Below are 59,772 nucleotides of genomic sequence, written 5' to 3'. Positions count from 1 at the left end.
CTCGTGGTCACAATGTCCTCCAAGTGAAACGATACCTCTGGGGATGCCAGACCAGAAAGTTATTCGACTCCTGGCCTGGTTCTAAATTCTCGAACTGTCCATAGATGGCACCACAATCTATTGTGTTGTCTTCTGAAGGTAAGGCGCCTGGCCCTCAGTCCTTCATAGTTTGAGGGTCAGAGGTCCCTTTTTGATAGTTGATAGTTGAATGTATTAAATAGGGGTAACTTCGGGAACAATGTTCGGTTTCACCTGTGCGACCGCTAGCGTTCGGCAACGATAGAATGGAGCAGGGCCGTATACAAGGGAGGGGGGGGTCTTAGGGGTTAACCCCCTCCGAAAAGTTCAGTTTGACAAATTAAGTGTTCGTTTATATTTAAAAATTTCCAAAAAATATTGTTCGAAAACTCGAATAATATTAATCGCATAAAACGCTTTCATAATAAATAACCCGACGACTTGAACGTTAGTACAAATAGCGCAAAGCTCCGCATGAAAGTTTTCAAACCCTCCCCGAAAATATATTCTGTTTACGGCCCAGGAGTGGCGTAATTTCAACGACTGATCCAAAAAAAAAAATGTAATTTGAATTCTGAAATTTTGAATTATGTTTTTCGCAATCACGAGTTGCGAAAGAACAAAACTAGTAGGAGTTATTGTTTCTAGAAACGGCTCCTGGTCCCCCCCCCTCCTGGGAGGTTACGTGTGTACAGTTGTGTGCGTGCGTGCGTGCCTGGATGCGTGTGCAGGCACGCGTACGTACATGTGTAGGCTTATGTGCGTGCGTAGACCCGTGTGTTTGTACGTAGGCGTGTGTGTATATGTATAAAGGTGTGCGTGTGTGTGAGCGTGAGTGTGTCGGACATGGACGCCACCAGAGGAGGCGCGCCTACTGCAGAGGCCGGTCGACGGTGGTGCTGCAGAGGAAGGCGGGGGAAAAGTAAAATCAGCGTATCACCAAGGATAGTCAAATGAGAACAATAAGCAATTGCGATTGCTCAAAAAGCAAAAAAAAACTTATGAAAATTGGAAAGAAATATCAATGGTAATGCAAACGTTTTGCAGGTTTTTGCTCTTTCATTGGTTTTTTGCGATGCGGCACATTTTTCTTAAAGTAGAAAACATAAAAGAAGCTGGGAAAAACAAATGAAAAAAATTAAACAATTGTCTGTTTTTCCCAAGAAGGCACTTGACTCCTCCCTCCTCACGTGGTATCCGATGATTCTATTCCGGTGTTTTCGGCAGAAGGTATATTCGGATCATAGCATTTTGTTGTAAAAGCAGCGGTTTTTAAAATGTAAGAATAACTAAAATGACAACAGACAAGTGAAGCAAGTGATGTAAAGGACTGTTTTGTACATTAAAATGTACGCCCAAATTTAACTGTCTGGTTAGAAGCGCATGGATTGCGTACCGTTCACTCCCGCGTAAAATGAAACTCTGCGTTCGAGAAGGCGTGACGAAGTGCTTCTCATTGAAAAATGGAAAATATAGCGCTTTTACTTTTAATATTTTCTAGGACTCTATCTAGGGTCAGTGATTAATCAAAGAAAAATAAGAGCAAGGAGCACTAAGATAACCATATGACTAATATGTTGAGATCTTGCGTCATTATTAATGCTCGCAATTTGTAAACAACTCAACCCTTCAAAATTTCATGTTCCTTATGTTTTCTTTTTAATGTAGTCATGAGATGAATACGCTTGAGTTAATTTTTAGCACTTTAATTGGTATTTAAGCGATATTTTTACAAATATTATTGATTTAATGTTTTAGTGTAAGATTGGATCAACATGAAAAAACAATTCTTCCGTGTCAAGCAAATAGCTGATCAAACCTTTTTAAGGTAATCTTCAGTGTTTAAACCCAGCATTACATGAACTGTCAGTGTACAGTTAATGAAGCTGTTATTTATAAGTATCGATTCTATGACCGAAATTTTTGTGCATAGGAGCTTGTTCTTATCTTTGTTTTCTAGAACCATATTCTTTCGTTAACTTCATTTTTGAAGAATTTATCTCATAAATGAAAATCATTTTAAAGTAATTTAATAAATTAAGCTGTAAAGATAGAATTAATTTGAGAATTTTTCTTCGAGATTGCTAAATGTATACGTACATATGTCCTTCATTCATTTATATTTTTATTTTTCAATTGTGTTTCTTATAAATTTTCTTAAAAGTAAGGTGCTATGTTCCAGTAATAGTACCCTTTAAATTAATATTGTTAGCTTATTAGCAGGTTTGACGATATTAATGCGTTTTTGGATAACTCAGCAGATTATGGTTGTTCAGTAACCCTCGTATAGAGGTGTATAAGGAGATCATGAATAAACTTACTGTTTATAAAAATAGCTCGTAATGATAGTCTGTTGGCAGCCATTAATCATATTTCTCCGAAGTTCTTTGTTATGCATTAACACATCTATTACTTCTGGTATTACTTCTATAATAGGATCTTCCTTCACTCACGAGTCAAAAAGATCATTTGCCATGGCAAAGAATGACTCAATGTTTTCAATGTGTCATTCTTTGACCATCGGTATTCTCGTTGGCTTCATCCTCTTAATAAAAGCTTTTTTTCCGTGAGCTCTGAATTGTGTGAGTTTAATAACTTTACTTCAGAAACTGAAAACCAATAAAAAAGTGACTAATGACCCGAGCATGCTAAAATACAATTCATTGAAGGGAGGGGGAAATTTTGTTTGCGGTGCCTCTTTTGCATAAAAGAAAACTAAGATGCCAAAGCTTAAACCGTGTGTTATTCAAATCCTGTAAAATAAGCCCTCGTAAAATAACTACTACTGTATATGGATAAATTTTCACTTCTTCATGGGGGAAGAGGATCTTAACCTCATTATCCTCCCGAAGGAAACTGATTTTTTTCAGAAATTGCGCCCCCCCCCCACCCCAGGGTTGCCCACATGGGAGGTCATTGTTACCTCCATTTTTTTTTTTTTTTTGAACATTTAGATTAGTTGATTCGACAAAAAGGAGGCAGCATTGTTTTTTTTTCTTATTTTCTTTTTTGGAATTGTTTTCAATGACGTCCAATGTTCATTCTCAGTACTAGATGTTATGTATGTGTAATGTGTATATATGTACATACCCCCACCCCAGCTCTTTTTCTTGTGAGCTTTTTTTAAAAAATTTTTAAGGCATTTTTCAAATTTATTGATCAAAAAAAAAAAAACCTCTTAAATTTTTTTTTTTAAATCAGTCGAAATGCCGCACCGTTGGCTGAGCCACTCCTGCCAACCCCTAGTTACGCTACTGTGTACCTAATACTTTTTTCTAATATGATTAATGTCAAAACTAATATTATAATCTGCTGGATGTTTGAAATTCTTGTCAAATTAAAGAATTTCGTAGATTCAGAGTTTGGTACCATATTTTATACACTCTCTTTAACCAGAAACAATCCCAAAGCAGCAGGGTTGACCGGACTGGACCCAATTGGATTGGACCCAATGGGTTTTTTTGAAAAAACCCATTTAAAAAAACCCATTATTTAGCCCACTTTTGAGTTTTTTAAAATTTTCTGAGAACTTTTTTTTTTAAATAATTAATTTAAATACTTTGACAATTTAAACTTCTTTTTTATTTCTTCTTCATAATAGGCAATGGACATAAAAAATGAATTTTGAACTTTAATAGTATTTCTTAACTCTTAAGGGCATTAAAAAATGCTTCAAAGATTTTAAATAAATATATTTAACTTTTTTCCTTCAACTGGTCAATAAGGAACTCAAATTATCTTGACTAAGTCCTGTCACGTCAGATTTTCTCAATATTTGCAGATTGTACAAAGGATACTACTTTAGCTAAAAGGCTCTCATGTGAATTATTTTCTGCAAACCAACACGTCACAAAACTTGAATAAACAAGGTATATTTTTTAGAAATTAACAGGTTTTACAAATGGTCGGACAGAAAACGGAATAGGATGTACAGTATTTTCATTATCTTACGAAAAAGTTTAATATTTCTTACTCTGTACACAGAAATAGAAAAACAGGCAACATAAAATTCAAAGAAATGTCTTGATTAAGCTGGAATTCAGTAAAAAGGGATTTAAACTACTTGAGGTTCTACAGTAGCTTTACATAACAAAATGAAATACAATAAAGTAAAATACAAAAAAAAAATGTCGAAATTAAAAACGAACAAATAAACAATAGATTTTATCACTCAAGAAGTAACTTTGCCTTAACTGTTGGTAATCATAGAAACTAAAAAAATCTGAAACTTCACCATTCTTGAATTTTGTTGTCTTTTATACCTTTCTTCAGAAAACGCTGAATTTTCCAGCTTTTTTTATCAAGACAATTTTTGTGCTTTGTCCATATACTTATGCTACAATATGCTATGAGTACCCTACCTTTCCCCTAAAAAAAGACAAAAAAAACCCACATTTCTTTTAAAAAACCCAGCTTTAGTTGGGTTTTTTGGGTTTTATTTAAAAAAACCCTGGGTCCATGGGCTTTTTTAAAAAAACCCGGGTTTTTGCCAACCCTGCAAAGCAGTCATCACTTAATAAAATTTGAGTCAAAGCTGATTATTTGGCTGAAATTTTAAGATTAATGTTAATGTACCGAAGGGAGATTCACTAACTTAAGGTTTATTTTGCTTTTACTGAAGTTTCTGACAGAACTTTTGGGGTTCACCAAATCTTTTATTTAACTGGTTCTATATCAAATTTAGTAATTTTTTCTGTGTTCCTTAAAAAATCTATGTTTGAACTGAATTAAAATGAGAAACTTTTAGTTTCATTTTATTATTTTATCATTTAATTTTAAATTTATCCGTAAATACAAGTCTTTTTCTTTTTTGTGTCTGAAACTTGGACTACTTAATGAACTAGTCGAGAGTAGATCCAGTTGCTAGTTTTAGAATTGATTATTTCCAGAACGGAGTTCATTGAGCCAGTTTTGGGCATGAATAGGAGGTCTGGGGCGCATTTTTTGAAATATAAGTTCTCAACATGCAGCTTTATCAGGCCATTTAAATTGGGATCATGCTCCCCACTTGAAATCCGCACCTGGCATTACTGTAGCCGGAATAGATTAGATCCTTTTACTTTTTTCCTTTTCTGATAAATAATGTAGAATATCCTTAAATACAGTTGGCTCTCTGTTTAACGATGCTCAATTAACGACTTTCTCTATTTAACGACGGCTTTTCACGATCCCAGATGGTCCACTATAGTGTTAAAAGCGTTCTATTTAAGGACGCTTTCTACTTATGGACGATTTTTTGTGGTCCTTTGAAAGTCATTAAACATAGAGCGAACTGTAGCTGTACATATTTGTGTTGCATTTTGAATTTTCTTATTCTTTTCTGATGTGTGATTTCTCTTTGCTCAGAGCTGAGAAAACAGAAGTACTCACAGAAGACTTGGTGACAGCCGAGAAACGAGTGGAGACCATCAGAGTGTCATGTCAAAACACCCAAAAGAAAATTGCATCTTGTCAGATTGATTTTGGATCTGAAACTTCCACTGAAAAACGTCTAGTATGTTTTCTTTTTCTATTTTTTTTCAACAATTTATTTGAAACGGTGAGAAGCAAAGGGATGTAAGTGGCAAAATTTAAAAATTGGAGATAACCAGTACAAATGGAATGTGAACCTCTCCTCTGTCTTAAGACAAGAAAATTTGGATCTTACTCGAAAGACGGCCACTTACATCCCCGTGCTTCTTACTGTCGCATTTGATGAATTGCTTTGGTGTTATTGTTAGCACTTTCTTTCATTGATGTGACAGCTTTAAGTAATATGGTGTATTGTTTCATTCAATTTGTGTGGTAGTAATTGGTAATCAATCACCTTCCCTATTATTTGTAGTAGGTGGACAAATTACTTTTTAATTTTTTTTTTTTTTTTTGAGTATTCCTGGAACGAGAAACTGTGCTGATTGATTAAAGGTAATAACATAATGTTGATAATGCAAAAATTTTCAGGAAAACTCTCAACATGTGTTTTAGGATTACAAATTCAAAAGAAGTGAGTTTATGGATAAAAAGACATCTGACAAAGCAGTGGACAATAACCAGTTCAAAAATAAAACAACAAATTAACGGTATAGCCAATGAGATAGTTATAAACCATTAAAAAACCAGTAGCAGTACCAAAAATGATTGAAAACTTTCTCACAAGTTTAAAACATAATCGGGAAATAATTAGATTGGTGTAAAAATATGCTAAATGAGTGTATAACAATTAACTGTAATTTTTTGCAATGTTAGATTGTATGTAATCTAATAAATATATTAGGGGTCTGTCCAGAATTTTCATAATGTCCTATTTTTGTGAATTTCAGAAAAAAAAAAAAAAAAAGTAAGTGAAAAAAAAATCAACTCTTTTTTATGAAATTTCAAAAACCAAACCAAAATGATGACCAGATTATATTAGGTTTCTGATTTGCATGCTGCTTTATTATTAAACAAGTTTGAGGAGTCCGATTTGGTCAATTAGAAGTTTATAAAGAGTAAGTTCTGATTGATTAGGATTTTATGAAGGATCTTTTTTAACTAGTTGGAATCTTGGGCTGTGATGAATCTTAAGAAAATGTTGCACATTTAAGTTTCTTTCTGGATAAACATATTTTAATGCACCTCTTATATTTGGCTCTCATTGTAGGAATGCAATGTTCTCAAGTAGGAAAGCAATATCCAAATTGGTTGCACTTTTAATATTTCTCGTGCTAAATTATCAGCTGTTAAGTCTGTTATGTTTGAGCATGGTCGCACACGATTTGCTTCCGTTTTCAGGCCTTGACAATTTATAACTTTTCTGTATTCAACTGATGCAACTAGTCGCCTAAGATGATCTGCTCTTGAAATTCTCAAAAAAAAAAAAAAAAAAAGCGAAGCTTCATATGTCGCCCATTTTGACTGCAAGAGGCGCTGAACCAGATCCTGTGTGTCCACCAAACCATTGCAACATTTAAAAGTTTGTTTATTTTTGATTGGACAGGGACTGAACATTTTGATTGTAAGAACGGAAAATAGGGATTGCCTGTAGTGCCCTCTTTGTTGCCGTAAGTTTCAGCTACTGTCACGGGCTATACAAAAATCAAGTGCGACCATGGTTTGGGAATCCAATGAAACTTTCTTAGGAAGGTCTTTGGATTTAAATTGGCTCTATTTAAATCACTTCAAGTTTTTTTTAGCATTGATTTCAATTAAAAATGAAATTGTACTCTTTTGGAAGTTATATATTTTAATTTGCTTTGAATTTAATGAAGAATTGTACTTGTTATTCAGACACTTTTTTTAAAAAAATGTCTTCATTGGAATCTTAGAAAACCTATACATAATTCAATTGTGAACCAGGAGAAGAAAGAGCAATAGCACAACTTCTGACTACTGCTGGAAAATCTGCGCCTGTAGAAAGTACTAACAAATACTTTCTGATTGGCGTAAAATTCATTCATAACTTGGAAACATATTAGGAAGTGAAAAAGAAAGGAAATAATTGTTTTTTTCCCCCATCTTTACTTCTAACAATCCAAGGAGGCTTTTATTAAATTATAAAGGTAGCCGCTGAAAGAAATTGGTGGAAATAATTTCTCTGTTTAATTATATTGTCTTCATATTTTGAAATATTTTTAGTTTTCATTCCCTAGTTATAATAAATTACAGTAATCAGAGTATTTTTTTGAGTTTGATTGCTTTGGTGGTTTAATTGTTTTCTGATGTAAATAATAATTAAAAGTGACCATTCATTAATTTGTGCAACTAATTTTAATAATTAAAAATGTTTTATTCCTTTTTAGAGAAAAATTCCTCAAGTTTCATTAGGAGCTTCTATGTTAGAAAATGGAAATAGTTTTTCCAAAAATTCACTTCTGGGGTAAGTTTTTGTTATTTCTGTGTAATTTCTTTTACATTGAAGCATTTTTATAATATGTTTTAGAACTGAATCAAACTAAATGACTAAAACAACTTTTTGAACTGAATCAAAATGTATTAAAATTTTAGTTTCTTGAAGCGAATATTTATTCAGCATCTCATGCAAACATTTATCCAGAAAAATACTTTGTATCAAAATTTTACTGTTTAAAAACTGTTTATATTTTAGTAGTTTGTTTTTAGCCGAACTTCTTGTAAAGGTTTTAAAAAAGGCTTTTTTTATTGTAAAAATATTGTTAAAAACTTTTTTAAAAAATCAAAAATAAATTGAATTATTCAATAAATCCCTGTTATGGTCAAAGGAATAAATTAATTGACACTTTCAGTTTCAACAAGATGACATTTAGGCATCTGCCACCAGTTCGGTTATCGACTATTCCAGACCAATGAATCCAGGACAAGGACGAAACTGCAGTCTTTGAATGTCGTAACCGAATCGTTAATATATTAGACACAGTTCTGCCTTGGCTTAAAGGCAGTAATTTAATGCTGAAAAGCTTTGAGTGCTACCTCCCTCCTTTTTCTCATTTTTTGATGAATAAAATTTTTTGTTCAACTGTAAACAGTTCTATAACTTCAAGGTAGATCCATCTACCAGGAAATTTGAACCCTATAAATCCTGATTAAACCGGCAGATTTTGTAATGCCTCAGAAACATCAAATTTCAGTAGTTATCTGGTTTCTTTTGTCAAATGTCAAGTTTTGTTTTCACCCTTTCTTTATTCTATTGATTTTAAGTACAGTTTTATAATAATCTAAATGCCCATTCTGTTTTCAGAACTGGCTCATTTTTTTCAACACCCATTTTTGAATTGAGTCATTGAGTCCAGAGTTCCCAGACATTCCCATAATTCACCACCAGATGAATTTTTACTACTGAACAAAATAGCATTATTTAAAATAGCATCATAATTTACCCTACATCTGTCAGCCACTTCCTGTTTCACTGTGAAAAGGAATCCCATGAGTGATTTCAACAAAAAGTATCAGAATCAGATGTAATAAATTCACCCATAATTAAATTTCTTATAATGTTTACTTTCCAAGCTTATTTTGTTCTTGTCAGTTTGTAGATGGAATAAAATGATACCATTTTTATTTAGTTCTTGGATTGTTGAACAGTGGACCTTGAGAACTGATCATGATTTTTATGAAGGATGAATCAGTAGCTCATAACTATCATGAACTTTAATTTTTGCTAGACCCCAGACTCTCTCTCTATCTCTTACAAGAGCTCTTCCAATCCAGCTTTTTTTTTTTTTGGTTATCTTAACTAAAGATCTGTAATTTCTGTAAGAAGTGTTTTGCTTGGACTTATTGCTTGTTTTCATTGCTGTTAACAAAAACTAAAACATAGTCAGGGGTGCCCATCCCCCTAAGGGCAAGGGCACCCCCCCCCCTCAATAATGAAAAATATCCCCCAAAACAACCTCCCTAAAAATTTCAATGGTGCAATCTGTGCCATAACCCCCCTAGGTGAGCATCCCTGACATAGTTGCTACTTTGGTTTATAGCTTGTAAATTTAGGGACTAAGGTACTATATGCAACTAATGTTTAAGGACTATCATTAATCTTCCTCAGCTTTTATAAACAAAATAAAAATATAATAAGGACATGTGTGTTGAATTTGATAATAGCATAGTCTGAATAATTTTGGGAAGAATACTTTTCTTTACAAAATACATTCAGTAATGTTTAATTACACAGTGAAGCACCGTTTATAAGTTTCTCTCAATTATTTTTATCAATTATACGTTTTTTTATTTGGGCCCTGCAGAGTTTACTACACATTAATGTACCCTGCTATACATTTTTTTTTCATTTGTATGCTTTTTTCATACAGTCCCTTCAAAAACTTATAAACTGCTTCATTGTATTACAATATCCCTCATATTCTTGGATTTTACTGCTATTAATATATTTAAAAACATTTAAGTATGCTTTGCATTATATTTTCTGTAGTAATTTGTTTATGACATATAGATATTTGTAAGAATTCAGTACTTAATATTGTGTTTATTTCAGTGATACTCTGCGAGAATGTGCACAGGTACAAACTAAGCTTGGAAATGAGCTGTTAGAATATTATAATGATATAGAGAGAACTATTTTAAAGCCAATTTCTGCAGTTTTGGAGGTATGTGTAACGCCTAGTTTCTTTTTTTTTTCCCCTGTAAGATTATTCCTGTAAGACAAGTCTTTCTGCAAGGGAAATATATTTGAGTCTTTTTTAGGAATGCAACAATTTAATTACAAATATCATCTTTACAATTATTAGAATTAGCAACTACACTAATCTCATGAAACCTCATAATCTAAATGATAAACACATATTTATTCTCAAACAGCAAGCACACTAAGACAAAATCAGAGTATAGCTCTCAGTATGTAGACTTTGCAGCAGAGGTTTACATTTGAATGAAAGCTAACTCACAACTGACTTGAGCAAGTCTATTTAGTGTCAACGACTTATTGAACTGAAAGACAGTTTTTTTTTGCTTGATCTTAATTTCTAAAAGAATGTTCAACTTTGAAAATCTTTTTGTTTGCCTTTTTTTTTTTTTTGTAAAATTTTTGTTGTCCTAATTGTCCCTTATGAGGCTTCAAAATGCAGAATTATACGTAGATCGAATTATGTTTCGCAAGTTTTCCTAAGGGAAGAAACCTCCTAATCTCTCAAATTGGGGATAATCTATACCTCACTTAATGATATATTATACTTAATACTATAATTTATAAAAATAATAATTGCAAGGAAATTTCTGCATCACTCTTCTAATAGCCCTCCTCCTATAGTGTCAATTCAAGAAAGAAATAAAACTTGAAAAATGGCCTGTTTTACAACCAACATAAAGTTTTTCCGACTACAAAGGGTCCCCATTCCTGACATAGCTTAAGGTCCCATGAAGTCTAAATCCAGCCCTGGTGCTATATTTATGCATACATATCTATATCTATCTGTCTGTCTGCATATATGTATATATATAGATATAAATTTATATATATATATATATATATATATATATATATATATATATATATATATATATATATATATATATATATATATATAATTTTGATTTATGTTGCAGAATGATATTCATAACATAAGCAAGTTGAGGAAACAGTTAGGAAAATTGGTATTAGACATGGATTCAGCTCGTACAAGGTTTGTAGTCTGGTGTTTCTTTTCTTGATTTACCTTTTCAAAAAAGTTGTGTTCTCATTTCTAAGTTAAAAAGTTTCTCAGTGTCATACGTGTCTTAAAAAGTTTATTTCTTTCTATAGTTTTTAATTTTAAATATTGTTTGATTTGATTGTAGCAAAGATAGAATCAAACCATTTTAGCTAAACGTAGAAGGGAAAACTGAACCTATTTTTTTTTTGAAATTATTTTATTTAGATTTCAACTCAAGTGTACTATACAGAAAAGCTTAGTAAATTTTTCACAAAGAAAGTTAAATTAAAATTAGAACGGTGAACTGCAATAAAGACCTAAAAGCTGAAATTTATAGTTAGTAGCTAGTGACCTGTAGTAGCCATTTTTTAAAAATTGTAGATTTTTTCTCTGTGAAATGGAAGGATACTTGGCTTTTCTTATCAGTTGCTGAAAAGAAAAATATATTGTGTGTTAACTTCAGATCCTTTTCACCCTAGAAACTGCATGAAGTTAGATTTCTAAACGAAAAATAATTATTAAATTTTAACAAAAGTCATTCAAAATAGCCTAGATCAATTAATAGCTAATTATAGAAAGCATAAAATAGATTTGTTTCAGTTTCGTTTAAAATTAATCTTTATGGACTTGAAGATTTATTTAGTTTAAAAAAATTGTGCACTTTTGTGGCAGGTAAATGTAACAGAGAGTACTTATTGTTTTGTGAGTTAGTTTTTGCAAATTCTGCAAGGAGTTCTGCAAAATAGCTTGGAAAACTTGCCTTGATTTTTTCCCCGACTCATATAAGCTCTTTTTAGGTTTTATTCAATATTTTGTTTTTTGAACACAATTTCATCTTTTCGCATTGTAAAAAAAAAAAAGTCCACACACAGCAAAGAATTTCCTAGAATTTCTCGCTTCTTTTCCAGAATAAGGAAATATTGTAATTTTCTGCAATTTTATAGGTTTCTCTGGTTGTTTTGCCACTTTGAAGTAGTAAGGGAGAAAATGATCATTCATTTGAAGGTCGATTGGGAAAACATTTGATTTAAATTTATCATTTGCTTTTACATATCAAAAATGGGTAAATTTGTGGTTCTTGAATTTTCTTTAAAATAACTCAAGTTGTTTACTTGAATGATAATGATAACCCTGTAGCCTTCATATCATTTTAATCGATAACAATGCAAAGCCACATTGCAACTATCTAATCCAGGGGTTTGCAACCTTTTCTGATTTGCAGCACCCTTTCAATAATTAGAATTTTCTTATAGCACCCTAGTCTTTCTCGATTACATACATGTATAGTGTTGCCATGAACACTTTGTGGCACTTCTCAGCTCTTCCTTGGGCATCCACTGTGAACACCTGATTGCGTCAACTTTCTGAAGTGTGAAAACCAGTTATGTTTATAATCAGCCTTATATCCAATAGGAAGTAACTACAGCCTGCATATCTGTTAGAGGTGCCATATCGCCTGCTAACCCATTTTTCAGATTTAATTTTGTGACCAGTTTCATGTCTTCCAAATTTCATACATAGTAGGCAGGATCCTGCTTGTGTATTCTATATGTTTTTTTTTCCCATCATGTTATATTCAAACGAAATTTTACTAATGTTAACTTTGAATGACAGTGTATACACACTGTATGTATGGATGCATGTGATTTTTCTTTTATTTTTGTTTCAGGTTTCAAACTGCAGAAAGGCATAGTTTGCAGGGAACATCAAATGCAAGTTTAAATACAATGGGTAAGATTGATCAGCTGAAAGATGAATTGGAAGATGCTTCTCAAAGAGTTGAACAGTGTAGGGTATGTACAAAAGTGCCATCTCAAATTAATGAGCACGTATTTTTAATTCCTTTTCGGCTACTACATTATTTGAAAAGATTGTCCACCTAGATTTAAAAAAAAGTTTCAACCAAGTCTTAACTATTAATGAATCAACAAATAAATAAACGAAATTTATTATATTATATGAATAAATATTTTATGCAATCTAAAGCTGTTTCGTCATCATTGTATAAAACATTGCAAATGAATTTTTTTTTTTAAATAATTATTTGAAACTTACTTCATCAATGTCCAATCATTTTACAAATGGGAGTAGCCTGGTTTCAGTAGATACTTAATCAGAGACTATATTTATGCCTAACTGCTGTGATACAATTTTTTTTGGGGGGGGGGAAAGGGGGTGAAGCTTGCAAACAAAGCCTGGTACCTTTTTGTCCACAGTATCATAACTTCAAATGAATCCCCCCCCCCAAAAAAAAGAGATTGAGGAGAGAAAAAGAAAAAAAAATTAATTTGAATTCTGAAATTTTGAATCCAAATTATGTTTTTCGCAATCACGAACTGAGACAGGACCCTACTCATTGGAGTTATTGTTTGTAGAAATGGCTCCTGTCCCCCCCCAAGCCTGCCTCTCCTCCTATGTGTGCATAGTTGTGTGTGCGCGTAGACCTGTGTGTATGCACGTAAGCATGTGTGAGTGTATGTGTGTGAACATGCGTGTGTATAGGACATGGACGTCTCCGACTAGGAGATCGAATAGCTCAAAACCGGAGCAGCCGCGCCGTGCTGCGCCGCCAGCAGAGGACGGTGGGCGGTGGTGCTGGTGTCCGTGGTCCAAGTTGAAAAAGGCACGGACACCAAAAACGGTCAAATGAAAGCAATAAGCAATCGTGATTGCTCAAAAAAAAAGATAATATCCAATGATCTTCATAATATCTGCACATCATATCACCTGATAAAACTTGAGTACTAGCCATTCCAAAAGACATTTGACATCACCCTTAATTATAAATAGTTCAGTTTTCTATATGTGCTTAAAATCCATGCCCTAAACTTTTGCTCTCTACTGTTCATTAATGCATTTGAGATCCCAGTACAAGAAGAATAATGGGCAGTTAAAGAAAATTGTCAACTTCAATGAATTTTTGATTGGTAAGCGGAAGGAGGTTGAATGTAGAATAATGAAAAGTTAAAAGAAGAGAGAAATAAATATTCGTCTGCTTAGGAATATTTTAAAAATTTTGTTTTGTTTTTCAGTAGTGTAAAAAATATATGCTGTAACAATAAACCAGTTTACACTATGCATTGAACTAAATGAAATTGTTTCTATTCAATGCTTTAATTTTTTTATTTTCAGGATGCACTTGCAACGGAAATGTTTTCATTAATCAGTAAAGAACCTCAGTTAGCCCACATATTGATCCAATTTCATCAGCTACAAGCATCATATCATCGAAATGCTTTAGCAGCCTTAGAGGCCTCACTTCCAATTTTAGAAACTCATATGTGTAAGGTTTTTTTCTGTTATTTGATTCTAAATGAAGTAAATGTGTTAGCATATTTTTGGGAACTAAGTATCATTTTAAATTTCGCTTTCCAAGAGTTGATTGTTTCATATTAAGTTTATGGGGGGAAATTCTATCCCATGAAATTTTATTGTTTGAAGAGGTGGTGGTTTAATAGCAATGGTCAGTCGGGGAGAATTAGTTGTAGTTTAAGATACATTGAACAAAACTTTGATTTTTGTCCAACACCCCACTGTAGAATCTAATCCTAACTTTTGTTGCACTGCTCTAAATTTAACAAGGAATTGTTCACAACAAGACATGTAACTGAGGCGTTCTTTTGAGCTTTTTTCAAACAGAAGAAATTTTTTTTTTGTTTAAATCTGACTATTTTCTCAAAAGTTATTAGGGAAAAGCGACAGATTGACAGATACATATTTTCTACATCCTATACCATTTCCCTCTATGTTTTTATTTTTAAATATTTATTAATATTTTTTGGGAATATTTTTCAGTATGTTATGCTTCCTTCAATACTTTAGATTACAAATGTAGTTCCATCATGTTATTTTATATTACTTTCTCATTCTTGAATCTAACCATTCATGACTGCTGAACTCTATTTTGTTTTTTTGTTTATCTTTTGTTATAAATATTTGCAGCTGACTATCCCCAGAAACCTGTTTATGGCGGCTCTTTAGATGAGCATTTACGAGTAACAAATCGCCAAATAGCTCAAGTCATTGAAACATGTGTCTTATTTTTATTGGAATATGGAGTCTCAGAAGAAGTGAGATATTCTTTAATTACTGCATTCTTTTCAAAACATTTGAATACCTTATTTCTGATTTTTTTTTTTTTTTTTGCTTTGCAGGGATTACTACGTATTGCAGGAAGTGCATCAAAACTAAAAAAACTCAAGGTATATGATGCAATTTTGTTGTTCAGTCAAATCAGTTTTGAAGCATAAGCTGTAAATTTGAGTAATTCTTGTGTTTTAATGATTCACTTTTAGAGTGCCTTTGATGCAGGAATTGAAATCGATATGACAGAATTTTTAAGAGATCCCCATGCTGTTGCAGGTAAGAAGAAATTATTTTTTAATTTGTTCTTAAATTTATACATGAATTGTAAACCAATCAAAAGTAAAAATCTTCTCTTCGTCAGCTAATTACTAAGTAGAGAATGCTATTTCGAGCAGCAATAAAAATTTTAAGGGTTTACATGTGAGAATTAATACCAATTTACTATATGCAGTTTGCATACATTCATTGCCAAGTTAAGAATTGTAATAGAATCAACTTACGATAACTCGAAGCCTTATACCTTGAATATTCCATTATCTCAATGATTTCTTTGAGTATCAACTATTGAAAAGGGCTGTGGGAACTCCCCATAGCTTGAGCTATCATTGACTCAAACGTTTTAGCCGGTCCCTTGGGACTTATTGTTAGTTGACAGTAATCTGTATGGTTTGTAAAGGCTGAGTAAGTTTGGCCTTTGAAACCATGCATACTATTTACATAGAAATATTAGAAGATGTACATGTGTTAAAACAAATTAAAATTCAGTTTTTTTTTTACATATGTTTAAAACAACTTGTTTTAAACTGCTTTTGAGTCACAAAGAACAATTACTTTGTTATCTTCTCTGGGTTTAGACTTCACTAGTATTGAAACCTATTCAGTTGAGGATAAAATAAAAATCTTAATATTTTTTAATGACACTCCTTAAAAGATCATTTGACACAGTAGAAGCAAAGGGATGTAAGTGGACATTTTCAAGTTTTGAGTAAAACACGTTTGAAGATAACGTCCTAGATAGACTATTATTGAATTTTTTTCTAAATCATACTGTAGAGCACGCCTACCAGGGTACTAGTACCATCTCTTGCCCCAAGACAGAGAAGAGGTTCCTCTACCATTTGTATGGGTTATCTCAAATTTTTTAATTTTGCCACTTACATCCCTTTGTTTCTCACTGCCTCATTTTTTCTCCTAAATGTATGCATAAACTTGTTTTAGATGCAATCAAGTAATCATATCAGTATATTCCATAATTACAGTAAACTCTAAAGTAAAACTTTTAACAATATTAATGCGTAAGAGTTTTAATCTAAAAATTACTTTAACTCTTTGAATTTGTTACAATTGCTCAATTTTAGAACTAGATTAAGAACTATCTTGAAAACCTGTCTGGAATTTTTATACCTTCCTGTGAAATTCAGGATAGATAAGTTCAGCTGCTTCAAGTTATAAATTCTTCTCCTTTAGAGATATTTAAGATGTTAGAATAAATTATCATTATGCATTGCAAAAAGATAGTGAAAGAAAAAAGAGGGTAGAGAAGAAAATTGTGCATCCATTTTGTTTTGTGTTTTTAACCTAATATTAGTCTCTAATACTTTTTTCCTAAGTGAAGGGTTTTTTCTGAATTCAGGGGTGCACACAGGAATTTTGTAAGGTAGGGTTCAAGATCAAAAGCCTCATTCTCGTCTCATACCCCAGTATGCCATCAAACATATTGACTTGATTTTATCGATTCCCGAAAGCAAAAAACAATAAAAATAAATAATTAGCATTATTTGAAGAAATATACTTAAAGAAATTACCAGAGAGCAAAATAATTTAGGTAAGCATTTAGTTTTCTCAAAATTATAAAAAAAGAAATATTCAGCAAACCAAATTTATCGTTGCAGAATCACTATATGTTTACAGAAATTCATAGAATCTCATTTAAATCTAATTGCGAAACTAAAAACATGGTTATTACAGTGTCTTTTTTTATAATCACTATTCTGCTTGTTTTAGGCAATTCATTATAGGAAAAATGCAAGTTTTTTTTAAATCATTTAACATGAGGATCTTATTAATCACTTATTAAAACTAAAATTATTGTTACCTTTGTTTGAAATTATTATACAAAGTACATAGAATATTAATTAATCAGGTAAAAAAGCAAGACCTATGGGAGGGGTTCGAACCCCCCTGGAGCCCTCCCTTGTGTTCGCCACTGACTGAATTTGATGTTTGATATATTTTTAAAAAACGAATGAAATATTTTCAAAATAGAAGAAATGCATGTGTTTGAAAAAGTAAAATATTTTGTAATTTCACTGGAACTCCAGTATTGTTTTCAAGGAAAGCAGTGAACATGCTGTGCATATTTTCCTCTATTGAAATGTTTTCTTCAAAACAATTTTTTGGTCCTATCTTATGCATGTTGCTTGTTAAATGTTGCTTTAAAAGTTGAATTTTAAGTTTATGAAAGTTTTTAAAGAATAATTAAGTTCAGTTTTTGTTGTTATCAGTTCTTTCTATGAATTTTTCTGGCACTTTGTTTCACATTTTTTAAGCTTGCCAATAGCATGTCAACCCTTGATGGAAATATGGCTGAAAAGCTGGTCATCAGGTTTTATACCATGTCATACGATGATGAGCTTTACTCTCTGCATGCTACTAAAATGGCTGTTGAACACAATAAAAACGTTGCCAGGCTACTAATTTCTCTTTTTTATTTTCAGTTACAAATTAAAATTAGATGGTCATTGCATACTAAATTTTTCATTATGAACTGTATCAGAAGTTGTTAAACTTCTCTTAGACTGTAATGTAATTTTTCAGGAGCTTTAAAATCATATTTAAGAGAGCTTCCTGAGCCTTTAATGACATTTTCTTTGTATGATGATTGGATGAATGCAGCTAGGTATGTACAATACTTCTCTTCTATATGAGTGTAATGCTAAATAAGTATCTACAAAATACTGTTTTTGTGTGATACATCTTTATTCTTTATAGTAGTTACCAAAATAATTCAACATGTTGGTTTAGAGTTTTAAGCTTTCTTTTGATAACTGAATGTTTTGTTCATCAATTAATAATTTATTAAATAGATTGAATCTACTGATTCTGTCAGTTGAATATAGATAAAATCTATATTTAAAACACTAACCCTTTTTTTAATGTTTAAATAGGATTAAAATCAATGAAGTGCATATTTAAAAAAAAATTGCATCATATTTATATTTATTGTTGCACCTATTTTATAACTATGATTGGAAAGGTAGTATTTAGATCTGTTCATTGAATCTGAAAATCATAAGCATTTTCTCCCTCTTTTTATGTTTTCCTTCTATTATAGAGTCCAAGATTTTGATGGCCGATTGCAAGCACTGTGGCAAGTGTTATATAGATTACCTGAAAGCAATTTTCGGAATCTTCAGTATGTTATTTTTCAAATTATATTTTTCATACAATTTTTTTAAAAACTTATTTGTCAAGTTATATATATATATATATATATACAATTGAATGTTTCTACTGAAATTTGGGTTTCTATTTTCAAAGTATTTGGCATCTTTTTTTCTTTCTTTTTTTTGTTGTTTGAATTTGACTTTTCTATTGCTTGATAAACTAATATTTGTTTCTTTTCTTGTCTTATCTTATCTGTGTTGTTTATCATTTTATATTAGGCTGAGTTGATTTCTAATTTTTGGTTTAAATTTGGTCGACATTAATTTCTTTGTAAAGTATTTGCCAAGTAGTATTAGGACAAATTTTCATTTTTTTTTTAAATGTTGCTAATGTTTTATCAATGTGATGTTTCAATGCATATTATTAAGAAATTTAAAAAAATTTGAACTTAAAATTATATTTGACCATAATATCTAGTCAAACCTTGATTTAAAAAAAATCCCCTGCATTTTAAACGAAAATTCTCATATAAATTCCGTAGTTATCTGGAAAATTATTTTTTGAAACCCTTGATTGATGTTTTGAAATTTTTTCACAAAAGCAAGTTTTAATTACTGTTTTTCCCTGGCAATTTTTGGTTGTAGAACCAGTTCCGATTACATCTGCTTTTAGTTCTTCATCCCTTTTCCTTGAAAGTAAGTGTAGGGGATTGGGGCGAGATAATAGTAGAGTGTGACTATAAGGTCCCTGTAATCTGTTTTCTCCAGAGGGGGTTTCTCCCAACTTCTCTGCACTTTTCTTTTGGAACATGTGCAAACTTTTAGGACAGAGGATCAGTTTTTCATAGCTGACTAGTTTTCAAGCAAAAACAGGGGAAATGTGTTCCTCATCATTCCCCCTTTTGTAACTCCTATAAAATGGTAAATGAAAAGTTTAAATTGAATGTGCTTGTAGATAAAATTAAAACTTTAAGTTTGTAGAAGAAAAAAGAAAGTTGAAATTGCCGCTTATTTCAAAATAACTTGTTGATTTTTATGCAAAATGGTGACATAGTATATAAAAAATGTATATCATATGTAGTATATGAAAAATGTATATCATATGTGTATGTATTGTGTAATTGTCAGAGTCACTAGTGCAATTTTTTCAAAACCTCGATAACTTGAAGTCTCAAATTTTTTTCTCTGCACAAGAGATTTGAGAAACCGAAGTTATACTGTATATCACAACTGATTTTTGATTTTTTTAAATTATTACTTTATTAAGTGACAGTTGTTAATTTTTTAGGTATGTAATAAAATTTTTGTCAAAGATTCTTGAAAACGTAGATGTTAATAAAATGTCATCCCAAAATATTGCTATTGTGATGGCTCCTAACCTTATATGGCCTTTGTTAGAAAGCAATTCAGCTAGTTTCGGGTAAGTTTAAATTTTTTTTTTTTTGGAATTTCATGAATTTTTCAATAGAGATTATATTTTATTTATAACTTTTATAACATCACAAAATGCAGAGCTTTTTAATCTCAAATACCAGAGAATAATTTTGAGAACTACTGTAAATATTTATGTAAAAACGTTTCAAACTACAACTACTCAAAACAATTAAAGGATATTGTAAGTCTTGTACGAAGAAAAGGTATTAACAAAGATTTTTTTGCATAGAATCGAAGAAGGGAGTCACAAATACAAAATTTTACTCAATTATAAACATCTCATTATGCAAATTTTGAGTTTGAAGTAGATGAGGCTGCGATTTCGCTCTGAACTTAATTCAAGACAAAGCAGAAAAGAATGATCTGCATTCAGTAAGCGCACTGTTTCGAAAAGTGTGATGTCTCAGCTAAGTCATTTAACAGAATCAGAAGCTTCTAGAGTCTTTAGCAGGCTAGAGGGAAACCAAACACCAGCTGGTGCAGCAGAAGCTATTTGAGTTTCGCAAAGTGTGATTTCCAGGATACGAAAACGTTTTTTAGAGACTGAAAATGCTGGCCGAAGATCAGACCAAGGTCTCAGAAAGGAAATAACACTCAATAAAGACCATTATTTAGCTTTAACGGCTCGGAGGCATGAAAGTATGAATGCCACTCCACTACAACAACACCCTTGCTCGGGTACTGTTGCCACAATTTTGACACAAACTGTCCGAAATTTTCTTCACGCTGTAGTTCTGTATGCTCATCGACCAATATTGTGTGTCACATTAGCTGCAAGGCACAATCCCGCTACAGGGAGATTGTAACAGAGCATGTGAATAGGAAAAGATATGAATGAAACAATATTCTTTTCTCCGACGAGTCCTGATCTTCTCCTCATCCTGATAATGGTGTATTTTCATCTGGAGGGAATGTGGCAGTAAAAATAATCCAGCGTTCGTGCACGAAAGTGTCAAATTTGGTGGTGGTGGTGAGATGGTATATTCTGGTATCTCCATTGATGGGCACACCAATCTGCATATCATTTAGAATAGAACTCTGACTGGTCACCGAAGTAGGGATGAGACCCTCAAACCTATTGGAGTCCCTTACTCTACAGCAATTGGAAATGACTTCATGTTAATGGACAGCAATTGCAGACCACATCATTCTAACTTGGTGATAGATTTTCTTTTGGAGAAAGAAATCATATGAATGGAATGCCGAGTGTGTTCTGCAGATATGAATCCAACAGAGCGTAATTGGGACATTCTAGGCAACGAGTTTCTAGATGCCTACCCCCTCCACAAACTCTCCAAAAACTGGAAAGAGCTCTTCAGGAGGAGTGGGGCAGAATACCCCAGCCCCTCATTAATAGTCTCGTTGATTCCATGCCTCAGAGATGTTTTACATTGCTGGCCGTCCCGGGTTACCATACCCCCTACTAAAAGCGATTTTCTTTTTAGGAAACGCAACTTTTTTCTCATACGTACAAAGTACGTTTTTTTCCTTTTGTACCCAAATGTTTAAAAAAAAATATTTTTTTCTGCCAAACAAATGTAATTTTTGTCTTGCATAAGTTACTATATCTGTCGATAATGTATCAATCATCTAAAAAGTTCTCCAGGTGCAAGATCATCACAAAACCTTAATATTGTTTAATTGTTTTGAGCAGTTTATATTGAATATTTAATTATATTGGAATTACATTTGGAAGTTTAAGAACTTTTTAAAAAATTATTTATGTAATGTTTAAAAGTTCTTTTAGATATTTTAAATGTATTTGAAAAAGATGTTTGTTTTTGCTTGTATGTTTACAAAATAACCAAAACTAAAATTGTTGTAGCATTGTATACTAAATATTTTTGTTCCCTTCTTACAGAATGAATATGTCAACTGCTAGCTTGCATACAACTATCATAGATATGCTAATTACATATTCAGATTACTTTTTTCCAGGTAATTATATTTTTGATCTACTGAAACTATAGTAAAAATATAGGAAATAGTTAAATTAACTTCTGTAAAACTTTCAGTTATCATGCTGTTAAAAAACATTCTAGGACAAATGTGTGCCTGACCTGTGTTTTTAAAGCAAAAATTTGGGATTTATGTCCCATCCATAAGGAAATGGTTAATTGAGATCAATTACAACACTGCTGTACATGGGAGAGATTTATTTGTGTCTGTCCAGAAATTTCTTTTAACATCTTGTACAAGTCCTGTCATGCTTTTGATTTTTAACTGTAGTTCATTGCATGTATATATTTATACACGAGAAGCTTCACATTTGAACTTTAGCATGGCTGTCAAAGGGTATTTATTATATTGTATGTATGAAAGCATTAATTTTGTGGCATGCTTTTCTTTTGTTCTTAATGACTTGCAGTTAAAATTTTTTCTGTGATAATTTATTGATTCTACTTTCTTTTTTGATACATTAATTTCAAGAACATCTTACTGAGTTCTTGAGTAAGATGTTGAAATCATCAGAGCCATGATGGAGAAGATTAGTTCTCCAGATCCTTAACTGGAACAAAGAGGAAATTTAGCTACTTATTTCTTTGTGCTTGAAATAGTACCTAAATTTTAATAGCTGATTAACCCCTTAATGCAATCCAATATTTTTCAATAAAATGGTCATAAAAGTGTCTATTTTTTATTTAAGAAAATTATATAAAAATAAGTGTATGAACAACATGTGCATTCAATTTTTAATTTTCAATATTTTTCAGATTAAAATTTAATGAAAAGCCAACATTCAGGTTTATTTTGACTGAATGTTGGTTTTCCAGCAAGCAGCAAAAATTTAAGAAATGTGTCTTTTAAACATTAAAACATAATTTTATTTATCTTTTGTGTATTATAAGTAAACATTAGTAAATTTTACGTGTAATGAAAATGAAGTAACTGGCTAATATTGCAAAATACATATCACAAGAACACATATTGGATTAGTACTGTATTTGGTGAAAAAGAAAAAAAAAACTATCTTCAATTACATTTAAAATTGACTGGTACTGCCATCTGGTGTACAAAAAGAAATAAAATGTATTCCGGGCAAAAGAAATAAGTTGGTTTTAATCGTTTCGTCGCGTTAATATTGCACACCCCAGCCATCATTTTCATGGAGCGAGAGGGAATGGATTTAGTTAAAATTATGTGAGATTACTGTTTTTTTTTTCAAACTTCAAAACATTAAAAAAAAAATTTGAGCATTTATTTTATAAAATAAATAAAAATGAAATAAAACTTATTTTTATTACAACTTTGAGTGTAATGTATAAATTTTGTGTATTTATTTATAATAGTATTGCATTTTGATATTCTGCTAATGTTGCAGAAACAGAAATCCCTTTTCCGATGAAAGGTTCTTCTGTGGTTTCAAACATGAATGAAACTAGTGTCTCAGATTTCACAGATGATTCCTTGAGCAGTGACACTGAAATAAATGGAAACAATTTGCAGGTTGCTGGGTGAGGTTTTTTTTTTTAATTTTTTTTTTATAATTAATACTGCCCAAAATCTGAAATTTGTAGTTCTAATAGTTTTTTTTTTTTTAAATAAATTGAAGGAATATATAGATCATAGACAAATTTTGAAATGAAATTGATCTTTAACAGACCTTAGGTCAAAATATAAAATTTAAATGTTTTTATTGTATTAAATTATTGTTTGAAGAAATGAAATTACATGTGAAATGAAAATCATATTAATGAAAATTTTGAAAATAGCTTTATTTGCTCACAAAAGTTCCATGTTTTTTTTGGCCATGTACATTTGTTGACTAACATTTACTCTCATTTTTCTGCTTGTATGTAAAACGTGAAGAAACTGCAAACTTCTTTTTCTAGAAACGCTATTAAACATTATACAGCGTATCTTCCTAACTTGATTACTCAAAGAAGTATAAGATTTACTCTTAATTGTTTGAAATTTATATCATGAGCATAAGATGTTGGATGCATGTGGAAATGTTTTTATGGATGGGATTTTGTTAGGCTATTGATACTAAAACATTTTTTTTCCTTCATAAAAACCCACCCTGGTGGCTAAATTAAGCTTAAATAAGAAAGCTTAATAATTATCTATACAAATTATGTATAGTGCCTCAGAACTGACTCAAATTCTTGAAGATTTTTTCTCTCTCTTGATTTCTTGACTCATAATTGAAAGGGAAAGAAATAAAATGAGTTTTATTTCCTTAAAACCGTTAATTTTCTGAAAATGAAATCAATTTTACAAAAGTGACAATATATTCAGAGTAGTTCTATTTTTAACAGCATTAATACATTCATTTCTGTTATGTGTTAGTCAAAATTGAATAAAACTCTTGTTAAGAAAACATCGTTTCGTAGGAGCTGTTACAATCTCTTATACGAAACATTTTAAAATTTTCTCTTTTATTTATTTATTAATTATTATTATTATTATTATTATTATTATTTTGGTTTAAGCTCAATAAATAGTTTTTCTGAATTTTTTTAACCGACTTCAAAAAAGAGGCGGTTATCAGTTCATACCGTATGTATGTTTTTTTTTTGTTTGTCCACTCACAGCGTCTCACCTAGTGAACCGATTTTGATGATTCTTTTTTTAATGGATAGGGGATGGCTCAATTTAGGTCCCATTACTTTGTTTGACCATATTTGTTCTTTAGAAAAAAAGTTATGGGCAAAAAACAGTACATTTTATGCAATTTCCCTATTAAATGATTAAAATGATATTGTAGCGAAGTTCGCGCTTTTCATCCGTGCATAACGACGGCTCAGTGGTAGAATTCTCGCCTCCCACACGAGCGACCCGGGTTCAAATCCCGACTAGGACAAAGTGAATTTTACTAAAATTTCGTTTCTACTGTTTCCCGTATTTTCTCGAATGTTCTATTAATTTCTGTATCTTTCAAAGTCTGGAAAGGTCCAGCACTTTCTCAAGTTGTATATAAGGAGATGTAACGTTCATTCGTGGTTCTGAATAAAGATCTCGAGTTGAAACTAACGAGTATTCGCTTCATTTGGCTTTCGCTATCTTCATCTACGCGATAATATGAAACTCATTGTTATAAAAGTTTGGTGCCATATAACATTAATAGTAATTGTAATGATAATTTTGAATAAAGGCTTTTCTAAAGCAATACAGTGATATAGAGCCGAATTTCTTACTAGGTAACTTCTTACTTTTACTGAAATATCTACATTTACACTAAAAAGAATGAAATAAAAAAATTTTGAAAAAAAAAAAAAATAGAACCAACTTCAAAATTGCTCTAAAAAGTGAAAAATAATTTTATTCTTTAAACACCATCGATAATGCTTTTAAACATAATTTTTGAAGTTGGCGCAAAAACGATAGATAAAATCATTCACAGCCATAACTCAAATACAACTATAAATTTAACCAGGCCCAGTTTCTTCACTATCACATAATTTATGCATTGATGACAACATATTTGAATAACGATATAAATGCTTCGTTCGTAACTTTGGATGCTTTTCCTGAAAAAAATATGAACGAAGCATGGTTACACTGGATTTTACGTTTTGTTTTTGCGCCAACTTCAAAAATTATGTTTAAAAGCATTATCGATGGTGTTTAAAGAATAAAATTATTTTTCACTTTTTAGAGCAATTTTGAAGTCGGTTCTATTTTTTTTTTTTTTTCCCCTGTAGATTTAAAACATTAGCTGTCGTGAATGATGTGTACCTATTCTATTTTTTGTAAATTCTATTTCTCCATTGATTATTATATTTTTATTCCACTAAACTCATTTCACCTTTACAAGTCTTATTCATGCGAGCATGTGCAAATTACAGCAGTTAATTATTCTGAAATAACTACTAAATCAGTTTTGTGATCTTGCCTAAAAGGTTGTTTTTAATTAATAAATTATTTCATGCTGTTCAAATTAATGGTATATTTAAGTTTATGCATACTTGATTTTGTGTGTATTTAATTGCCACAATCCATATTAGGTTGTACTCTGCCAAGCCTTCCTCAAAAAGTCAATCTTACTACTGTAAAGATACATTATTTAAAAATTTATGGTTTATTTGCTTCATGACCTAGAGAAAAAGCTGTTTATAATTAACCCTTTCCAACCCTGTGATTCTCATTGAAATCACTTCGTCACCAAATAGACATTTTTTTTGTTAACTTTCAAAATAAAGTTGGGGGTCTGAAAGAATCAAATAATTTTTCAAAAAATAGTGCTAAATCATCATTCTTTAAACTTGCCAGTAATGCTGTAATCATGACTGATTCAGTTATGTTCTAAATTATGTCTGCTATTGTGGGCTGCATTTGTAGAATAACTATGAAGTACCAAGTAAAAGGCTAAAATATATAGCCAGTATTATAAATAATCCTTTCTGAAATCCTGCTGTCTGGCTCCATATATATTAGTGATGTGCCGGATCGTCAAAAACGTAGATCTGCGGATCCGGATCCGTATCATTAGTGTCAAGATCCGCGGATACGGATCTCAATTTTTTTTTTTTTTAACCCATTCAACTATCCTATTGTTTCATTTGTTATGGAAGGTATTTCCGTCAGCATAGTAACACTGCTTCTTCAAAAAATGTCATCTACGGCGAAAATATAATCAAAACTATGATTTACTCTTTAAAGAAATCACCGTTAAAATTGAGGGAGAGTTGGAAAGAACGGGTCAATGCTGCATTACTGCTTAAATAGAATGTGCTAGATTATTTCTAGCTTGCTTGGTAGATGCAGGATACAGGAGCAAGGGTGACGAGCTGACACTGGACAGGCTAGAAATATTTTTCGCATTTTTTTTCAGCATAAATGCAGCGCTGACCCATTCCACCAAACTTACTCCGACCGACAGAATAACAGAGCCGGGGAACACCTTTGCAAACAGTAAATAGAGAATTTAGTCTCACTTTTTTTTCTTTTTTTTTTTTTGAAGAATGCCGAGAAAAACCAAAATGAAGAATAACAGAAACCCCAAATCAATAACAGAAACTAATATTAAACTAAAAATAAAAAAATAAAAATGTCCCATACGGCCGATCTGGTATTGATATGGATTTCGCGAGTCAGAACACATATTGTTAACAAATATGAACTGACAGCAGATAGTAATTTTAAATCATTTAGCTTTTCTCCTTATCCGACTATGAAATAGCTACCGATCACGCGTATAAAGGCTTTGAACTGCATTTAAAATTTCCTTAATACGATTATAGTTTTTTACTGTATATAACTTAGAAGTTCCAAACAAATATCAAACGCAGAAAACTTAGTTCTTTCAATTTGAGGTCAAGATTTTTTAACGTACGGGTAAGTTTTTACTACTATAATTCTGAAAATAAAGTTAAGTCGGTTTTTATTAATATTTCTGGTAATTCAAGTTCTGCAAAAACAAGGCCAAGCTAAGAACACTTTCGATAAAGTCACCTTTTGAACGAAAAAGAGAACTATCAAAATCGGTTCATCTGTTTAGGAGCTAACGATGCCACAAATAGACACACAGATACACTTTTAAAACTTATTACCCGTTTCTTTTTGGAACTAGGGGTACAAATTGGCTTCTGAAATGATACCTTATAATTTAAATAGGGGATAAAAACCTAATTTAATACGGAATTTGAGTCTTTTATTCAAATATTTAAGAATTTTTAGAATAAAAAGATCCATTTAAGATCCATCTAAAAAAGTAGCGGATACGGGATACGGATATCCGGAACATCACTTAAGCAAACAGAATTTTCAAAAATTAAACAAATTATAAATAATTAATGATGATAAAAAGGAAAATTGCAAACAGCTATTAAGTATGGAAAAGATGAAGTATGAATCCAGAGCTCATCAGCCGTGGAGGATTCATTAATTATGGTCAAAAGACCAAAATTTTAACTATGAACTAAAAGAGAATGTTTAAGCTCCAGTACGATGCAATATAGAGTAACAATGGGCAAAAGCACCACTTGCTAAACTAAAAACAATAAACTAGAGCTCAAACCTAAAACTAAAAAGCAGGGGGGTTTCGCCTCCGACTAATTAGGAAAACAAATTCCGATAATTAGCCATCCACGGGACAGTACCTGCCTATAACAAAATTGTCTTACCTTGAAATCCATGTAAACAAAGCCAATTCCATTGTTCAAACCTGATAAAAATCCATTCCAGTTGTCAACGTAACAATAAAATAAAGATAAAAACATATCCAGAAGATCAATCCATAGACATACCGAGTCGCCTGTTTTCCCACGTGTAAAAATTCATCCACCCCAGTGATTCATAAAAACTAGGGTTTGTCACGGTTGTATCATACATTTACACAGTTAAACAGTTTCAAAAGAAGCGAAATGCTCATCGAAGGCTATACTTAAACAAATGTTTTCAACTAGATTTTTAGGGAAGTTATTATTAAAAAGTAAGTTTTTTGAGTACTGAAATTTCTTGCTTAAATGCAGAAATGGTATTGCAAATTCTTTTTATTCTGATAGCTTGCGAAACAATGATGCCAATAAAAACCTTTTTGCTCTAAGCAGGAGGAAAAATCTTGTAAGCTGTTAACTGTGAAATTAAATTCGCGTCTTTTATCATAGATTGTAGTGGAACAATGAGTCAATTTGTATGTTGATATCCAGGAAATTAAAGCTATTTTGATTAGAACTAGTCTTTTTGAGCGTTACATGAACTATGATAAATAGTTTTGCTAAGTTCAGAAAAATTAGGAAAATTTATACACAGAAGGTCATCGATGTATCTGCAAGAAAGAGGTGTAGAGGAAGGATTGTCAATTAAATATTTTCTCTCATAATATAAAAGGAAAAGGTTGGCTAATGTAGAGCTAAAATTAGCTCCCATTGCAATGCCATTAATTTGTAGAAAACATGAATTACCCTTTTTGAAAAAATTATTGAAAATACAAAATTTAAAAAAGACCAAGAAAAAACAATTCATTAAAATCAAGGGAATCCTTGACCGAATTAAAAAGTTCTGACACAAGATTAATGAATTGTTTTTTCTTGGTCTTTTTAAATTTTGTATTTTCAATAATTTTTTCAAAAATGGTAATTCATGTTTTCTACAAATTAATGGCATTGCAATGGGAGCTAATTTTAGCTCTACATTAGCCAACCTTTTTCTTTTATATTATGAGAGAAAACATTTAATTGACAATCCTTCCTCTACACCTCTTTGTTGCAGATACATCGATGACCTTTTGTGTATAATTTTTCCTAATTTTTCTGAACTTAGTAAAACTATTTATCATAGTTCATTAACGCTGAAAAAGACTAGTTCTAATCAAAATAGCTTTAATTTCCTGGATATCAACATACAAATTGACTCAAATTGTTCCACTACAATCTATGATAAAAGACGCGAATTTAATTTCACAGTTAACAGCTTACAAGATTTTTCCTCCTGCTTAAGCAAAAAGGTTTTTATTGGCATCATTGTTTCGCAAGCTATCAGAATAAAAAGAATTTGCAATACCATTTCTGCATTTAAGCAAGAAATTTCAGTACTCAAAAACTTACTTTTTAATAATAACTTCCCTAAAAATCTAGTTGAAAACATTTGTTTAAGTATAGCCTTCGATGAGCATTTCGCTTCTTTTGAAACTGTTTAACTGTGTAAATGTATGATACAACCGTGACAAACCATTTTTTATGAATCACTGGGGTGGATGAATTTTTACACGTGGGAAACAGGCGACTCGGTATGTCTATGGATTGATCTTCTGGATATGTTTTTATCTTTATTTTATTGTTACGTTGACAACTGGAATGGATTTTTATCAGGTTGAACAATGGAATTGGCTTTGTTTACATGGATTTCAAGGTAAGACAATTTTGTTATAGGCAGGTACTGTCCCGTGGATGGCTAATTATCGGAATTTGTTTTCCTAATTAGTCGAGGCGAAACCCCCTGCTTTTAGTTTTAGGTTTGAGCTCTAGTTTATTGTTTTTAGTTTAGCAAGTGGTGCTTTTGCCCATTGTTACTCTATATTGCATGTACTGGAGCTTAAACATTCTCTTTTAGTTCATAGTTAAAATTTTGGTCTTTTGACCATAATTAATGAATCCTCCACGGCTGATGAGCTCTGGATTCATACTTCATCTTTTCCTACTTAATAGCTGTTTGCAATTTTCCTTTTTATCATCATTAATTATTTATAATTTGTTTAATTTAAAAAATTCTGTTTGCTTAATTTTATATTTACTTGGCTATTTAGTTTTGCTGCGTTGCGCATCTAAGGGCTTTTGGTGTGGTCTTTTCAATATTTTTCACTTTTATTATATATATATATATATATATATATATATATATATATATATATATATATATATATATATATATATATATATATATATATATAAGATTCTTTCAAAAATCAGCCTAATCTTCAAATGTATCAATAAATCCCTACAAGCATTTTTTAAAATTTATGTATAAAAAAGCCTCCATTCAAATTCAATTCAAATATGTAAATATGTTTCAGCAATTAAAAACTTCCTTTACTTTCTTTAGAAAAACAAGTGTAAGAAGAAATATGCAAGAATATTTCTGTTTAAGAAATAAAGCTTGACTACTTTTAAATATTAAATGAATGAAAAGATAGCAATACTATTATTTGCTAAGAGAAAAAAATAGCAAGTTTTTAATATTTTTGACTGAGCATCTCAAAACTATATAATGATTTAATATTATGTCTATTTTACTAATAATTAATATTTTCAGGACTGTAAAAGATCCTTCTTGCAGCCCTCGAACAAACAGGTGTATTAAGAAACCTGCTGCACCTCCACCTCCTGCTCAGAAATCTGCCTGTGATAAAATTCCCACCGAAGCTGCTGTTCCAGTGGAGGAATTAATAAATTTTTCTGCAGAAACATCTGATTTTATCGAAGTTGAAGAACCTAACCTGAATAAAGTGACTACAGTTCACTCAAAGGAAAAAATTGACAAAAACGTTGTTGTGATGCGTAGAAGATCAAATGAAAATATATCAGGTGGTGAATTAGGCCTTGTCAGTAGACCTGAAAAACCCATTGTTCCTGATAAACCAGCATCTTATTCTTCTTGTTCTTTGGACCGTAGATCTCAGCGTTTGTCTCGAGGAATACATCCGGATAAAATTCCAGAATGTATGTCTCGTAGTCACATAGAAAGACCAACTGTGCCACCACCTGAAAGACCAAAAAAACCTCCTAGTATTTCAAATACGGATAATTTATCTTTGAATGAAACTCGTCCCGCTCTGCATAAGAACAATGATGATGATATTTCATTTGTATCTCAAAGCCTTCTGCCTGCAATTGACAAAACAAATAAAATCGAACCACCTCAAGACAATAGCAATTTAGTTCCTAGCTTAAATGCAGTGAAGGCTCAAACTAGTCCTCCAGCAATACCATGTTCAAGATCATCTACAAAAATCAATCGTTTTGATTTCCTCGTAAATCAAAATACAGATAAACCTCCCGAGAGACCACCTCGTTCAACTTGCCCTCCAGCTGAAAATGATAGGACTTGGGATGTGGAATCAAAATCAGAGATTATGCAAACTGTGTCTAACATACATTTAGAAAAAATAGCTCCTATGACATCAGAGTCATCTTCTCATTCTGTCGGTCCTCCTGTATGTCCACGTCCAGAAGTTGAGAAAGCTAAACCACCTAGGCCCCTACCTCCTGCCAAACCAAAATTAAATCTTGCAAATGAAAATACTAACTTATAAGGTAAGCTTGGATTTAAAAAAAAATGTTTAAGAAATTGTTTTTTAAAATTTGTGTATGTTTGAAATAATGTTATACTTTCAACCTACCCATATAGTGCTCAAACCGTTTGCAATGGTGTGACATTTAATCATATATATTTGCACTTTATTCCTGGAATTCGAACTTTGGCTTTTAATTTGTATGTCGTTGCGTTAAAGGCATAAGTAGAAAGTCTTGCTATTATTCCTAGGATCAGTATTCTTAATGTTGCCCTGAGGCAATGATACATTTGAATATAAGGAACCATTATGCATTATAATATAAAGTATCAACTTGTAAACAAAATCTTTGTACATAAAAGATTATTTATTTGTATGTGTTGTTAATGTGTGAGGGTAGGGTCAAGCCATGATCAATCATAATATTTAACTATAAAAAATTTTTTGTAGAAAGATGACACTTTATGCATTATGATACATGCATCAAGTATTATGATATATAATAGTTCCTTTTATTCTAAGGACAGTTATGATGTCCAAACTCAAACTTATAATGCTGCAGCCGAGTAATATTTGTAGTATAGACAAGGTTGGTGGATGATATAAAAACTAGTATAATTTAACAGTAACTTATCAACTAGCAAAATTAATGTTGTTCCTTTAGAAGGATAAAGGACTAGGCATACTTGCTCCTTTTTTGTGCTGGAGATTATAACTTTTGTTCAAACCAATGGAATAAATGATCTTATGTTCCTTGTTTGGAACAATTTTGTCCCCATCTCACATTCCCTATTAAGAACAACAATCTTTGCCCCCTCAGAATGCTGTTCCAATTTTTTTAAATTTTATATTAAACAAAATATTTGTAAGGAAAACCAAAAGTTGACAAAAGGATCTTGTCTATTTTGTACAAGGAGACTTGATCCCAGGGTCGCCAAGAGCCAAGGTGGGCTCCTTGTCAGTTGCCCCTCCGATAAAAAGAAAAAAAAAATTCAAACCTGCTTACTAGAAAACAGGGCTCATAGTCCTCCTATATCTCCTATATTTTCACAATTTGTCAGATATTCTCCTATATTTTCTCACTAACTCCTATATTTTTTTCATTGGATGTTAAATGCTACACAAAACTCCAAAAACCTTTGATCCATTTTTTTCTTCTTTCTCCCTTGCACTGTGCACTCTTACATCTTTAGTGTTGGCATATGTACTAAACTTCTGTTTAATTATTTTTATGAAATGTACAAAATACAGATGGTTTTACTTGCAACTTTTAACTTGTTTTCAATTAATGAGTTTACTTTGTAATTTTAATAGTAATGCTAACTTTAAGTGTACTGCTTTAAAGGTTTTGAAAGCTTTTAATTTTGTCACATATAATCTTACATGTAGTATAAATGACCAGTTGTAGCTCAAAGGATTGTTTTTGAAAATGCATTTTCAGATTTTGGTAACAATTTAACTTTGAGTACTTCAAATGTTTCAAAAATCGGTCTTCATCTCAGATTTTTTTTTTTTATCTACTTGGTTACGGCTACAAATTTGAGAGGATTATGGATATGGTTCTATGCTCCACTTCGGCTCTTCTAACACCCCCTTTTGTTTGACTGATTAGGTCAAATTCATCCTTTATACAATATGTGTGTACATATATATATATATATACACACATTAACTGTAAGTTATGGAGTGAGCACCTGGTAAGTAAATCAACCACTTATGAAATAATTCCTCAAAAACGAAGCGAAATCCAGTTTTAACATTAAAAATTGCAGAATATTTGAATCAAACATGTCCCTTAATTATGTCCCTTGATGTCCCTTAAATGAATCAAGCGCATGAGACTGACATCATTTCTCTCTCTCTCTCCAAAAAACGTGATGCATTAGAGCAGTTTTTTTTTCTTTGTCTTCGTTTAGTAAAATTAGTTTTTTTTTCTGTAAATAGTGAAACGAAGGGGAGGTAAAGTGTTGCACACTTTTTGTATCGATTTTCTCATGATATGTCCAATAGAACCAGTGGGGAATTTTCATCGTTAGTGTTAGCATTGAAGCAATGAGGTACCAATACCGAGGACTATGGGTAGATTTATGACATTGAAAAAAGAATGTCCAAATCAATTATTACCTAGTTTTAGCAATCAATAAGAGATGCATTTTTCGAAGCACGTAAGTTAAAATTTGAATTTTGTGATTGCTTTTTCATACTGTTTTGTGATAATTTTTTTAAAATCAAAGAATGGATATTTTGAGTGCGTGGTATACTTCTAATAATATATCGTTTGACCAGAATTTAATAAAATTCTCTGAAATTGTATGTGGATTCCTCGTTAAAAAAAAAAGAACACGCATACTCAATTTTGCTTAATTGAATCAAAATTGTCTTAAACAAATATGATTCATATAAGCAACTGTGAGTACAAAAATTCATTTGCTCGCACATCTGTGACTCTTCACATTGCTATGACTTCATGCACTGTAGAATTGTATTGATACTGGCGCTCTTTTTTTTTTCCTTTTTTGTACAGTTCTCCAAACATATTAGATGCAATACTTTTTCGAAATTCCTATATGTTTTTGTACCAAACTCCTTTATTTTCCCTTTAAAACTCCTATATCATTTGGTATCAAACTCCTATATATTTTGCCATCAACCTCCTATATTTTTCCTTTTAAACTCCTATATATTTTTTCCCACCCGCTATAAGCCCTGAGAAAACAATTAACTCTATTTAAATGCCACAAGTTTATACCAAAGAGTAAAATTTACTTTATCTTTATGTTTTCGCTTGTTCAGTGCCCCCCCCTTTTTTTTTTTTTTTTTTTTTTTTTTTTTTTTTGCGTTCGTGTCACCAGGCCCCTAGTTTCTAACTAGGCTGACATGGCCTCTCGTCGGAAATGCTTGATCCTGGGTGAAAAGTTTATATAAGTGATGTTTTAAATACAAGTCAAACATTTTTAATTGTGACATGTTTATTACTACTCATAAAAAAGTCAAAATGTATCATGTTGAATTAAAAATTGAAACAAAGCAAGCAGAACAGTTATTAAAACTAATACTTAACAAGCAAACTCAATTCTGTTATTGGAAATAACTGAAGAAACATTGCAAAAGAAGCTCATACTTTTTCATTAGTCTTGATCACGTATACAGTAAAACTAAGAAATAAATATTAAAAAGCTATTTAAATATCAACATATATATTTACAAAAAAATTAGCGTTTTAATATCATAAATCAAAAAATATTTCAAAATTGACCCTAACAATGAGCTGAAGTTAATTTTTTGAATTAAAAGAAAATATATTAATTTTTAAATTTCAGAAGCAAAGTTTTTATTCACTAAATTATCGCCCAATAGCCAGGGCTAAAGCAGAAATACATGAAATACACCACCAGCTCAGTCATTTCCAGCCGAGGACTGCAGTTTCGTGCTTATTAGCACTCATCAGCCCGGCATAGGAAAGTGACTGAGCTGGAGATGAAAAACCTCTTACGGAAGCCAAGAGTGCCAAACAAACTGGTAGCTAATAAAGAATTAGCGCAGATCAGATGAGTGACCGAAGCAATGGTTCGTTCAACTCGAGGATTGAAGGCAAGGCATGGTATATTCAGTAAATTACCGGCCCACTAGCCAGGGCTAAAGCAGAAATACATGAAATACATCGCCAGTTTATTCATTTCCAGCCGAGGAATGCAGATAAAAGATTCGTGCTTATTAGCACTCAGTCCTCGGCTGGAAATGACTGAGCTGGTGGTGTATTTCATGCAAAGTTTTTAGTTTGAACTTTACAACTATAGTGTGATAAAAATGTTCTATCTCTAGCTTATCTTTTTTTTTTTTTTTTGGTTATCAAACTTGAAAATTGTATCTTGTTGAAAAATATTTCAAGTTATCTGAAATTTTATATTGTAATATTTAAATTTTTTCCCCCTCTAGGTGCTTTTCTCACAGATATTTAAAAAAAAAAAAAAAACTGAACTATGCTAGTCAGATAGATTTTACTTGAGCATATCGTATGAAGTTGGAAGAACAACTGGAAATGACCCAGCATTTACTTTTCAGTGCCAGTAAAATTTTAGTATTATAATTATTAATCATTGTTTTTCTTTAAATGTGTGCTTTATAAACGAATGTAATTTTTTTTCCCCCTTAACATGTGCATTTTTAAGAAATTGTTTTTTGAGGTTTTAAATTTATTAAGTTTCCTTAAGTATTTTCTATTTTAGTAGCTTAGATTATTTTAAAACAAAAATTTTGATTTTAATAGATTTTTAAAAATTGACTTGTGACTGTTTTGATTCTTTAAATGTTGGTTATTTAAATTACCATTTTATCAATCAAAATATAGATTTTAAAGAATTTTTTCATACCTGCTTACATATATGAGGTAGTGAGAAGCAAAGGTATGCAAGTGGGAAAATTAAAAATTTGGAGATAACCAGTACAAATGATAGGTGAACCTCTCTTCTGTCTTGGGGCAAGGGATTGTACTAGTAGCCCTGGTAAGTGTTGCTATACAGCATGATTTAGAAAAAAATTTCAATGAAAGCCTACCTAGGATCTGATCTTTAAACGCGTTTTACTCGAAACTTAAAAAAGTCCGCTTGCAATCCTTTGCTTCTCACTGCCTCATATGACAAACTGCTAATCACCTGGTGCTACTACAATAAAGTGTTTTTCTCAGGAACTGTTTTGTATGCTCAACCGAAAGACAGAAAAATATATATAAAGTTAAATATTATTTCTTTCCTACATTATTGTAAAATATGAATGTATAAAAAATTTGACAAAATCTTATTTTAATTTAAAACCAATTTTTATTCCTTGCATGAAAAGGCATTTTAAAATTCATTTTTACACACACATATCGCTGTTCCAGTGGAACATTGACCTGCGAGTTAATTGAAAATGAGTGATTGTCATCACTGGGTCCCCAAACGTGATTTCCCTGTTCCAAGGAACACTGACAGATTTGTTTTTCAATTTTTTGTCACCAGGCCCTTAACTTAACTATGTTTCATTGTCCATTGTATGAGGTAATGAATAAAATAAAATAATTTTGTACTAGTCGACCCATGCGGAACTCCGCACTGTGCTTCGAATCGTTTCATAAGGCATTTCGCTCTTTAAAAATTTCAAAGGAAGATCATTATGAAGAAGAACCGAAAAAAGTAACCGCAGAAGAGAAGGCGTGTAATTTAAAGACATCAGTAACAAAACCTCGTTAAATACAACGTTATAATAATTTGATCATCGCTCACCTTTTAGTTGTACGTATTTTCAATGCAAACATAAATATCATTAAAAGAGTGGCTGAGTAGTGACTCGTGAAAAAGCAATAATTGTGCATGTAAAAAAACAGGTTGTGGCAAATACAGCCCTGCCCTTGTGAGCATCTGACGAGAAAAAAAGGAACATTAAAGAGATATTTATTGGCACGGATTAGAATTGGCGCCATTCTGATTAACAGCCCGACACCCCAACAAACCTAGCAACTGCGCCTTCTTTTTCGAAAGCTATTCATTGAAGGAATGCGTAGTAAAAAACCGCAAAATAGCTTTTTGTCGAAAAAAATAATAAGATCATGCTTCTTGTTTTGTCATTAACCATCATGATATGATTTAAAATTCTTCGTAAAGCATGGAATTTGATAAAAAATGACGAAGATCTCACGTAGCGATTGAAACAAACATTCTAGAGAATTAATAAATTAGATTGAAAATAAGTGTTTTTATCTTTGAATATTGAGCTATTTCTCATAGAAGGTTGCTTTAACCATTACGGCTTAAATGCCCGCACATGTTCCTCATTTAATCGAACACTTAAAATTCAAAACCAAAACCAGTTGAACTGAGTCCGTTTTTTAAGTGTAATTTTTCGAACGTAGACAAAATGTATTTTTTTTCCCAATAGAAAACAGAGGAGTAGAAAATGATTTCTTACTAATGAAGTTGATAATAATTTTAATGTTTTATATCTTATTCGCGCGAATAAAAAAAAATAAAGGTTTACTGGGTGAAACTCGTAGTTTTAATTTGGCGTAGTATTTTTTTAATTTGTACAAAAGGTCGAACACTGCTATTAGAAACATATACATTTCAGCATACAATGAAAATGTTTTTCTGCAGAAAAAGGATTTCCTTGAGGTAAATCTAATATTTTTTTAAGGTTTCATTATGCTGAGTGGTCTGGAAGTAGTTAAAACTTTAAAAAAAAGAAGATCACCCTTCGATTAACAATCAACTTATCCGAATGATAACTGTAGCCTGCATAAAGGAGTCGAAACACCAAGTAGCATTCCCACTGCATTAATTTTATTATGTGTGTATGTTATGAGTACATGTAATGCGTAATATTAATGTAAATTTGATATTATGTTGGATAGCCCAAGCTTGCTCGAAGTTCAAATAGTTTATAGCCGAATGCTCGACCGAAAAAACTTATCAATTTAACCGAACAACTAAGTTCAGTACTTTTAAGCTTTATTAAAATATAAACACACACACGCACAGGCTATTATTATTATTTTTGCCAAAAGTGACGTAAAAAATTGTAAAATTAAATTAGAACTTTGCTTTAAAAAAAAAAATCTGCATAAGAACTTCAAGCTGCATCAAGGTTTTGAAACAGCAAGAGGCGTTTCCGAAAAATGATTTTTCGACTGTAAGTCTATTTTTCATCATTAGCCAGCCTGACAAGTTTTAAAATGAGAGGGGAATAATATATAAGATAAGATATGAAGGGAAATGTTTTTATTTTTGGAAATTTTTACAATTTGTTACCTCTGACTGCTTGAACCATTATAACTTAGATGGCAGCACGTGTTCATCATTTAACAGCACGGTTAAAATACAAAATAAATTGAACTATGCTCTTTTTTAAGCGTAGCTTTTCGAATGTAGTAAAAATGTGATAAGCTATTTTTTTTTTTTTTGCAAAAAGAAGAAAAAATATATATTTTATCCTTCAAATTGAGGTAGTAATTTTTTTATTTGTACAAAGAGTCAAAAACTCATTCGAAGAATATATATTTCATTATACGATTTTTTATTTTTTTCTAAACAAAAAAAAAAATTCTATTGAAGTCTGAAATCTTAAAAGTGATACTTATATTTTCGCTTACATCATGCTTTAATTTTCTTACCAGAGCCAAAGTTTTTTTGAAAAAAAAAAAAAACTTACAATTCAGAAGTAATTTAGCACAATGTTACACCAAGTTTTCATAACAGCAAGAAGCGTTTCTTCTCATTTATTCTATTCCCTCATATTTGTTATTCACTTAATTAAGCATTCATGTAATGCGCGACATTTCTCTAATTTTTTGATGCAGATTGTCCGGACGTGGGCCCGAACACTCATTCTTCTGGTTACCAGGAGAATGCTCTGCCGATCAAGCTATTCAGCTCTGTCGGTCATAGTGCAAGTTAAAGTTATAAGTTTAACTGAAAACCTCATTCTGGTTCTTTAAAATGGGTTTTTTGGTAGAAAAAATAATTTTTAGACCGTATGTCTATTTTTCGTCAGTAGCCAGCACGATAAGCTTTAAAATAAGGTGTAAATCAGAGAAATTCATCAAGAATTGAGGAAAATCTAGCGTAGAAACCAAAAACAGGCTACAGAAATAATATATAAGGATATTTGGTTCTGTAAAATTGCTTTTTTGAAGTTTGCGTCAATGTTCCATCGGAACAGCGATAAATATATTGCATTTGAACAACAACAGCTGAAACTAAAAACATTCAGATTCTTAAAAGTTTTGATTTGTATAGTGCATCTTTTACAATTGTCAGCACCAAACTAAGGCATGGTTCAGGGGCACAAGGCACCAACTTTTGGGGGGCATCAAATCTGAGGGCAGGTTTTAATTGGCACTTGAAATTGGCAATTTTCATGTTGCAATTAATAGTAAGAAGTAAATAATAAGTCTGCAAAATAAAAAAAATCCCCATTAATTTTGATCTCTTTTGCAAATCACAAACCCACTCCAAGTTTAGTCGACATTTACCTAGTTATATCATAGATAATTTTGATATTTACAGCTTACTGCAATGGGCAAAGTTTGACAATATCTTACTACACTATGCAGGGGCGGCATTTCACCATTTCATTTGGGGGGTCGAGTTTCTTAAATATGTATAACCCCAAAGCGAAACCAAACACACATTAGCTAACAAGAAGTTGTCATAAAATCGGTTTAATATGAATAAAATTAGTGTTTAGAAACAATTAAAATTTTGATTCATTGACTAAAAAGTTATCATAAAAAACATCTTGCTACTAGTTTTTATATCTTTTGGAAAAGTTATAATGCTTGATTTTTGGAATTCGGAAGAGCAGGGAATCATGTTACTAATTAATCAGTGCCCAATGTCGTGCTGTTTTGCCAGTTTAGCTAAATGGAAAAGAATTTTTTTCCCCCTTTGCGCTTCGAAAATATTTCTCTAACTTCCTGAGACATAAAAAAAATCTTTCTCTACTAGCTAAGCTGTTTGTAATAGTTAAAAAATAATTGAAGTATTACAAAGTTATGTATGAAAACACTTTTTATATCTTGCTCTTCAAAATCACCCAGGCTACTTCAAAAACTGTGAGGGGCTTTAACTTTTCATGATTGAATAATCTAGTCATGTCGGCGCTCTCAGCTTCAATGAGATATCATCTGCCTCCAGCTCTGTTATTCACTATTCCATACTAATGAGTCCATAACAAGGGCGAAACTGCAGTCTCTGGATGTGAAAACCATTCTGTCGGTATATTGCTTGTAATTTTTCTTGCCTCATGCTAAAAATTTTACTCACAGTTGAAACATTTTATTTTTCGTTTTCAAAATCCGATCCAAATAACCATAATCCCAGCCAATCATACAGAAAAATAATTATCATCAAATCTTGTGTTTAATTTCATACAAAACTGAATCTATTACTTCATACAAAATATTCAAAAACCAATGTTTGACTTCACATCATCATGTGAATTTTTGTCACTTTTTTTTTTTTCGCCTCTTTAAAATTGACTCGGAGGAAGAATTTTTTGGAAAAACTTCACGATTGATTGAAATATACATCTGTAAAAAATCTATTTTCAGTTTCAATTGTAGATTCAACTGTGGTAGTATGGTGCATAGATCAATTGTAGATTGAACTGTGGTTTGAATAGTCGAGTAGCGGACTGAAGATAAAGATTTTGATAGAAAATAAAGCATTTTTCAAAAACCTACTCCCAAAGCGAACAATGTGGATAAAAATTCAAACGAAGTCATACATCCTAAAGGGCATGAGCTTTTTCACCATTGAAAGAATCGTTTTGCAATAATTCTTCCAGTCGTCAAATCACTGCTTTGAAGTTATAGAGAAATGTTTTGATCGTTTTAACGCTTGAAGATTATCGTGTGTCACTCCGCGATTGCATAATTATAGAGCCCCATAAAAGGCATTTGGTTCATATGTCTTTTTTTATTCAATAATCACATGCATTTTTAAGAAGTTTCTATGAAAGCATTATAATGTATTGGGCAGCTGAAACGTGTTTCGAGCAGAAGAAAGCGATGAACACTCATTAAATAAATATACACTCATTAAATAAATGAGCGTAAAAGTGAATGTGAAATATCAAGGAATTTTTTTGTGAAAACCATGCAACCACACCACTTTTCACGAGCCTTGGAGATACCATCGTTACACTGGGCATACAAGTGTGAAATATTTAGCCTATATGAGGCAATGTCTTCTTTAGTTAAAATTAACCATTGTTCTCTATCAGCTGTCTATGTTGTGAAAAAGCCGAAAATACTTCATGAATTTCTAAGTCATCATCCAAATAACGAAAAACACTTTTTCTAGTCTGAGAATGTGTCGAGTTCCATCAAATAGTTGCTGAGAACCAGCGAGATTTCCTTTCATGAACATTGATTTCCGACTTACATAAATTGAATTAACCCACTTTTTATAATTCTGCTCAAAAAATTTGGGGGTGCGATCGCCCCCTCTTGATTCCCCTATTTGCCGCCCCTGACACTATGTGTAATTATTGTATACTGTATGGTGGGGCGCAGGAACTTCCATTTATGAAAATGTAATAAAATATTTTACATACATATATATATATGTATAAAAATTCTTTATTACCTTTTTCCTGTCACACATAATGGGAGATTATGCTTTACAATGTTTTGAAAACAATATCTTGTAAGTGTTACCATTTATTATCAGTACACTGATTCAGTCGAACTCAGAAGTTTTGGTCTACTCTTTGGAGCATGTCTACCGGAAAATTGGCTGTTTCGTCTCGGATGCGGTCTTCAAGTTCTCCAGGGTTCATGGACAATCGTTATAAACCCGCGACTTGAGATAACCCACAGGAAATAGTCATAGGGTGCTAAATCAGGAGAGTGTGCAAGCTAGTTTCAGTCCCATTCCGAACGAGCGGGTGTTGGAAAAATACGCCTCCAGAGTAAAAGCAAGATGCTGGCTCGACCAAAGCATTGACAATAACTGAAGATGTACCAATACTTCCCACTCAGATCTTTCTCCCCACCACTCTGTGATGCTCCACACGTTTTGTGCACCAAATTCCAAAAAGGAAGTTCCCACGCCCCACCATCCTTTACAGTTCTACTTTTTATAATGAATATAATTGTAAAGTAATGTACCCCCAAATTTAGCACAGCTGTGTTTACACACGAATATCAAAATATTTTGTTGCTTCGCGAAATAGAATAAATGTAGGGGGAGGGGGGGGGGGACAAATTTCGTGCAAAGCGTCTTCCAAAATCATAGTTGGACCCTGACCATTGTGGTTCCGTAGGTAAATAAAACATTGCTACAAAATTAGGAATATAAATACATATTTTTCATGCTCATATCTGCCAATTTGTATTCAACAAGCATAAAATTTACACATGATTGCTGTTATTATGCACCATTCTCAGTTTTAATTCCGATTGTAACCGCTTCTGCAATACTTGCTCATTTACTTAGACGTTGATAAGTTTTTTGCAATCCTTCCTTTATTTCATATTCTGTTAAAAACTTTCACGCTCATTCTTTTCACATGCCCATTGAAAAATGTCTATCCTGTTACACCTGAGTTAGTACAAGCCAATGCTATTCACAAAACTTAACCTTAATTTTTCCAAACCTTGCCAAAATTATAATTTTTGAAGTTTTTTTAAAAATTCATTTTATATAATGAATTTGAAGAATTTAGGATGTGTGTCAGTAAATTTCTTAAGTTGAGCAATCGTATTGTTCTTTCGAAAAAAATAGACTGCTAGAAAATTCGTTGAAATGCATTTGCTTCTCAAAGATTTTTTTCGGAATTTAACATACGAGTATGTAACATGCATCTAGTAGAATTTCACTTATTTACTTGTTTATCATTATAAATAACACATTAAGTTCTTTCCAAGTTGGCAGGTATGCATTCTGTTGCAGATAAAATGAAAGATTAAGTTAAGAATTTCCATTGATTAGCCAATAAGTTACTGCATTTTCTGGACTACCAGATGCACTTTTTCTTCCAAAAATTGCGTCAAAATAATTCAGATGTGTCTTAGACACAACACTGATATTTGATGTGCATTGTTTGCTTTACAATTCAATTTTAAAGTTTTTTTTTAATGTTAGGGAAAAGAAAAAAAATGTTCAGATAATTACTTGGGATTTGAGTTTCTTTTTATAAACTTATGTATTAAAAAAATTCTGGCTTTGCAATGTAATAACAAAGTTTTTTTTTTCTTCCGTTCTTTTTTTTTTTTTTTCGAAAAATTGCTTAAAAATGTGAGGTGCATCTTATTGTTCATAAAATGAAGTTCTCACAGACACGTACCTCTTGATGCACTCATGTTCACATGAGGAATCTCAAAATTGAAATTACTAATATCCATCACAATTTTTAAACTTGTACTAAATATGCTACAAACATACTTTTTAAACGCAGATGATTTAATGTTTTTATTTTCTAATTACATTCAAAAATTTGCTTCTTGTACTAAGTGCCATTTTTCATCATTATCTCATCCGATGTACTTTTCATTAGCATGCTAAATGCCATTGTGGTCCTCAGAGATTGGCACAATAGACTTTCCATACAGTCCTCACTGATCCATACAGTCAGGTAGCGGACTTTTTGTTATCTGCGACTGCTGAGAAGGACCTGTTTCGTGCACCCTAACTGACCTGAACGGAATGTCATGTAAAACCGATATGGCATTTAACGTGTTTTCTAAAGGCATAAAATCTTTTTACTTCCAGTATAATTAAGCATACTCTTTAAAGTTTAATGATTTCCCATGATTTATGATTTCAAATGTAAAGACTAAGCATTCAAATGCATAAAGGAAATCAATTCATAATTACTTTTAAAGAAACTTAATTGAATTTTGTTTTTTATGTTATCAGTATTTCTCTTATGCTCATTGAATAAATGCCATTAGAAGACATATTTTTATTAAGATAACATCATCTCTTCAAAGCTTCCAAAAATTTTCTATGAATGAGTTTTTCATGATATTCTAAATTCCTTGCATAAAAACTTCATGCTGAAAATTTCAGTATGTGTTTGTTATATTTTGTTCTTTATAATATGTGGTATGCTGAACATAAAAAGCTTGCAATAATTTTGCTTTAAAAGAAGCTTGAGCAGGTTTTTTACAAGCTTGATATAGGTATATATTTTTGTATATATTTATGTGATATAGGATTATTGTTTGTGCTGACTGGTTGTTTTGCTTATTTCTTGATTATTGTGGGTGCAATCTCATATTGTGATTTTTGAAATATGGTCAAAAATGTGTTTTTAAGGGAAAGCACCTTTATTTATTATTGTGATATTAAGAGATTGTGATAAGGCTATTTGAATTTTATTACTTAATCTCAAAATTTTATTGAATGTTAGCATTATATTTCTCATTATTTTCCTTTGTCTTCTGATAGAAAGCTATTTACACCATTCCAATTGTAACATGTTTTGTGAAATAATTTCTTTACATCCGTTTTTTTTTCTTTTTTTCTTTCATGTGCTCATGTCTCCAAAAGTGTTTCAGATTTAGCAGCATTATCATTCAACATATCTGAAGTAGTTAAATTTTTCCTTTTTGTTTTTTTGTTTTTTCTTTCAATAATTTGCTTCAGAAATTTCAACTTTTGTTCATGGCCATGGTTTTATCAATTTCAGTTGATGGCGGAAATATATTAGCCAGAATCTAATTTTGTACAAATAGTAGTAAAATTTCATTATCTATTATTAATCATTGAATACATGTATATTTACATCAGCAATAACCCAATTAATGAGGCAGCTTATTATAGTAACTAAAATCCCTTATGCTGTCTGTACTGTAGTTAATATTTGATATATTGTTCCCTAAAAATTCAAGGAAAATTCACAAATAAAATGAAATTAATTTTTTGAAAGAAAAAACAATAATAATAACATAATGTGGTGTTAAATGAAATGTAAGTTTGGTTTTAAATTTTGATAACGCCATCTCTATCCAAACAAAAAACTGAATTCATTAAGATCTATTGCTTCAATGAAAAATTTCTCTACCAATGTAGGTCTTAACAGCAGAATAAATCTTGTGTTGTACTATATATATATATATATATATATATATATATATATATATATATATATATATATATATATATATATGATGTATTTTATAAGAGACATAATAATTCAAATCAAACAAAAAATCCCATATTTAGAATTTAGTTTTAAACTGCATTCTAGTTTTATAGTTCAAATCTATAAATTTTTCAACCCATAAAGTTTTTTGTAGAGAATAAAAAGAAAGATCACAATGATAGATCTTACGCTTAAAATGGGCCTATTTAGAAATTCATAAAAAAAGATGAAACATTTTAAAATGCAAGTTTTTTTTTGGTAATGAAAAATTTTATGCAAAACAAAAGCTCAGACTCTATATAACAATTTGCCACCCCCAAAATTTTTTCCCACAAAGACATTCAAGTAAAGATTTTTATCTTTGTAGACCTAGTTTTTTCTTCTAAAGGTGGTTCTTGATTGTTTCTTGTTTCTAAATCTAATTCATTTGTGTGTTACATGTTCTTACAAAACATCAAAAATCCAACTTTTGTGCGAACAATATAAATTTAGAAATATTAGAAGGTTCCTATTTTCAAAAATAGGAAATGGTGTGATGAAGGGAAAACAAACATTCAAAGAGAGAGTTCTTTTTGGGTTAAAAAGGGTTTTCTGGTTTACGGGGGGGGGGGAGGGGGTTTAAGGGGGAAACAGTTTGTTTCTGAATCGCAAATTTATCCCAGTTTATTTTTATGCACCAAACTAAGAGTCTTGTATACTGAAATTTCCTACAAACAGAGCAATTACTTTGTAAAAGTTTTTTTTTTTTTTTTGAAATCACTTGTTTAAAACGTGTTATGTATTTAAGTACAATACAATAAATTGTATTTTATATTAAGATTATTGGGAAGCCCAAGGAAAAGTAAATTACATATATGTAATGTACATGTGTATACATCAATGTAATTGTTAATAGTTTAAGTGCTGTTTGTATACAATGTGTGCTGATATACTTAATATACTTTATTTTTAGATGTGTATGAATTTAGTAAATATTTTCTTTTCTACTCTTACTTAAATTTTGTTTTGCATTTTAAAGTGCAATTTTGTATTTCAAGAACAAATCTTCAGTTTAAAAGATAATTTGTAAAATATTTTACATGTTACCATAGTAAGTCTATTTGTATAGAAATTTATAGAGTTCACTTTTTATAAATAAGTTGCAAAAAAGAAAAAGTTCTAGTTATTTTAGGGGAGAATTTTTTCAAAGCCCAAAGATTAAATGTTGTTGAAATATCTAGTGCAAACTGATATTCATTTGTTGTAAACTGGTTATATGATGTTTATGTTTTACATGAATAAATATTCTTAATATTGCATTGAGTAATTTGTTGTTATTCATTTATTTATTGTTATTTCTATTTTTAATTTAGAAGCCTGATGTTTTAACCAAGAACTAACTATAATTTCCAAGAAATAATTTAAACATGCATCAGTTTTTGAATCACTGAAATAATGGAAGATTGATCACACAATATCATTCTTAAAAATTAAAATAAAAAAAAACTAAAGCATACAATTTTTTGGGGTCTTTTAGGTTTTGAGGTATTGACTACCAAAAAGCAAAAATTGTAGAAATTTCACAAACGCTTTTTGATATCGAGTTCAAATTCACATCAATTTCTTCTATTTTTTATGATCTTCAAGTAGCATGACCAAAATGCTTAAAATGTAACATTTCTAAACAAATACAGTTAGTCACAAAAGTCTGCATACAGACTAAATTTTAAATTAAAAAAAAAAACACTTAAAGCATAGGAAAATGTATTTAATCACTGATTTTATTTCCTTCTATTAGGTACAATTGTAAGTTTAAATAAAAAGTAAATAATATAAGTGTAATACTTTTTACATTTTTACAAAAATATATTTTGTCAAAAAAACTCTGAAATTCCTTCCAATAAAGTCTGCGTACACTTTATAAAAAAAAGCAAAATATAATTTTTTTTATTTCTTCAATACTTTGTAGCATATCCTTTATTCTTCAAAACAGCTTGCAGACGTCTGGGCATTGACAGAACTAGTTTTTCAGTGTCATCGGAAGTAAATTTTGCCCATTCATTCCGCAATTTACTAATTGGCTCATTTCGAGACGTAATATTGAGTTTTCAAATTCCTTTCTACAATTTTGCCCACAAATGTTCGATTGGATTGAGGTCTGGTGACTGTGGAGGAATACGCAACTGTCTTGGAGTGTAATAGAGGAGATATTCCTTCACAATTTTAGCTGTATGTTTCGGGTTGTTGTCTTGTTGGAAAATAAAGGTATTAGAAAGGTTTAAATTTTGGGCACTGCCTTGTAGATTTTCTTCAGAATATCCAGATAAACATACTTATCCATTACTTTATCAATAATGTGAAAATTTCCACCTCCTTTCAATGACATACACTCCCATACCATCGCACCACCTGCTCCATGTTTGACTGTTAGATTTAAATTTCTCAGATTCAGTTCTGTTCCTGGTTTTCTCCATACAATAGGGTGGCCATTAACTTTAAATATTGTAAATTTACTTTCATCTGACCAGATTACATTGTTCCAGAAGTCCTGCGAAGAGTTTAAATATGTTTTGGCAAAAGCAATTCTTTTCTTTCTTATTTGTCTCAGAAATGTATGGATTAGACCTAGGTTTGCGTCCATGATAATCAGCTTTTCGCAGCACTTTTCGTACAGTTACAGGAGAAATTTCCTTGTTGCTGGTTAAAAAGATGTCTTTTGCAATGCTTGCAGCAGAAAGTTTAGAATTCTGTCTAATTCTTAAAAGAATTTTTTTTTCTGTGTTAGCTTCTCCTGTCTCCCACATCTTGGTTTTACAGCAAGACTACCAGTGTCAAGAGTTTTGAATAACTTTTTGTACACTAGAAAATGGTTTTCCAATGGTTTTACCAATATCACAAAGAGATTTACCTTCATCTCTCAATTTTATATTTAGTTGTCTCGTAACTAAAGGGAATTTCTTTATTGGTTGTCATTTTCGTCAAAGAAAATGGAAATAACTTCCAATCAACGTGAAATTTGCTGGGAAGTCCGTGACCTTGAAAATGTAACCTTTGCATTCTCAAGTTTGAAGTTTAAAAGTTAGATAAGAAATTCCCTGCTTCCTTTGCGTTGTACGCAAAGTTAATTGACCAGAAATCAAAGCAAATAATCTTTTAAAAATTAGTGTGCATAAATTATTAGATATGAAAATATTACAGTTATATAATTTAAAAGTCCTTTATTGAAACTAAATATTTAATAAATAAAACTTTAAGAAACTACCCTTTTCGCACCTTAAATTTGGATATGATATTACTTTTTCTTGATGTATTCAGACTTTATTGACTAACTGTATATTGCAGAAGTCACAAAAATTATTTTTCAAATGAAAAACATGTTTTAAAGATTTTGATTATGTATATGCAAAGTTTTATAATAGGATGGCAGTGGATTTGTACGATAATTAATTCCTTTGTACTGTAAACTTTCCGTCTGTGTGTATCAATCTTCCAAGTTAAAACATGGTGTCTGCATAGTTTGCAGGGGTGCCCACAGGGGGGGATTATGGCGCAAGTTGCGCCATTAAAATTTTTGGGGGGGATTTTTTTTCCCAGAACTTTTTTTTTCTTTCGAACATGAAATTTTTGAATTTTGGAAAGAAAAAGTTTTAAAACTTATTCAACAAGAAATAGATGCATTAATAATGCTTTTTTCACGTACTCTTTAGGGCCGTCGCCAAGAGTTGGGGGGGGGGGGGGTGCTACACCCCCCCAGTTTTTCAGAAGTGGGGCCGCCAATTTCATTTTAGCGATGAAAACGAACAAAGAGAAAGGGAAACTCTTCGTTGTTTTAAAAAATTGAAATAGCAATTATAAATGAACAATTGAAATAATAGTGACAAAAAATATTTTTTCTGTAAAATTTGAATAGTAATTTTTTAAAATGCAATTTAGGGACATCCATGATTCTCTTTTATTAAGAGTATCTAAGTAAGGGCCGTGGCTAATGTACGCTTCAAACATTTTTATTAACGCAAAAAAAAAAAAAAGTATTCAGTACAGCACACGCTTCACTAGGCCGCAGAGTGGGTATGCCTGCCTAGTCTGAAACTATGGGCTCGGCTCAAATTGAAGTATTGTGCATAGAGTAAAATAAGCATAATGGGAGGGAGGAAAGGCGACAAAACTAACATGGTACACGCCTTGTCTCTCGGCGGCCCTGGTTACACAAAACTATGCTTCATGGTTCTTCAGTTAAAAAAAATAAATAAATAAATAAATAGGGACAGCTTCATTCCTATATATTTTTTTTTAATGAAAAATATTGTCCTGAAAATCATTGCTAGTGGAGAAAAATGTATGGGTCACAGAAATAAATTTGAAATAGAAAAAAATAATAATAAATTAATAACAGTTAAATGCAAAGAGAAATTCAAAGTATTGTAATGAATACTCACACCAGAAGTTCTAAATATTTTTGAATGTAAAAATCGTAAGTAAATCACAGCTTGATCAAGAGATGCAGGTGGCATATTTAAAATAAAATGAAGTGGAATAGAGATCTAAGGTATCGCAGAAAATTACACATCTGTTTTAAAATGTTAAAAGTCCTTTATCCAAGGCCGCAAACGCTTGTATTGCAAGAAAGCAAAAATATTAGGGGGGAAATTGAAAGTTTTACTATGGAAAATCTAAGCAAATAATCGTGTTTGGCGAAGGAAAATTGGAAGAAAATATTACCACAATATATTTATCAGTAATTAAAATTGACAATGAAGATAGGTGAGACGTAGGCAAACTGAAAGGAAGAGTGGGAAACTCCAAACCCTTCTTTTTACATCCCCAAAGCTGGCCTGGAAGTGAATTTTTAAAATTTAGGTTTTGAAAAAATCCCGGAAAAATTTTCTCAAACCCCATCCTTTAGCCTAACATCATTAAAGATGGCCTACACCTGAGTATTTTGGACTGCAATTTTGAAAAACCATGAGAGTGCTCACAACGTAACCTCCGAGAAATGCCCTCTCAATTAATCATTCATCCTCATTCAAGATCGAATAAATTTCGTCTTTTGGACTTGAATTTTAAAAAAAACAAAAAAACCCTAAGTTGTCGCGAAACTGTCGTCCTCCAAATATTACCGAAGATCCTCAAAAATTTCATTGTTAAGGCTTCAATTTAGAAAATTTTTCGGGGAAGAGATCTCCAAAACTCCTCTAACAGTATTAATAAATCATCTACGATTGCTTTAATTGAATTTCAATTTTGAAAATTTGCCAGAGGAGGACTCCAAATCTCTCCACCACCCATTAACATTAACAAAAATCTTCTAAAACTGCGGTTTCTACAGATCGAAATTTTTTTCGAGAAAATGCCTCTCTCTCTCTCGCCAACATCATCGAAAAATGTCTTAAATCTCGCTTTTAGTGCTTCAATTACGAAACATTTCTGGTCGTGAGCCCCTTCAAAACTCCCCCCCCCCCCCTTTCATCGATTGTTGGCTTAAATCACGTTTTTGGAGTTTTGATTTCAAGAAACTGGCGGTGCACTAAATTTTAACAAAAAAAGTCTATAATCACGTTTTTAAGACTTCAAAATTTCAAAACATTTCGGGGGGGGGGGGGGGGCGCATCTCTTTTTCCCTTAATATCAACATAGATCGTCTAAAACTGCATTTTTCGAACTACAATTTTCAAATTTTTCACGGGGGAGAACCCCCGGTCCCTCCTTTACGTGTTATAATCGGAAATAATTCACAATTGGGAATGGCGTGCTTGAAGTTTGCATTTTGAAAAATTACAGAACGATGACCCCGAGTCTCTTTCTCCGTTAACATCACAATAGATAGTATAAAACTGTGTTTTTCAAATAACAATCTTGAAAATTCCCGATTGTGAGCCCCCGAGCCCCCTCTTCTGTACATAATTAAATATAACGTACGGTTGTGTTGGGAACTTAAATTTCGAAAAATTATCGGGTGAGACTATCTTGGATTTCCTCTCCCCTTCCTCCCAAACTTAAAATATAGTTTAAAACTGCGTTTTTATGTCTTCAAATTGCGAAATAATGCAAGAAGTTAGCCCTCCGACATCCCCCTAATTCTGACTGAATATTATCCTTACGATTATTTATATTGCTATAGTACTAAGGTCTAGTAATATGACTATCCCTGCTAAACCAAAAACCAAATCTTCTCTCTTTCCGCATATTCGAACATGCATTTGAAAAAATTAAGGGGCCGCCAAAACGTACAACCCCCTCCCCCACAGTTTTTTGAAATAGTGACGGCCCTGGTATACTCTTTAAAAAATTTAATGACCGTGTCTCTTTTTCAATGAAAGGAGCATCACAGACGGCATGGAGTATGTATCCGTTTCAAAGCTATATCAGACGATTAGATTTCTTTTCAATATCTTACAAATTTTCTGGAAGTAGCACAATTCTGCATGATAAATACGTGTGACAGTGATAAGAGGGAGGGAGGTCAAAAATGTTTTATTGTTTGTAAAAACTCTGACCAGTATGCTTTAGCCTTGCATTGATTCATTTGCACCTTGACAATCGTTAAGAACTAGTTTTGAAGTCCCTCCAATCGACAATTAATATATTTTCTTCATTAACTAGCTTAAGCTTATGAAGAATTTTTCATTTCACTTTACTCCCATCTTCTCTACCATTTTTAAACTGATTGTTTCAATTTATCATTAGATGATTTTTATTAACTTTAAGTGATGTTGGTTTTCGCTGATGGAAGTAGAACAGTCTGTTCTTAAGGTGTTTAAATTATTTTTCGTGAATCATATTTACTTTCTTCCATATCTGATATGCATAGAAGGATATTTGATTCGTTAAAATTCTCGAGTTCCGATTTTCGATGCGTGCAGAATAGCTGAATCCATTTTTGAGGATTTCCGAAAAATATCTGTCATGGTGTGTGTGATCCATAATTTTTTGGCTTTGCGACTTCAATTTTGGAAAACTTCCAGGAGAGCGCACCCACTGTAACGCCAGAATGACACCCTCTTTATCATCAAGAGTCATCTAAAACTGCGTTTCTAGTAATGCAATTTTGAAAAATTTATAGGAGAGAGCCCCTGATTCCCCCCTCTTTCCTTAACACGATCAAAGACAAGCCTAGAATTGCGTTTTTGGAGTATCAATTTCAGGGGAGGGCACCGAAATTCACCTTCCACTAACATTATCAAGATATATCGAAACTGCGTTTCTAAAGCTACAAGTTCGGAAATTTAAGTGGAGCGCCCCTCTCCCTCCTCCCCACTCTCGTCAACATTTAAAAGTCGTCTTGAATTTAGTTTTTAGGGCTTCAATATCGAGAAAATTCTGGGAGAGCTTCCGAAAACTCTTTTTCTTAACGTCACAAAAATCGGCTACAATTGCGATTTTAGAACTTCAATATCAGAAAAGGCTTGTCCCCCAACCATAGATAGCGTTTTTGAGACTTTAATTTTGAAAATTTTCCAGGGGCGAGCCCTAGGATCTCTTCTTTCCTTAACATTACCACAGATAGTCTAAAATTGCGTTTTTAGCACTATAATTTTGAAAACAAAGGAAAGCCCTCCTTAACACAACGGTAGATTATTTACAACTGCGATTTTAAAGTTTCAATATTGAAAAATTACCGGGAAGGGGCCACCAAACCTTTTATTCCCCTAACATCACCAGAGGGCGTGTAAAACTGTGGTTTTAAAATTACAATTTCGAAAATTTTCAGGCGGAGAAACTCCCCGGACCCCCTATCTAAGTGACAATAAATTTCCGTTTCACGGTTCATATTGTATTTATCTAGTAATGACTCCATCGCAAGCCAGAAAGTTGTCCCTGTAATTATTCATACGTTTTAAAAATATAAATAAATAAAAAAAAATAAGGTGTAGCAAAATTCAGGGGTACCCAAAACTTGTTTACTCAAGGTTCACGTTTTAAAATTAGGGAAGGCAAGGCGGGTCAACAATCCAACAACATTTCAGTTCAAATGGTATTTGTTAGGGCTACCCCCAGCCTCCCCCCCCGAATTTAACTGGAAATTAAACTCTAAAAACTTATGTTTTAACCCAATTCGAAAGCGATGATTTTTTTTTGGGGGGGGGGGAATTTGCGCCATTGAGCTTGGGGGGAATGGGCACCCCTGATAGTTTGTACGCTCATAGTTTGTAATTGACTCTTTTCGTCCTTTTGATTGAACAAAAAGAAAAGGAAGCTTGTCTTCAAGATATTGATTGCTCATGAAAAGTTTCACAGTGGGATGACTGTAGATTCACACAGAAATTAATTTTTGTGCAATGTAAGTCAACTATGTATTTCTTTCTTGCAGATTAAAGCTAGTTGTAAGTTCATCGATTACGGTTTAAATGAACAGTTTTCACTTGGGAGGGAAAGGGTGGACAAACAGAAAAAAAGCTTGTTTTCAAGACATTATGTAGACAGTATTTCTGTGGAAATTAATGATTTTTTTTTAAACTAAAAATATGCTATGTTTCCAAGTTGAAACTTGATTTTAGCTCACAGGTTAATATTTAAATACAACTAGTAACCTAGTTTATAGGTGTGCTGGAATTAAGATGAAAAGTGTAATTTAATATCTATCAATAACAAATTGAAAAAGGAATGGGTTTTTTGTATGTAATCTAGGGAGGAAGTTGCTTGTAATCCATTTTGATTTTAAGAAATCAAGAATTTTACAAAATGAACCAAACTTTAAGATCTAGTAAAAATAACTTACCGAAAGTAATGTCAAGTTGCCATAAAAAGATCACATATAACAACATATCTCTATTAAGTAGGTTGACCATACAAAAGGTAAGTGTCCCTACGAGCTAACGTCCATTGAATTAATTACCTTAAGTTGTACTCTCCAAGACAAGCACTTCAGCTCCTGCATGATAAAATAAATAAATAAAATAATTTAATTTGTTTCTCAGAAATTGAAATATCTGAAATCAAAAGTTGCTATCCAGTTTTAAAATCCCCCCCCCCCCCCAATTTCTGTGCTCTATAGCAGCGGTTCCCAACCTTTTTCTCTTTGCGAACCCCTTGGAACAGGCAAAAAAGTTCGCGAACCCCCTGATGTTGAAATTATTAACATGTAAGAAACAATAAAAAAACAGCATGTTTGCTTTCCATTTTTTTCAGCATTTGATTGCAATAAACAAAAATATAATTGTAAAATATCATTAAGTGCAAACATTAATAAAAAGTTAAAACTACATCTACAAGAAAAATTATAAAGAAGAAGTTATAACCAACTATTTTTTTAAGCATACTTTAAATTGGGGAAAAAATCCTTAATGCGATATTTGTGGCTGTTTGACGGAACAAAGAAACTGAAAGTTTGGTTCAATGTCTCATAGTTTGAGTCTTAAATCAGGCTCTGCATTCAATCTGCTTCGGTATTTATCTTAGAGATAAGTATAGGAGGAAAATCCTTTCTCGCACAAATATGTTGTACAAAATGGTAACAAAATTCGAATTGCTTTATTGGACAAAACGGTATAGTCATTTCTTACACTGAGCCAAAAGTCAATTAACGAGAGCTCTTTAAAGGTAGTTTTCAATGAATTATCACAGGATAACTCGATGAGCATTTCCTTTTCAGGTAATGTCAGGGTGTTCTCTAAGCATGGATTTCCTTCAAAAGGATTGCGTATCCAGTTGTTTGAGAGAGGGACGTTACGCCTATTAGGAAAATACTCGTCAAAAGTTAGTTCAAGATGTTGCAGATGCTCACATACATTTCTTTTAACGCTTTCATCAAGTTTCATTGAGTTTTTCTGATAAAAAAACTACTAAGAGAAGTGAAACAAGAAAACTCACCCATTTCTAGGCATTGGATCCAGAAATTCAATTTTTTTTACCATAGCTTCAATTTTATCATATACAACGAAAATATTAACAACTGCATCTTGCAAGGATAGATTTAATTCATTTAATTTTGAAAAGATGTCAGCTAAATATGCAAGCCTTTGCATCCAAAGAGGATCGAATATGCAAGTGGACAAGTGAAATGGATGATCAACAAAAAATGCTTGGACTTCTGACTTCAATTCAAATAAGCGTGTCAAAATTTTGCCACGGGAAAGTCATCTAACTTCTGTGTGAAGAAGTAAAGTAACATGAAGGCTTCTCAATTCCTCACAAAGCGCGTGAAATAGACGGCAGTTTGTGGCACGTGATTTTATGAAATTTACAATTTTTACCGCATCATTCAAAGTAGCGGATAATTCTGCGGGAATACGCTTACATGCTAATGCTTGTCTATGAATGCAGCAATGAGTCCATTCAATTTTCTCGTTGATCTTCTTTACTCGCACCACAAAGCCAACAAATTTTCCTGTCATTGATTTTGCACCATCCGTGCACACACCCACACACAAAGACCAATCTATTCCATTTTCTTCAAAGTAACTGTTGACCAGTTCGAAAATTGCTTCTCCAGTTGTGTTGGTTTCCAAAGGTTTTGCAAACAGTACATCTTTTTTAATTGTATCGTTAAAAATATACTTAACATAGACAAGTAACATTGCAGCGGTTGCTACATCAGTCGACTCATCAAGCTGGATCGCAAAATTGTTCTCTTTTATTCTATTCACAAGTTCTTTCTCCACATTACTTACCAAATCAGTAATTCTGCGTGATACTGTGTTGTTTGATAGCGGAACCAGGTCAATTTTTTTTTTGCTGACTTTTCTCCCAGCATAAACTTAGCAATATCTTTAGCACACGGTCCAATTAAATTTTCTGCAATTGTATGTGGCTGTCCAGATCTTGCAATTCTGTAACTGACTCGATATGAAGCTTCAAGGGCCATTTTACTATCTTCGTTGGATTCTAACAGGAACGTAGAGACGCTACACTTTTTATTATATTCCAATTTTCTTTTAAAATATTCGATAGGTTTGTCCTTGTGTGTCGGATGCTTTGTTTCGAGGTGTCTTCTCAGAAGTGACGGTTTCAAACTGCTGTTCGCTAGAACTTCGTTGCAGAGAAGACAAAGCGGTCTGTCTAGGTTCAGACTCTTCTCCAGTAAAAGAAAAGCCCATTTGTAAATAGTCACTGTCATATTTTCGCTTTTTTCCTTTTTTTCTCCCCTAGTTCACTTTTCTGTTTAGTCGGGGGAGGCGGTAGTTCATTACAGTTATCTATTTCAATATCCTGTGTTGATTCGAAAGTTACTGCTGATGTTGAGGGTTGATCGATTGACTGCTTGTCCATTTGTCGCTCAACCAAACTACCAGTTTTCAACCATCGATCCATAACAGCAGAAAGTTATTAAATCATAAAAATCACCAACACGATTATAACTTCACAAACAGAGTAGCAAGTTCACGTAGCAAAACCAATTGCAAACAAAATCACTTGTTTTCAAGCATCTCTAAAGTATCTCTAAATACGTCTGTTAATAACTATTTCCCCAGAACTATGAGCATGCTGATGTTATATATTTTTGAAAACGAACAGATGGGTAAAATCCAGTAATAAATTTTAAGTTTGGAGCCTTTTACTGTCATGTCTGCTATTCGATGACTGAATTCGACGGAAATTCCCGAGTTATATTTCAACCAGATTAGAAATAATACCCCTATGATGCATTGTTTGAGAATTCTTTATTTTTTTCGACATATGTATATTATGTATACTGTTTGATTGACTCCACGCGATGGCGCCTTTTTAAGGTCATCGTGATCCCCGCCACAGCTTAATCGTTTCTGCATGGCGCCTCGCAATAAAGAAGGAAGGATATCTCTTTTTGTTGTCTATCGAAAAAAAAAAAAAAAATGAGAAAATTTCTTTTTAACCAAGATTATAAAACCGCTGAAAGATTTTTTTTTTTTTTTTTTTTGAGCTTAATACAAGAGTCTGACGCGTTTTCAAATTTAAAAAAAAAATTGGTAACAATGTGTGCAAATTGAATATTTTATAATTTTTTACCAAACTAGGAAAAATCCGCCATTGCACCGAAATTTTCGCGAACCCCCTTCCTGCACCTCGCGAACCCCTGGGGGTTCGCGAACCACCGGTTGGGAACCTCTGCTCTATAGTTATATGCTTTGCAATAATATTTTTACATGTTATAAGTTTTTCAAATTTCCACTTGATTTTTTTTTATTTTTTTTTTCAATTTCATATAGAAAGAACATCAATGTATCATAATAGAGTAAGACTCCCAATTGACCAGTTCAAATGGAACCGGAGGTAATCCAGTAAAGGGAAATTCAATTTCAAGCAGAAAACAAAAACTATCTAATAGCTGACAATTTACTTTTTGCGATTGCATTAAACAATGAAACAGCATTAAGTTTCGTAAGCAGTTGAACTAGTAATAAAATAAGCATTTATTGAGCTAGTGAATTTATTCAAGCAGTTTTTTACATGCCATTTGGCAAATGTTTAAGGACCTTTTTTTTTTTTTTCGGCTGAAGGTTTGATGTGCGAATAGCTGCAAAATTCCTCTTTTTTAAATTTTTAATGTCATACAATGAAGGAAGAAAACTAATGCATGCGGTTTCCAATGCATTTGTTTCTTTAAGTGATATAAGCTCAGGGTCTCATTGTCTACAATGCTGGAGTCACTGTCATGGAGAACCACGACAAAATTACTTTTAGCCCGTTAAAAAGAGGCCGGTTAGTCCACTGTATTTTAATTTATACTATTCAGTAGATTGAACATACGCAATCAAACAAGAATATACCTGAAGCAATCATACTAGAATATAAAAAATAAATTTTGTGTGAAATGTGCGCAGTTATAATATTAAAAAAAAAAAAGTTGTATAAAAAAAACCCTATAGTAGACAAAATGGAAATGAAAAACATATTCTGAATGAACTAATTAAAAAACTTTTTGTGTAAAAAATTCTTAAGTTAAATATAATTTGAAGAACAATCATTCATAATTGCCGTACCTAAGCGTTTAAAGTTAAATAATAGTTCAAAAACATACCAAAACAAAATAAGTTAAAAAAAATAGTTAATCCAAAAGAAATTGCCAAAAAAAGAAAGAAATAGAAAACGTTTTCACCTGTGAATAAAATAATAGTTTAAAAAACTAAAAAAACGCGCTTTTGTAGCAAAATGAACTAAAAAGTGAAAAATAATCTTTGGATGATAGTAGTTGACCAATCACTTAATTTTAATGTAATACAAAAAAGCGTGGGGTGCTGTCTATTTACATTTTTGCTTGGACAACAAATGGAAGAAATTAAAGACAACTGATAAGAAGCCCCCCACGCTTTTTTGTATTACATTAAAATTAAGTGATTGGTCAACTACTATCATACAAACATTATTTTTCACTTTTTAGTTCATTTTGCTACAAAAGCGCGTTTTTTTAGTTTTTTAAACTATTATTTTATTTTTCTGTTTTTTAGTCTTATGTTGGAGAATTATCAGACGACGAAATTATTTATAAAACGAGTGCGAGGTAATATCTTAACGTTAAGACAAGGACACCCCGATGGGAAGCTACTGTGAGTCATCGATGTATGTTTGCGGAAATCATATTTATATTACTTTGAAAATTTGAGATGCGTTTGAATAAAAGTTTGTTCAACAATGGTCTGATCAGCAATGAATTTCCACTTGAAGGCTCACCTAAATTTTGGCATGAAATTAGTTAAAAACAATTATATTTCATGTTCTAATTACCTTGGAACATTGGAACAAATTTTGTCTGATGCAGAAAAATTAAAGGTTTCTGTAGATATTTTGAAATAATTTTTGTGAGCATTTTTTAATGTATTTTTTAAAATTTTTCCTTTTTTACATTGTTGGATTTATGCCAAAATATTGCTTAAAATTGGAGGAAACTAACAATTGAAAGAGTTAATTAATTAATTTGATTATAGAATATTGCATTGTCATCGGGTCTGAGGTCGCGTGCCAAATTTCAAAAGAATCCGATCGCAGGAAGTGGACGAAATTTGAGCTGCAAGATTCCATTACAAGATACATACATACATACATACATTCATACATACATACAGGTGAAGCTAATAAAAGCGTGTTAAAAAAGCAGACAATCTTTACTAATATTATAAAGAGAGAGGGCGGATTTTTGTGTGTTTATATGTTCGAGGTAATCTCCGGAACCCCTGCACCTATTTGAAAACTTCTTTCACTATATGAAAGGTGCTTTCTTACTGAGTAACATAGGCTATAGTTCGAAAAAATCCGATAAATAGTTCTTTTTTTATTTCAATTTAGGCCCAAATTTAACGTAAATTGCGTATTATTGGCTATTTAAAGGGGTGAAAAATTACTAACACATATTAATATTTTATATCGTTGAAAAGGGTAGAATTTTTCGCTTTCTAAGCAATTTGTTTTAATGCTCTAACTTCATTACGACGGGAGTAATTTGCGTTTTTAGCTCGAACTTTTTTAGGCTTAGCTGAAATTTTGGCAATACTTTCTTCATTAACTTTATCAATAAAAAGTGAAGGAATTGTCCCACAGTTTTCTATTTGACACCGTTGGAAAATGCGACATTTTTTACTCCAGA

General features: G+C 31.8%; 1 protein-coding gene across 1 annotated transcript; it reads left to right on the top strand.

Moving 5' to 3' along the window:
- Positions 1-1,774: 1,774 nt before the first annotated feature.
- Positions 1,775-35,807, top strand: LOC129216603 (rho GTPase-activating protein 44-like). The gene is made up of 17 exons (XM_054850819.1): positions 1,775-1,846; positions 5,365-5,512; positions 7,776-7,852; positions 9,938-10,049; positions 11,005-11,081; positions 12,760-12,883; positions 14,223-14,373; positions 15,033-15,160; positions 15,245-15,292; positions 15,386-15,452; positions 17,994-18,075; positions 18,511-18,591; positions 19,851-19,982; positions 21,858-21,934; positions 23,319-23,451; positions 30,692-31,692; positions 35,607-35,807. Exons 1-16 carry the CDS (start codon positions 1,794-1,796, stop codon positions 31,689-31,691), a joined length of 2,490 nt encoding a protein of 829 aa, XP_054706794.1. The 5' UTR covers positions 1,775-1,793; the 3' UTR covers position 31,692; positions 35,607-35,807.
- Positions 35,808-59,772: the final 23,965 nt, after the last annotated feature.

This window comes from Uloborus diversus, chromosome 2 (genome assembly GCF_026930045.1).
Source record: "Uloborus diversus isolate 005 chromosome 2, Udiv.v.3.1, whole genome shotgun sequence".
NCBI lineage: Eukaryota > Metazoa > Arthropoda > Arachnida > Araneae > Uloboridae > Uloborus > Uloborus diversus.
This window is presented reverse-complemented; position numbering and strand designations above follow the sequence as displayed.

Excerpts from the sequence above, each read along its gene's own strand:
- LOC129216603 (XM_054850819.1), top strand. The coding sequence starts at position 1,794 with ATGAAAAAACAATTCTTCCGTGTCAAGCAAATAGCTGATCAAACCTTT. Across the intron at positions 12,884-14,222 it reads AAAGAGTTGAACAGTGTAGG|GATGCACTTGCAACGGAAAT; the intron begins GTATGTACAAAA and ends TTTTATTTTCAG. Across the intron at positions 19,983-21,857 it reads AGCAATTCAGCTAGTTTCGG|AATGAATATGTCAACTGCTA; the intron begins GTAAGTTTAAAT and ends CCCTTCTTACAG.